Source organism: Rhinolophus sinicus, linkage group LG07 (genome assembly GCF_036562045.2).
Source record: "Rhinolophus sinicus isolate RSC01 linkage group LG07, ASM3656204v1, whole genome shotgun sequence".
Taxonomy (NCBI): Eukaryota; Metazoa; Chordata; class Mammalia; order Chiroptera; family Rhinolophidae; genus Rhinolophus; species Rhinolophus sinicus.
This window is the reverse complement of record NC_133757.1, coordinates 67091287-67163375: the sequence shown is the minus strand read 5'-3', so window position 1 is coordinate 67163375 and position 72089 is coordinate 67091287. Positions and strand designations below refer to the sequence as shown.

Sequence of the window (72089 nt, the reverse complement as noted above, 5' to 3'; positions counted from 1 at the left end):
AATGGACTGAACTCACCAATAAAAAGGCACAGAGTAGCAGATTGGATCAAAAAACTAAACCCAACCATATGCTGTCTCCAAGAGACACATCTCAGCTACAAGGACAAGCATAGACTCAAAGTGAAAGGGTGGAAATTGACACTCCAAGCAAATGGTATCCAGAGACAACCAGGTGTAGCCATACTGATATCAGATGAAACAGACTTCAGTGTGAAAAGGTAACAAGAGACAAAGATGGACATTTCATAATGGTAAAGGGGACTATACAACAAGAAGACATAACAGTCATCAATATTTATGCCCCCAATCAGGGAGCACCGAAATATACCAAGCAACTACTAACAGAACTAAAGGGAGAAATTGACCAAAACACAATTATACTAGGGGACTTAAATACATCATTGACAGCTATGGATAGATCATCCAACAGAAAATTAATAACGAAATAATAGCCCTAAATGACACATTAGATGAAATGGACATAATTGACATTCATAGAGCACTTCATCCTAAAACATCAGACTATACATTTTTTCCTAGTGTACATGGGACAGTCTCAAGGATAGACCATATATTGGGACATAAAACTAACCTCAGCAAATTTAAGAAGATTGAAATCATACCAAGCATATTCTCTGATGACAAATCTTTGAAATTGGCTATCAACTGCAAAAAGAAAGCAGGAGAAAACACAAATACATGGATATTAAACAACATATTTTTAAAAAACGACCAGGTCAAAGAAGAAATTAGAGGAGAAATCAAAAGATACATAGAAACAAATGACAATGAAAATGCATCCTACCAAAATTTTTGGGATGCAGCGAAAGCAGTTTTAAGAGGGGAAATTTATATCATTACAGGCCTATCTCAAGAAACAACAAAAATCTCAAATAAATAACCTCATGTTACACCTTAAAGAACTAGAAAAAGAAGAACAAATGAAACCCAATGTCAGTAGAAGAAAGGAAATAACAAAAATCAGAACAGAACTAAATGAAATAGAGAACAAAAAGACAATAGAAAAAATTAATGTGACAAAGAGCTGGTTCTTTGAAAAGATTAACAAAATTAACAAACCCTTGGCTAGACTCACTAAGATAAAAAGAGAGAAGACACTAACAATCAAAATCAGAAATGAAAAAGGGGAAGTTATCACGGACACCACAGAAATACAAAGGATTATCCAAGAATACTATGAAGGACTATATGCCACCAAATTCAATAACCTAGAAGAAATGGACAAGTTCTTAGAAACATATAGCCTTCCTAGGCTGAACCATGAAGAACTGGAAAATCTAAACAGACCGATCACCAGTAACAAAATTGAATCAGTCATCCAAAACCTTCCCAAAAGCAAAAGTCCGGGACCAGATGGCTTCACTAGTGAATTCTACCAAACCTTCAAAGAGGATCTAATACCAATCCTGCTCAAACTCTTCCAAAAAATTGAAGAAGAGACAGTACTCCCTAACTCATTTTATGAGGCCAACATTACCCTGATACCAAAACCTGGTAAGGACAACTCAAAAAAAGGAAAACTACAGACCAATATCTCTGAAGAATACAGATGCAAAAATCCTAAACAAAATTCTAGCAAATCGAATACAACAATGCATTAAAAACATTATTCATCACGACTAAGTGTGGTTCATCCCTGGGGCACAAGGATGGTTCAACATCCACAAATTCATCAATGTGATAAATCACATAAACAAAATAAAGGACAAAAATCATATGGTTATATCAATTGATGCAGAAAAAGCATTTGACAAGATACAACATCCATTTATGATTAAAACATTTAATAAAGTAGGTATAGAAGAAAAATACCTTAACATAATAAAGGCCATATATGACAAGCCCTCTGCTAATCTCATAATTAATGGTGAACAACTGAAGCGCTTTGCTTTATGTTCAGGAACATGACAGGGCTGTCCCCTATCACCTCTGCTTTTCAACATAGTGTTGGAAGTCCTTGAGAGAGCAATCAGGCAAGAGAAAGAAATAAAAGGCATCCAAATTGGGAATGAAGAAGTTCAATTATCACTCTTTGCAGATGACATGATGCTATATATAGAAAACCCTAAAGACTCCACCAAAAAGCTATTAGAAACAATAAACAAATACAGTAAAGTTGCTGGCTACAAAATCAACGTACAAAAGTCCATTGCATTCCTGTATACTAACAATGAAATCTCAGAAAAAGAAATACAAAAAAAATTCCTTTTGCAATTTCAGCGAAAGGAATAAAATACCTAGGAATAAACTTAACCAAGGATGTGAAATACCTATGTGCTGAAAACTACAAGACATTTTTAAAAGAAATTGAAGAAGACACAAAGAAATGGAAAGACATTCCATGCTCGTGGATTGGAAGAATCAACATAGTTAAAATGGCTATATTACCCAAAGCAATGTACAGATTTAATGCAATCCCCATCAAAATCCCAATGGCATTTTTTAAAGAAATAGAACAAAAAATCATCAGATTTGTTTGGAAACACAAAAGACCCTGAACAGCCAAAGCAATCTTAAGAAAAAAGAACAATACTGGAGGTATCACACTCCCTGACTTTAGTTTGTACTACAGGGCTACAATAATCAAAACAGCATGGTATTGGCAGAAAAACAGACACATAGACCAATGGAATAGAATTGAGAACCCAGAAATAAAACCACATAAATATGGACAGATAATTTTTGACAAAGAAGCAAAAAACATACAATGGAGAAAAGACAGCCTCTTCAATAAATGGTGCTGGGAGAATTGGATAGCCACGTGCAATAGAATGAAACTGAACTGCTATTTGTCACCATGTACCAAAATTAATTCAAAATGGATCAAAGATTTAAACATAAGTCCTGAAACAATAAACTGCGTAGAAGAAAACATAGGTACTAAACTTATGGACCTTGGGTTCAAAGAGAATTTTATGAGTTTGACTCCAAAGGCAAGGGAAGTAAAAGCTAAAATAAATGAATCGGACTATGTGAAACTTAAAATCTTCTGCACAGCAAAAGAAACCATCGACAAAATAAAGAGGCAACGAACTGAATGGGAAAAGATTTTTACAAAGAGTGCCTCTGATAAAGGGCTAACATCCAAAGTATACAAGGTACTCATGCAACTCAACACCAAAAAACCAAACAACCAATTGAAAAATGTGCAGACGACCTGAAGAGACATTTCTCCAGAGAGGACATACAAATGGCAAATAGACATATGAAAAAATGCTCAACATCACTAATCATCAGAGAAATGCAAATAAAAACCACAATGAGATATCTCTCACCCCAGTTGGAATGGCTATCATCAACAAGACAAATAGTAACAAGTGTTGGAGAGGCTGTGGAGAAAAAGCAACCCTTATACACTGTTGGTGGGAATGCAGACTGGTGCAGCCGCTATGGAAGGCAGTATGGAGGTTCCTCAAAATATTATGAATAGAATTACTGTATGACCCAGCAATCCCTTTCCTGAGTATCTACCCAAAAAATCTGAAAACATTTATCCATAAAGACACGTGTGCTCCAATGTTTATTGTACCTTTATTTATGGTGGCCAAGACATGGAAACAACCAGAATGTCCTTCGATATATGAATGGATAAAGAAGTTGTGGTACATATACACAATGGAATACTATTCGGCAGTAAGAAAAGATAAAATAGGACCATTTGTGACAACGTGGATGGATCTCGAGAGAATAATGCTAAGCGAAGTAAGTCAGACAGAAAAAGCAGAGAACCATATGATTTCACTGATATGTGTTATATAAACCATACACAATAAAAGAACAAGACAAACAAATGAGAAACAAAAACTCATAACACAGACAATAGTTTCGTGGTTACCAGAGGGTAAAGGGGGTGGGGGGTGGGAGATGAGGTTAAGGGGGATCAAATGTATGGTGATGCAAGGAGAACTGACTCTGGATGGTGAACACACAATAGGATTTATAGATGATGTAATACAGAATTGTACACCTGAAATCTATGTAATTTTACTAACAATTGTCACCCCAATAAATTTAATTTAAAAAAATGAAATAAATAAAATTGGGCATTTCTTCTAATATGACATACAGGTGGCCAATAGACATTGAAAAAATGTTCAACATCACTAATCATCAGAGAAATGCAAATTAAAACTGTAATGAGATACCACCTCTCAGCTGTCAGAGCGGCTATCATCAATAAATCAACAAACAAGTGTTGGTGAAGATGTGTAGAAAAGAAAACCCTCATGCACTGTTGATAGGATTGCAAATTGGTTCAGCCACTATGGTAAATAGTATGGAGGTTCCTCAAAAAATTAAAAATAGAACTACCTTATGATGCAGCAATTCCACTTCTGCGTATTTATCCAATGAAATTCAAACAGTAATTTTAAAAGATATATGCACCCTTATGTTCATTGGAGCATTATTTACAGTAGCCAAGATATGGGAGCAACCTAAGTATCCATTAGTAGACAATTGGATAAAGAAGAGGTGGTACATATATACAATGGAATATTACTCAGCAAAAAAAAAAAAAAAAAAAAAAGAATGAAATCTTTTTTTTTTTTTTGAAAATTTTCAGCCATTCTTTCTTTTCCAGATTATCTGCTGCTGCCTAAAGATTACTTTAAGGTGTATGTAGTGTCTTTAAACCACAAATATTCAGTGATATATCACGATTTTGTGCTTCATGATTTCCGCAGGGTTCAGCTGAGTGTTATCTCTGCTCTGTGTGGCGGAGAGAGATTCCTTGTGGTACTCAGCTGGTAACTGGTCTGATTTGGAAGGTCCAAGCAGGCTAGTGCCTTGGCAAAGATGATTTGAAGGCTGGCCTCTAGCAGGACACTCACCCATCCATATAATTTCAAAGTCCCTCCATATGGTGACTTCAGCACAACACTTGGATTTATTTATTTTTATTTTTTTATTTTTTATTAAATTTATTGAGGTGACAATTGTTAGTAAAATTACATAGATTTCAGGTGTACAATTCTGTATTACATCATCTATAAATCCCATTGTGTGTTCATCACCCAGAGTCAGTTCTCCTTCCATCACCATATATTCGATCCCCCTTACCCTCATCTCCCACCCCCCACTCCCCACCCCCCTTACCCTCTGGCAACCACCAAACCATTGTCTGTGTCTATGAGTTTCTGTTTCTCATTTGTTTGTCTTTGTCTCATTTGAAATCTTTGCATTTGTGACAACATGGGTGGATCTAGAGGGTATTATGCTAAGTGAAATAAGTCAGACAGAAAAGACATATACTGTATCATTTCACGTATATGTGGAATTTAAAAAATAAAATAAATGAACAAACAAAAGATAGACAAATTGATAGATACAGAAAACAACCTGATGGTTGCCAGATGGGAGGGGTCTAGGGGCTGTGTGAGAAAGGTGAAGGGATTAAGAAGTACAAATTGGTAGTTACAAAATAGTCATGGGGATGTAAGGTACAGCACAGGGAATATAGTTAATAATATTGTAAGAATTATGCATGGTGTCAGGTGGGTACTAGAATTATCAGAGGGCTGGATAACCTCGTAAGCTATACAAATGTCTAACCATCATGCTGTACATCTGAAATGAGTTGACTATTGAATGTCAACTGTAATTGAAAAATAAAACATATTCTTAAAAAACCTATAGGCAAGTAACGTGTAGACAAATAATTTACCCAAGATCTCAGAGCTAGTAAGTGGTGGAACTAAGATGTTTAATTCTCATATTCTTTAGTAACTGGAAAAAATATATAAACAATCCAAGAATCTATAACAGTGTTCCTTAAACATGAGAAATGTGCGAACCCCTTTTAAAGGAATAAAAAAGTTCTCACAGATTTCATCATCACCACATCCAGAGTCAACGTGTAAAAGGGGTGACATAGTAGACCTGACAAGCTCAGGGGGCAACAAGACAGGCCTGACAAGCTCAGTGACCAAAAGTAACCACACAAGATAATCTGATCATGAATTACTAACTGGGCAGGGCATGGTGGGTAGTCACATCCAAGGCCAAGAGCTTCCTTAGGTCAATCTTTACCTTAAGTGAGCCCTGTTCATTGCAGACCTTATGCATCAAGGATAACTTATCTTTCAAATGTCAAAGTAATTTTCTTTTCCAGACCCCTTGGACGCACAGACGCTTGCACCAAAGCACAAGAAGCACCAAAGCACGGAACTCCTCATTGTTATCTTGTAGATGTTAAATTTAGCTATCCTATACCCACCAAAGTAAAAGAAGTATGTATCTCTCCACTTTACTTTTTATCCAGTCCTAGAAGTTTCCCCACTTTGCTTTCTCCTGCCTCCCTTATCTACCACCCATGGATTTCATGTAGATCTTTTGTTCTCTTCTTTGATTCTACATGCATTAAAAAAAGTACAAAACTGCCATTCGCAGTAGCATTTTCTCAATCCTTTGAAATCTTGCTTTCAGGCATGTCCTCATATTTGGCTTGAATAAACTCTTATAAAAACACTCTTAGTTAAAAAAAGAAATTGCCAAACTATCTTCTTAAGTGGCTGTATCATTTTGCATTCCCAACAGCTACAAATAAGTCTCCCTGTTGCTCTGCAACCTCACCAGTGTTTGTTCTTATGATTAAAATTTTTTTAAATCATTCTAATATGTGTGTAATGGTATCCTGTTGTCATGGTTGACTCACTTTTGAAAATAATTTGTCAGTATTCTACAAGCTAAAGATATAAATATGTATTATGATTGGGCAATTTCATATATGTACCGTGTTTCCCCAAAAATAAGACCTAGTCAGACCATCAGCTCTAATGCATCTTTTGTAGCAAAAATTAATATAAGACCCAGTCTTATTTTAACATAAGACCCAGTCTTATTTTAATATAAGAATAACACTGGGTATAATATAATATAATATAATATAATATAATAACATAATATAATGTAATACCGGTCTTATATTAATTTTTTGCTCCAAAAGATGCATTAGAGCTGATGGTCTGGCTAGGTCTTAATTTCAGGGAAACATGGTACTAGGAGACATTGTTAAGAGCAAAATAAACAAAACTGGGAGCAACCCAAATGTTTGTAGACAGGGGAATGAACAAATTTAAAATGTTCTATTATTATAATAATAGAATACTATGTAGCAGTCCAAAAATATTTAAAACTTAATGCATTATTTATGGAAGTGTACATAGCAATGAAACCATAATGAATATTTGGGTAATGATAAACACAGAATTATAAATAGTGGTTACTTTGTTTCAGGACTTTTTTTTGGGGGGGGTACACAGAGAGTTTTAAAATAATTGGTTATGAGGTGTGACAATTAAGTTCATGAACACATCCTAGAAAAGTGCTACATACCTCATTGCTGAATATCACTATGGTCACCTTCGAAATACTCCCCTTGGGAAGCTATGCACCAATGCCAGCACCTAGTCCACCCTTCAAAGCAATTTTGGAACGCTTTTTCTGGAATGACCATCAGAGCTGTTGTCGTGTATTACCCTTGATGTCCTGAATGTCATCAAAATGTCTTCCTTTCAATATTTCTTTCATCTTTGGGTAAAGAAAGAAGTCATTGGGGGCCAGATCAGGTGAGTAGGGAGCGTGTTCCAATACAGTTATTTGTTTACTGGCTAAAAACTCCCTCACAGACAGTGCCATGTGACATAGTGCATTGTTGTGATGCAAGAGCCATGAATTGTTGGCAAAAAGTTCAGGTCATTTTTGTCATTTTCACTCAGCCTTTTCAGCACTTCCAAATAGTAAACTTGGTTAACTGTCCAGTTGGTACAAATTCATAATGAATAATCCCTCTGATATCAAAAAAGGTTAGCAACATCATTTTGACTCTTGATTTGGACTGATGGAACTTTTTTGGTCGTGGAGAATTGGCTGACTTCCGTTGTGCATTTCGACGCTTTGTTTCAGGGTCATATTGGTACACCCATGTTTCATCACCGGTGATAACACAGCCCAAAATATCGTCTTGCCTCTGCAAAAGGTGTTGGCAAACTTCGACTCTCCTTTGCTTTTGTTCATCAGTGAGATCCTTCGGGACCATTTTTGCACACACCTTTCTCATGCCAAGATCTTCAGTTAAGATTTTCCTAACTGTTTCTCTATCGATGTTTACTTGGTCTATGATGCCTCTCATAGCCAGCTGATGATTTTGACGCACAACTCGACGAAGTTTTGCAATGGTTTCGTCAGTTCTGCTCATTACTGGCCGCCCTGACCTCTCTTCATCAGTGACGCATTCTCTCCCCTCAGAAAAACGTTAAATCCATTTGTATATTGCTGTTTTCTTCATGGTATTATCCCCATAAACCTGGACTAACATGTCCCTGATTTCACTTCCACTCCTGCCACATTTAAAAAGAAATGCAATGTTTGTTTGTTGCTCTAATTCAAACTCAGACATTCTTGCGACAGCACACAAAAACATGCAACAACAATAATAAACACTACTCAGCAAGACTGCCACACGTTTACATGAACACAGCTGTGAGACACTGATATACTAAGGTTATGAAACCTTAACGAGCTGTTTGTACAGTGCTGCCAATGTAAGCACACAGTGGCAAGTTTGCATACTTAATTGTCAGACCTCCTATATAATTTTCCTTAAGTTAGATAATGTGTACACCTGTGTTTATTTTATTCTTTGTATTTTATATGCACATTATTTACATTGCAGTATTTTTTTATAGTGGAGGCCAATGGCACTGCATGATTTCATAATGAAAAGAAAGAAGTAGGGCCGGCCCGGTGGCTCAGGTGGTTGGAGCAACATGCTCCTAACACCGAGGTTGCCTATTCAATTCCCACATGGGCCAGTGAGCTGCACCCTCTATAGCTAAGATTGTGAACAACGGCTCTCCCTGGAGCTGGGCTGCTGTGAGTTGCCGCGGGCTGCTGTGTGCTGCTGTGTGCCTCCATGAGCAGCCGGTGGCCAGTGAGAGTGGCCGGCAACTGCCGTGGGCTGCTGTGTGCTCCGTGGGCTACCGTGTGCGGCCAGCGGCCAGCATGAGTGGCTAGCAGCCAGCGTGAGCTGCTGTGTGCTGCTCTGAGCTACCGTGTGCTGCCATGAGTGGCTGGTGGCCACCATGAGTGGCCGGCAGTTGGCATGAGTGGCCAGCTGCCATCGTGAGCGACTGGCAGCCAGCGAAAGCTGCTGTGAGCTGCTGTGAGCGGCCAACCGAGGACTGGCAATGGACTACCTCAGCTGGGGGTGGTGGGGAGCTCAAGGCTCATAACACCAGCATGGGCCAGGGAGCTGTGTCCTACGCAACTAGACTGAGAAACAACGGCTTGAACCAGAGTGGGGGTGGGGGAGGCGGAAGAAATGGGAGGGGAAAAAAAAGAAAAGAAAAGAAGTGAGTCAAGTAGGTCCAGCTCACACTCAAGGGTGTAGTCAAGGGCATGAACACCAGGGTGTGGGCGTCCTTGGGGCCACACCAGAAGCTGCCTACCACTTTTTCATTTTCAAGTCCATTAATTATTCAACAAATAGGTATCGAGCACTTACCATATGCTAGGCAGTGTTCTAGTCACTTGTGATACGTCAGTGAATAAAACAGACAAAATGGCCAGCCTGTAGCAAGGAGAGAGAGTTAATTACATATACGCATGTTTCAAGGTGATAAATGCTATAAAACATAGGGCAGGGTAGGAACACTGGGAGACTTGGGGGTGAGGGTGGGGAGTCAGGAAAGGCCTCATAGAGAGGGGCAATTGAACAGAAGCTGAAAAGAGGTGAAGAAGTTCGATACATGGGTATCTGGAGGTACAGGAACCAATGCAAAGACTGCAAGGCAGGAACACACTGGCATCTTTAAGAAAAAGCACGGAGGCCACTGGCACCGAAGTCCAGCGAGGAAGGGCAGTGTAGTAGGAGATGAGGTCTGAGAAGGAAGGGCCAAAACCTGCTGAGCAGGAGGGTATTGTAAGGATTTTGACTTTTTCCTGAAATGAAATGGATGCCATCTAAGTGTTTTGAGCAGAGGAATGATATCATCTTATACATTTTTGTTTTATAAACTTAAAAAAATTAAAAGAGTATACACTCAGAAAGCACACAAAACACAAGTGCATAGCTTAATAAATATTTACCAAGTCAACAATCCGTCAGCTAGTACCCAATGAGGAAACAGAGCATCACCAGCACCCCAGAAGCTGCCCACACGGCCCCTCCCGATCATACCTCCCTTCCTCTACAAAAGCAACATTATCTTGACTTTTATTGCCAGATATCAATTTTGCCTAATTTCAAACTTTATATAAATGGAATCATACATATTCTCCTTTGTGTCTGGCTTCTTTTAACAAACCTCATCAATGTTGTTGCTCATAGTAGTTTATTTTCACTGTTATATATTACTCCATTGTATGAATATACCAGTTTAGTCATGCTTTTGCTGCTGGTCTTTTGCAGTTTTCTCAGTTTGGACAATGCTATGAACATTCTTGTACATGTCTTTCAGTATATATCTCTGTCACTGGCTTATAGGTATACATAATAAATAGGCTGGACCATTTTCCAAAGTGTTTGTACCAGTTTAAATTCCCAATGGTGCTTCATGTTTTAACAGGATCACTCTGGCTGCTGCACTGTGAAGTGAATGTACAAGGGGAAGGGTGGAAACAGGAAGACTGATCAAGAAGTTTTACATGTGATCAGGATGTGATCAAGTGGGGCTCAGCCCAGAGTGGTATTACTGGAGATGGTGACGATAAATGGTTGGGTTCTGATTATATTTTAAAGGTAAAGTCAACAGGAATTTCCTGACAGGATGGATATGGAGAACAGAAAAAAGAGAGGGGCAAGGATGTGCCTGAGGTGTTTGGCCCAATCAGCTTTATGGATGGAATTGTCATCAACTGAGATAAAAGCTGTGCATCCAGTTTTAGAGGGAGGATCATGAGATTTGACATGGGCATGTTACGTCTGAGATGCCTATTAGCTATTCAAAGGGATATGTCAGGGAGGCAGCTGTCATTCAAGAGAGAGGCCTGAGTCACTGATAGAAATTTGGGAGTTGTTGGAAATTGATAGTGTGTTGGTCAGGGTCCAATCAGGAAAGAGGAATCACAAGTAATTTGAACAGGAAAAGTTTATATTAAGAATTATTAACTACAACAGGGGATTGGAGCTACATGACATGAGCTAGTAAGAAAAGAACTTTAAAGAATATAAGAATAGCAGATCCGAGGAGCAGCAACTAGGGTAGAGATAGAAGACCCAGGAAGAGTCTTGTTTCACCCCCACCCCCACTCCTCAGCTGGAATCAAGACCTCATTGGAGGGGTATTGCCATGGCCCACTTGTGTCAGGGGAGTCCCAGGGGTGCTGCAGCACGGCAACCTGTTGGAAATCCCTCTCTAGGTGTTGAGAAAGGTGAGGTGTCTCAGTAGGGTCACGCCATGGCAAACTGCTGGGAGGTGGTGGGGGTGAGTGCGGGGGTTGCTGCTAGCCACCAAGTACTGGAAGAGCCAGCCCTGGAGAAGTCAGCCACCTGCAGAGAGCAGAGCAGAATCAGGAAGAACTGTTCCTGCAAAGTCTCTCCATTGCCCTCTACTGACAAAACTTAACAGCATACCAGTGTCAAAGGAAAAATATTTAAAGGGTCCAACTCCTTTTCTTCAGGGTAGGCAATGAAGAACAAATTTGTAGCAGATACAATAAATTGGTAATTGATAATGATGGCATATGAAACTAGAAGACAGAATAACATCACCCGGGGAATAAGTATAGACACAGAAGAAAAGAAGACTAAAGGCTGAGCCTAGGGGATTCTAACTTAAACAGGTCAGGTAGGAATGGAAGAACCAGCAAAGGCCACTGAGAAGGAAAAGCCAGGGGCTGTACATGGTGTTCTGAGATCTAGGTGAATCTAAGAGAGAATAGGAGGAACCAGGGAACATATGGACAATTCTTTTGTGAAATTTGGCTACAAAGGAGCACAGAGAAAAGCTGTAGTTATCTGGTATAGGAAATGGGTTCAAAAAGAATTTGTTTTGAAGATTAAAGAAATAACTGCATGTTGTATGATAATGGGAATAGTCTACTAAAAACTGATGATTTGGGGGAGAGATTAGACTGGCTGGAGTGATGCCCTGGAGATGATGGAATCCAGCACTAAAGTGCAGGATTTGTTTTGGTGGACACAGCCCTTCATTTACAGTAACAGAAGGGAGGCATGAGCAGAGGGGGGCATGGGTGGATGCAGTGGTGGGAGTCTCCATGTCCATTTTCTTAGCGAAGTAAGAAGGAAGCGGGAGGTGGTGGGAAGTACTGGGGAGAGAGAGAGGTATGAAATGCTCATTTGGAAGAATGGCAGAGACCAGGCAAAGTTAGAAATATTAAAGTGCGGGCGGTCACCATGGTTTTAGGCTTTCCTGTAGCCATGTTTAGTTGGATTGCTGTAGCATGGAGGAGATGGAGAATTGGGTTTCTCCAGGCTTCTCATTTTACCAAGCAGATATGATGAGGTGAGGAAGGAAGTATGCAAAAGGCTTTTGATAATGGCTGACCATGGAGTTTAAGCTAGCTTACTAGGGAGGGAGAAGTCTTCAAGGGAGGAAGGTAGTAAAATGTGGGTTGGAGGTACTGGTAGGGTTACAGGAGTTTTGGTTTCAGGGCTTTAGAGTGAATAACCTGGAAAGACAGGAGGTTGCAGTGGAATGCTTCAAGGGTTGCAGTCCTTGGACCTGACAAGGTCTAGGGTATGATCACAGGGGAATGAGACTGAGCTAAACAGAAGACAAGAGTGGGATTCATGGAGCCAAGGGGATGTTAGAAGGATTATAACCTGTATACTGAAATCTCCAAGAAGTAAGAGGGGTAGTGCTGGAGTTACAAAATTCTAAGCTCATCACCGATGAGGGAAGTCTGTGCCCTGTAGGGTAGCCTCCCTAGCAAAGCAAAGTGTATAGTGAAGCAGAGTGAATACTTGTGGGATGCTGAGGGAGAAATCAAGCTTGCTGTGAAGGGCATGCATAGGGGGTCTCAGTTAGTCTAGTTCTGTGCGGCAGACGAACTGAGCCTTGAGGAGGCACTGGTAGGATTATATTGAAAAGAAAACTTCTAAGACGAGGGAGATACAAACTCTGAAAATGTACCTAGTTTTGTAGGCACAGGGTATCCACCTCACCTGAGATGGGGGCTAGGAAAACTCCCTCAGGTGGGACTGGGCAAACCTGTGCTAGAAAACTGCAAGAGGTTGCGTTCTCCATGCAAAGTCCCCTCTAAGAACAGAAAGGCCGAGGCATTTCATGCCGGGTCAGTTCGTCCCTGCCCTCAAAGTCTGTTGGTCTTGGTAAAGGAGGGAATTATAGCACTAAAAGAACCCGAGAAATGTCCAGTTCTGCCATCGTTAAGTATGAGCAAGCTGACGAGCCACAGCGACTCCCAGTCGAGTGATACTCCTTTAGGCCAGGCGGGAGAGGTAGTGCCTGGGGCTTTCGGAGGGGCCGGGAGCGCGGGTAGGCCGCATGGTCGCCGCGGCCTGCGGGGCACGCGGGACGCGCAGTGCTGCTGCTCAGAGTCCCCGCTCTGTAGCACAGGACTTGCTCTGGGGCCTCGCTCTCTGCTCGGACCTCCGACTCTCGGGGACGCGGCTCCGGGTGGAACACACCGCGCAGACGTCCCCTGCGCCCACCTTCAGCCAATCGCGAGTCTTCCTTCCGGCTTTCCCCGAAAGTCTTCCCTCCCCAGTCTCTTTCTTCTGCCCCAGCCTTGTTTCCCGCCGGCCGGTAGAGTCTCCGCGTTGGGTGCCTTTCCGTTTCCGGCGTTGCCCATGCGGGCCTGAGGAGGACTGGTAGCTGTGAACCCGGTAAGGGCTGTGCGCTTGGGGAGGCGGCCGCAGTAGGATCTGCGGGGCTGGGACTCCGGGAGGATCGCGAGTCGCGCGCATGGTAGGGTCTTCATTCGGTGTCTCGGGCAGTCTGTCCCCGAGGAGTGCCTCAGGCGCTGGATAGACATAGTTCATACCTGCCAGAGATGTACTCCCAGGTCTTTGGGGGACTGGCTGAATGAATTCGTGCTGAGAGAGGAGGTGGTGGGGAGAGTTAAGAGGTGGTTTCAGGCCTTGGTAATCGTAGCAGGTAACAGAACTGAGCCAGGTCTGTTGACTTCAAATTGTGCTTTTTCTCCTATCCCTCACCCCAAAAGGAGAAAGGCATCGCGGACGTACAAGTTCAAAACCCAAATAGAGTAGAGAAGAAAAGTAATGTCCTGAAATCACACAGGTATTTATTTTCTAGGCGTTCCTAGAACCCAGCTCTCCTAACTCCCTGCTAGTTCATGCTGGTGCTTGTGGACTTTATTTCCGCTGGCGCATCTAACTGAGCTGCGGTGCTGCCTTCTGATGTGGCCCACATGCCTGGCACGGAACACATTAGTTTGGATTTCCTCCGCTAGTCAGAGCATAGCTGTAGCCATCTCCTGGCACAGTGCCTACCACATCATAGGCAGACACAAATATTTATTGAACTGAAATTAATTCAATACCTTAATTGAATGACGTGACCTCCCAATACCCCCCGACCCCACCCTTTCCAGCGGTTCTCAGGTTATGGGCCATGAATTCCTGGGACGCTCAGAAATCGTTGTAAGAGGTTCTGCAAATCCATGTGGTCTCCAGGCATCATCCACAACCAATCATATCTCACACGCAGATATTACTGTTTTTTAAGTGTATATAGGTGATATAATTGAAAAGTTTTACAAAATCAAACTAAAAGTAGTACCGCTATCATGTTGGAGTGTTACTAAAATTATTTTTTTTAAATAAAATACCTTAAAAATAGTTTAAGTTTGGAAGCAGCTGATAATTAGGGCTGAGATGTCCAATATATGGCAACCACTAGTCACATATGACTATTTAAATATAGAGTTGAATTAAAATTAAATTTCAATTTTTCAGTTTCACTTGGTACATTTTAAATTCTCAGTAGCTACATGTGGCTGCTGTGTTGAAAATGTGTACCTATAGAATATTTCCATCATTGCAGAAATGGACAGTGCTGATGTAGATACTTAAGATGAATAAACAGTAATCTAAGCAGATGTAACTAATCTAATTTATAGCATAACAGAGGAGTGAAATTGGGGATAATATTAAACAGTTTCTACCCCTGTTAGGTCAACAAGTGCGTATCTATTCATAAAGAAATGAATGTATTGTTTTTCCTTGGTTGTTGTCTAGAGTGTAAAATGCTTTCCACCCCCTCTCCCCCCATTCAGTGTAGGTTAGGGTTACTTGTGAATTGGTAAAAAGCCACTATGGAGACGAAGGACCAGAAGAAACACAGGAAGAGAAACAGTGGGCCTAAAGCTCAGAAAAAAAAGAAACGGCATCTGCAGGACCTCCAGCTTGGAGATGAGGTGGAGGATGCCCAGAAGAGAAATCCCAGAGCTTTTTCAGTCCAGTCTGCTGTGCGGATGGCTCGATCCTTCCATAGGTATGTGAGCTGGATTCATTTTTTCTTTTTAAACAGTAGGAGCCTCTCCAGATGACGTTTGGATTCAGTTCTAAAGGACATGGAGATGGTGCCATATTTCTTTTACTAAAGCATGAGAAGTCTTTCCTTTGGAAGCTCCCTTGCCTCCAGCATCTGCACAGTGATGGCTTTTTTTGCCCAAGAGAAAAGCTGAGGAGTTTTTCTTTACAGAATTTGTTTGCAAACTTTAAACAATTTTTGTGGTAATGCCCTGTTTCCCCGAAAATAAGACCTAGCCAGACAATCAGCTCTAATGTGTCTTTTGGATCAAAAATTAATATAAGACCTGACATTATATTGTATTATATTATATTATATTATATTATATTATATTATATTATATTATAAAGACCTGGTATTGTATTATATTATATTATACCTGGTCTTATATTGTATAAGACCCAAGTCTTATTTTACTATAATGTGTAGCTATAGAATATTTACACATTCTTATAGTAAAATAAGACTGGGTGTTACATTAATTTTTGCTCCAAAAGACACATTAGAGCTGATTGTCCGTCTAGGTCTTATTTTCGGGGAAACACGGTAGGTGTGCTTGTGTTTTTTTTTCCCTGGATATGAGTCATATAATTGTAATATATAGTATTAAATAGCTTTATTTAATGAATCCTAATATACTAAGCAGTACACTTTAAACATTGAATTGAGTTCTCCCAGTAAGAAAGCCACATTTAACCCCAAAGCCTCTGCTCTTACTCATTGTGATACACTGCCTCCATGTTGGCCTTTTATTTTCCTTTTAAACTATTATAGTCAACTAAAAGCAATCAGATTTAAGGTCTGTATAGTTTTCACTCTACTAATGAAGTCAATCTGTTATATCTGTTATATATTTACTGAAGTGGTTATTTGGACTGGAGCCAGAAGTTAATAAGTTAATTGTATCCATATACTGCGTTTCCCCGAAAATAAGACCAGGTCTTATTTTAATTTTTGCTCCAAAAGATGCATTAGGGCTTATGTTCAGGGCATGTCATCCTGAAAAATTATGCTAAGGCTTATTTTTGGGGAAACACGGTATTGTCCTACTCTCTTTAAAATCTTTACTTATAAGGGTAATAACTTTTATATTTTGAAAATGAATTTACTTTTTTTTTTCCCATACAATTAGGACTCAGGATTTGAAGACAAAAAAGCATCACATTCCAGTGGTTGATCGAACTCCACTAGAGCCCCCACCAATAGTGGTGGTAGTGATGGGGCCTCCAAAAGTCGGAAAGAGCACATTGATCCAATGCCTCATTCGGAACTTCACCAGGCAGAAGCTGACGGAGATCAGAGGCCCTGTAACGATTGTGTCTGGTACGTGGCAGGTGTTGTCATTTTCTTGACTGATAAATGTTAATATCGTCACTTCGTTCTACCTCGCTTGTAGTCTTACTAAGTTGGCTGTAGCTTCAGAAAAAGATAGATTCCCAGAGATATTAATGATGTAGCTGTATACCTTGCTCTGACTGCTGTATGGATTTGCCAGTGTGTTCTTCCGAAAGGCTTGGCAGGCCTGGGCACGCTGGCTTGTCATGGTGAGTACCTTATTTAACAGCGAGTACCTGCTTTGTGCCAAGCATGCCTGCTTTCCCTCATGAAGCCACAATCTTGTGGAAGTGAGGGAGTTCTCTCTTTTTCCTGTGGGACTTGTCTGTTCTGGGAGATGGAGATGGTGACTTTTCTCAATTTGAGGGAAGATGAAAAAAATTTCCAAAATGGTAGTGATAGAATCTGAAATCTCTTATTAGAGCAGTAACGTACAGTTTACCCTTGACCTGCATTGGTCCACTAATAGTTGGATTTATACAGTTGGCTGTCTGTATCCCTGGGTTTTTGTAATGACGAGTGGGGAAAAGAAGGAGGAGGGACACACGCTAGAGTGAGGCTAATGAGTTTATTTAGCAATATCTAATCAATTTATTTAGCAATATGTAATAGCAAAAGAAAAAGGCAATTAATAGAATATGTTAATGTCAGAAAGTAAAGGTGGTTAAGACTAAACTATACATTGATAATGAGGTCATGTCAAAGGAGTACACATACATGTAAGTTTAAGAGATCCCAACATATGTTTACTATTGATCAAAAATCACTTGGCTAAATATACAAATAGCATCAGTAAGGAGTATCCAAGAGCAGTAATAAGCTTTATAGGATAGTAACTATTACAGTAGATGCCAAAAGCTCACCAAACCAGGGGAGAACAACACTGGAAAAGTCATAAATCAAAACCTTGCCAGGTCTGTAGCTGAGACAAACTCAGGCCACTCCCACACTGGTGTTTGCTAGTTCCCAAGAATGTTGCTGCTGTTGTCTTTCTTGTTAGAAGTCAAGGTGTCTTCTGATGTTATAAGCTACAAGCTGCATATGAGTTTTTAAGGTGTTAACAATCTGAAGAATGTTGCTGCTGGTGGTAGTGGTGGTGTTGTTAGAAGTTAGGACGTCTTCTCATGTTGTAAGCTGCAAGTTGCATACAAGTTTTCTAGATGCTGACAAGTTCTCAAGAAGGCTAATGGTGGGGAACAACACTGGAGAGGTTGGGAACCAGCCAGACCTCATCAGGTTAGCTACTGAAAGTCAGGACATCCCCCTGTGTAAGCTGCATGTTGCTGGAAGTCTTCAAAATATTAGAATGATGAGAAATCACCAATGACAAATGACCAAATGACGAAATAATAATAATAATTGTCAACTGAGGTCTGTCTTATATATTTTCTCAGATGTACCTTAGAGCCAGTTTCTTTGTTCCTGCCTCCCCCTCCGGGAATAGCCAGTTCCGGGAGGGTCCGGCAGTTACTAATATGAATGTTGTCCATCTGGCCAAAGGGCCAATTCATCCGGATAAGCAATATCTACTGTTCTTGCTTGGGACCATCAGACCAAGGTCTTCTAAAGCCTGTCACGTCACCCTGATATAACTTAGCTACTTCTTCACTTTGCTGATGTGGACGAAACACACAGAACAAAGAGGGAATTCTCTCATCCCCGGATCAAGAATTTCTTTAACCCTAAGCTAACCATCACCTCACAACACAGACGGAACAGAACAACAAACATCATCTCATATCTCCCCTACTCGAGAGAATGATACCAAACAGAAAAACAACCTCATGTAATGTCTCTCCTGCTGGGAGAATGAGACCAAAGGGGGACAGAAAAACAACCTCATCCCATATCTCCCCTGCTCAGGAGAATGAGACCCAGAAAGCAACATCATCTCCTATCTCCTCTGCTCGGGAGAATGAGACCAAAGGGGGAATTTACTCAACCCCTGATCACAGCACAGAAATCACCTCACATGTATGAACAGATAAAAGCTAATAAACAAACGCTCACATCAACCAATGAAGGCAAACTTTCCTCAACATCTACTCTACAGTTTTGCATCCACAGATTCAACAAACTGTGGATCAAAAACAGTATTTTTCAATCTGCAGTTGGGAGTCTGCAGGTGGGGAGAGCAGACTATATGCATTGTTCTACACCAGTTTGTATAAGGAGCTTGAACACCCACAGATTTTGGCATCTGTGGAATTCCTGGAACCCATCCCCCATGGTTACCAAGGGGAGACTGAGGTTTTGGGGGAGTCAAAAGTTATATATGTGGATTTCCCACTTTGGGGAGGTTGGCGCCCTAACCCCTCATTGTTCAAGGGTCACCTGTAGTTGGATTGAGACTTTTCTTTGTCTTTAAGGCATTTGTATCATGGTGAGTGATTTCTTTTAACTTAATTTAGAAATAGTAATTGTTCCATGCACATTCTGTTACACTAGGTCTGGGATGTTTTTTAGCGATAATGGGAATGTTTTGGTAGAGAGAGAAGCATTGGCCCACTGCTGAACAGCAGGATCAGCATCATCATAAAACCTACTTGTCTGCTCATTCTAGTCAGAATGTTATCTGTTTGAGCACTTTATTATTTGAGTAGACTTTTGGTAATATTTTAAAATTAGAGAACATAGTGAAAAAAAACCCAAGAAGGATTATATTTGATCAGTAAAGAGATTATATTTGATCTCCTATAAAAATGAACTTTTGGCATACTCTTGTAAGTATGTATGGTGCTTTACTGGATGCAATTAAAAATGATAATTAGAGTTAATAGATATATTTTTTCAAGATTTGTTTAAAAATAAAATTTTTGTCTTTTCAATTATAGGTAAAAAACGCAGACTTACCATTATTGAATGTGGGTGTGACATTAACATGATGATTGATCTGGCTAAAGTAGCGGATTTGGTAAGTCAGTGGGGGCAGTGTGGGTTTCTGATGGGGACTTACAAAAGTGTGGTAGGTTATTTATCTCATATTGACAGGAAGAAAGGTGTATGGTTATTAAAGACATGGTGAGTATCATTAGGGATGAAAGATGTATTTGAATTGATGATTATGATAATTATTGATATAATAAAAATGGAATGCATACAATAAAATGTATTCTAAAATCTGAAAGCAAGTACCACTTCTCGGACCCTCACTGGGCACTATGCTAACAGTTCTCTATATATTTAGCCCGTCTAACCTCTAGTGCCGTAGAGGTAAGTCGGTATTATCTCCCATTTACATATGATGAAAGCAAGGCTCCCAGAAGTTAAATAATTTGTCTGAGGATGGGAACTCTGCTCCTGATGGTGCCAGACTCTCTGTTCTAAATGATTATGATAAAATAAATACATGGATTGCCCTTGAGTAGTTGTCAGAGTTTATAATAAAAAATCTATACAGTACTTAGCATATGGAAATTGTGCCGCTTTGATTGCATTTACAGAAATGATAGTGTTAATTATTTTTTAAACTAGCAAAAATAAAGCCAATAAGAAAAAAAATAAGCCATATTGATTAGTAAGTGATACCTTGGTTGTTTTTTTTTTTTTTATTCAACACTTCCTGGATAGTTGTTTGGTGACTGAGCTACAGATATTGTCCTTTGGCCCAGGAACTCTTCTAAAGTATAAAAAGTAATTTAATGTAGATGTTATGGCTATGCCATTTTAATATCAGAAAACTAAATACTACTCAAATTTTGAACATGTAATGCTACCATTAATAAAAATAAGTGTGTTATTGTCAACACAAAATAGTATAAACTTATTAAATCTTGTGTATTTGAAACTATTGAAATAGTTTAGCATATGAATCATTAGTTTCTCTTTTTCGTAAAAGAGAAACTTGATATAAGTCCCTAATTTTAAAAGCATGCATATATTAAGAAAGATGCCTTTCATATACATCTTTTTAAGACTTAAAAAGGAACGCATGCCTTTGGTAAAATATTCAAACTGTACTACAGGGTACATACAATGCATGTTTTGTCTTTTTTTGTTCTGACCCCTAATCTCTCAGTTCCCCTCAAAGCAGTATCTTTTCAGATACGTCTAAATACACATGCAACCCTTTTAAAGCACACACTGTTTATTATATACTGTTTTATGCTTTGCTTTTTTCACTTAATATGTCTTGGAGGTATATAATAAGTACTATAGCTCAGCCTTATTCTCTTTCAGTATTCATTGTGTATACCTTAATTTATTTAACCTGGCTTATGTTGATTGCTCTACTCTGGGTTGTTATAAAGCCTCCACGTCACAGCAAAGGCACACATAATACATGGATTTGTGTATGCGTGCACACGTGTGTGCATTGAAGGAGTAATATAGCCTTCATTTAGCTTTAGTTGATGCAGACTGGCAGAGAGGGGACTGTTTGCCACCTACTCTGATTCTACAGCTGATTGCCTCTTGGTACTCCATGGTGTCTGATGGGGGGTAGGGCTGTCCCATAGCCAGCCCACTGACTTCAGCCTGCTCTAGTGCTGGACAGCCCTGTGTGCTGCTTAGCCTCTACTTGGCAGCAGCAGCCATGCCTTTCTGCAGTGCTCCGTGGCCCACCTTCATGTATTTTGAATATTATGAATATTCTGTAATTTAATCAAAGACATATTTTTCTGGGTTTTTGAAACTACTTTTTGTTAGCTACAGAAAGATGAGAACAGAGATGTCTTTACTGTCTTAAAACTAAAAATCTCCAGGAATCAACTCTGAAATTATTTTGCATATTTGAAGAGTCATAAATTTTAAAAATTGTGCTTACCTGCTTCTGTTGTCTTATAGATTACCATTTATAACTTCACTGTCTTTTGACTCAATTCTAAACTGGTAGCTTCATTTTTTAGTTTCGGGGCAATTATATATTATAAATTAACATATAAGATAGAGCTTTCCTACTTCATACTTCCCAGCAAAAATATTTTTTGAGAAGATTGAAACAAAAATGTTTGGTATTCTGTACATTTTTGATATGTTTCATTTATTACCACTTCCTCCCATTTTTTGGATGTTAGAGATCTGTTATTTGGTTTCCTTGTTAGAGACCTGTTTTTTTGGCTTAAAAACACCTCACCAAAAACTTAATTTCTTGAAGTGAGGACTTTTCAGGTAAGGGCCAAATTAGACCCAGCTTTTTCTGAGTTATTTCTTATACATCCAAATTCTTGAAATGGAGGTTTCTATCATGGTGGACATTTTCTCATGGTTGGATTTTAAGAGCAAGTCAAAGGGTGGTTTTCCTTCTGTGTCATGGTAATCCCTAACTAATCATTTGGTTTAGTCTAGAGCAGGAGTTGGCACTTTTTTTCTGTAAAGGGCCAGATAATAAATATTTTAGGCTATGTGGGTCATAGTTTGTGTTGCAACTACTTAACTTTACAGTTGTAGTTTAAAAGCAGACGTCGGTAATAAGTAAATGAATTAACGTGGCTTTGTTCTAGGATAACATGAGTTGGATTTGGTCCACACAATGTAGTTTGCTGATGATCTGTTTTGGGTAGTTTCCTTGAGAAATTGTGTCTTCTGCTTTTAGGTTCTGATGCTTATAGATGCCAGCTTCGGGTTTGAAATGGAAACGTTTGAGTTTCTAAACATCTGTCAAGTACATGGCTTTCCTAAAATTATGGGCGTTCTCACTCACCTAGATTCCTTCAAGTATAATAAGCAACTGAAGAAGACAAAGAAGCGATTAAAACACAGGTTCTGGACGGAAGTCTACCCGGTAGGAAGAGAATAAATTATTGAATGCTAAAATTGTAATCTTTTAAAAAATAGATGGAATGAGTAAGAGAGATTAACAAGCATCTCTATAGGACTCACCCCCCTGAGTTTCCTTTATATATCTGTTCATAGTCCCTGGCATATTTCCCCGAGGTAGTCTTTAGTCTGGACTGTTGGTGTGTCTCATTTGTCTCTCTCCCCCAGCACCAGGCAGTGTCTGGCTCTAAGTGTTTTAGATTTGTGGCTTAGTAGAGTTCGTCTAAAGTTTCTCACTGTTACAGGCCCGTTGGTCATAAGGTTTTTTCTGTGCCCACAAGCCTCACTGCCCTCTCTGTGCAATACTCCAGACAGATGCCACTGCCTGATTGGAGAGCAACCTTGAAACTAAATGTATTTGCAGTTCTGTCCCTACAGAGCCCTAGCAGGATGATTCCTGAAAGAAGCGAGAGAAGTTCTGGAAGCATTGTCACAGTGGTTTGCTAGAAGTCTCCCTTTCTTAGGTTGCTTCTTGGTTAGAGGCCTTTACTTTGGTGCAATATTGAATTTTGTTGAAATTCATTTATTTTTATTTTTTTGATGCTTAGGGTGCCAAGCTGTTCTATCTTTCTGGAATGGTACATGGAGAATATCAAAACCAAGAAATTCACAATCTAGGCCGTTTTATTACAGTTATGAAGTTTAGGCCGCTTACATGGCAAACCTCTCACCCTTATATCCTGGCAGACAGGTAAAAAAGGAAATGTACATATTTTTCTTTCTTGCCCATCTATTTCAAAGCTAAGAAGGTTAAAAAAAGCACAGTAATAGAGCTTATTTTATGCTTATTTTTGAATAGTGGGGGGAGAAAGGTGATTTGTGGAGATACCTACTTTTTTGTATCATTACTTAAAGATGCTGTGTTGTGGGAATACCGTATGAACTGTCCAGAAACATGTAAGGACTTCAAAGCGTTTAAGGCTACAGGATGTGGCCCCATCCTGCTTTTCCAGCCTTAATTTGGGCCATGGTGCTCCAGTCACTCAAAAGTGTTTGTCCTGTGCTTTCCTTCCTTTATACTTTTTCTCATATTTTTTTCTCATCCTGGAAGACCCTTTTTCCACCTTCCAAAACCCAAGCTACACTAAAAACCCAGATCAAAGCTTAATCCTCCTCTATAAAGGGTTTTTCTGGACATGTTCTATACTTTTCCCTGACCCAGATGCATGCATTTCCCACTCTGATGTCTTACTTCTGGAATATATATCACATAGACCCTAAGAGCGATGCAGCCATGTTTGCTCCTTTTCCTTTGGTAGGTGGTGAACCATGCTTCCTTTTTCTGTTTTTTTCTGTAATTTTCCAAACATGTTTGGTGAACTAGTGAATGTGATGAATTATTGAGACGTGAAGGGAGGTACAGGAACTTTGGCATTCATTTCTGCCATATGATTGGGTTTTATTTGTCTAGGATGGAAGATTTGACAAACCCAGAAGATATCCGAACAAATATCAAGTGTGATCGAAGAGTGTCTTTTTATGGTTATTTAAGAGGAGCACACTTGAAAAATAAAAGCCAAATTCACATGCCAGGTATCCTTTTGTTGTAAAATGTCTTGTATTTGTAGAACTCTTGGGAAAACTGAAAAATGGCCAGCGCAGATGGGCCACCTTGCTGGGGTTTTTAGAGTAGCACAACATTGTGTTGGCAGCAGAGGTGTTGAGCTGGCCAGTCCCCTGCTCCCATTGTGCTGTTTAGCTAGAGAGGCGCAGTACCATGTCAGATGAGACCCTTGTCGTGGGTGAGCCTTCTGACTGGGCCATTTCTGCCGCCAGTTGATAGACTTGTCAGCTGAAGCCATCTTCCTGCCTCTGTCCTCCAGGTGTAGGAGACTTTGCTCTGAGTGACGTCAGTTTTCTTCCGGACCCCTGTGCCCTTCCTGAACAACAGAAGAAGCGCTGTTTAAATGAAAAGGAGAAGTTGGTTTATGCACCTCTCTCTGGAGTCGGTGGGGTGCTGTATGACAAAGATGCTGTCTATGTCGACCTTGGTGGCAGCCATGGCTTCCAGGAATCGGTGAGAAGGCAGTTACAGGAAGTAATATAATCAGCTTTTATTTACTGAAGTTTTTTGTCTCTGTTCATATTTCTGAGAAAGGCCACAGTGATAATGTAAATATGCAGAACACCTAATTGCACTGAACAGAAAGTAAAAGTTACGTCCTCCACCGTCCCCCCCCCCCCCCCATGCTGCCGGGATGCACAGAGATCAAGCCCAGGTCTCCCAGCACGAGCATTGCAAGCACTTGGCACCTGGATTCTCTCTTTACACAAAATCAGGGTTTTCTAGCTTCTCTGGTCTTTTTCTTTTATTTCTGTTTATTTCTAAACATATACATAATTTTTTAGGTTATATTATATATGTTTAGATTATTATATATTATGTGTAAATACTATACATGTGGTATTTGTGTGTGTGAGAGAGAAGTATTATTTGTTACATGAAATCCAACTATAAATGCTTTTGCACCTTCTGGGGGCATCTAAGAATGTACGGTTGCATTGCTCCCTGTTAGTATTTGTGGACCTGCTTCCATCCGTGTACAGCTGTGCACTACTTCATGGTATGGACAAACCTCATTTACTGAGCAACCTTTGGAACGCTGAGGGGCTCACCCTGTTTCTCCTGGTCTGAACAGTGCTGGTCTGCAGCAAGCACCCTTGCCCATGTAGCTCTGCTCACTGGGTGGGATCTTTCTATGCAGTAAATTCCTTGAAGTGAAATTTTTGAATCAAAAAGGAGCAGGTTTTTTTTAAATGGACTCTAGATTTTTATTCTTTTATTCTCTTGAAAGGGATATTATTGGGCTAAGTGCTTTCTGTAGCTTTGGCACCTAAGGTTTTTCGAGCTAAGCATTTAGGTTATCAGATTGTATATTCTATGAACTTTGGAAAAGTTTAATGAAGACAGAGATCAATTTTAGGCTTTGTTGTAAGAATTTTGTTTTATTTTTTGAGGCAGTTAGAAGGGTTCTCAGGCACTATGTTTAAGGGTAATTTTGAGAAAATAATGGACAGCAGTGTGGCTTCAGAATCCTTCTGCATTCCTCACTTTCCCTTTCTTGGTGACCTTTACAGGGCGAGGCTAGGCCCACCCATGAACTGGTCCAGAGTCTCATTTCCACCCATTCCACTATTGATGCCAAGATGGCTTCAAGCAGAGTGACACTTTTTTCTGATTCCAAAGCTCTGGGGTCAGAGGATATAGATAATCAAGGGTAAGTTTGCTATTTTTCTATTTTTGATTAAAAATATTGTGTAAGAAGATTATATTACCTATAACTGCCATCATAGCACACTTTGGTCATTCCAGGTTTTGTTTAGCTTTGCTTTATGTATGTTTTTTTTTTTTTTTTTTTTTTTTATTGGGGAAGGGGAACAGGACTTTATTGGGGAACAGTGTGTACTTTCAGGGCTTTTTCCAAGTCAAGTTGTTGTCCTTTCAATCTTAGTTGTGGAGGGCACAGCTCAGCTCCAGGTCCAGTTGCCGTTGTTAGTTGCAGGGGGCGCAGCCCACCGTCCCTGGTGAGAGTTGAACCAGCAACCTTGTGATTGAGAGGATGCGCTCCAACCAACTGAGCCATCTGGGAGCTCAGCAACAGCTCAGCTCAAGGTGCCTTGTTCAATCTTAGTTGCAGGGGGCGCAGCCCACCATCCCTTGTGGAACTCGAGGAACCAAACTGGCAACCTTGTGGTTGAGAGCGCACTGGCCCATGTGGGAATCGAATAGGCAGTCTTCGGTGTTAGGAGCACGGAGCTCCAACTACCTGAGCCACCGGTCTGGCCCCCTGCTTTGTACATGTTTATGTCTCTGAGGGCTCTTCACTTAGGTGACGTCACACAGAAATATTCTTGAAATAATATGCAGAATTCAGTTTTTAACAGACTCACAGTATTCCTCAGCTGTATTCCTCACAAAACCTTTTCCATAGGTTGTTTTTTACTTAGGAGACCTGAGGCCACTTGGCTTTCTTTTAGTGGTCACAACAGTGGCATAGGCAGCGTCGGGGAGCTTGTTCAGATGGCTCTCCAGAGCCATAGACCTTGTGTCTAAGAGTTTTACTCTGGTTGTTTTGTAGTATCTCCTGTGGGTCCACTTCTAATATCTGGCTTATCTGAATTATTTTCAGTCTCGGTTGGGACTTTGTATGCCTTGTACATAGTGGGTGTTTTGGTTTTGTTGTAGTAATTTATGACTCCCACTAAAAATCTGTCTGAAAATGATTGAGATTATCTAGTTTATAATTTATTACAAATATATACAAGTAAAGGAAAAAAATCATCTGCTGCCCTCTAGCTAATAGATCGTATAGCATGGTAGTTGAGTGCAATAGGTATACTAGTTTGGGGAAATCCTCTCTCTAAGCTTCAATTTCCTAATATCTTATAGGAGTTTTGATGATTGAATATAGTAGTGTACATAAACTGTTTAGCATGATGCAGATGACAAGTATTCAGTAAAAAATGCTTGCTATGATCAGTGTTAATTTTTTGAGTATTCCTCTATTCATTCTTGTCCACGGATACCTTTTCTAACGTAGTTACAATCATAATACATGTAAAATTTCTATATATTGCGAGCATTTCCTTTTTCTATACAGTCATTTTTAATACTCATAATTTTGTTTTTATGGATGTATTCTAACCTGTCCTTTCTCTTTCAGTACAATTTTCAGTACTTTCCTGATTGCTTTTTTCACACTTTTATATAAACTGCTATATTAAATAGCTTCATAATTTATTTCATCCCGTGGTTTTAGCATCTCGATGATGATTCTTTATCAAGTATTGCATTGGTGACTTGAAAATGGCAATATTCTTAATCTATTACTCTTGTACATTTGTTAGCTGGCATTCTTTAACAAGGAGCTTTCACTTCCACCCCTTATTTTAGTATCACTATTGACTAATGGACTTTTGTTTATTCCAGTTGTCCCATTTCCTATCATTATTCTTTCTGATGCCTATGTTGTCCTTTCAGTGTGTCTCCTGTGTCCTTTTGGCACATTCCTGTGGTGTTTGAGCAGTACTGGCTTTCTGGCACAAGAGGACGTTCTTGGTTTACTTTGTACTTTCTCTGCCTTGAACCTGGAGTCAGCCATTTCTCTAAGGGTCATCTGTTTCAAGCTTGGAAATGATCAGTCTTCTAAAAGATTTGTTAAACATTCACTTCTGCTTTTAGTTATCTCTTTATTCTCTTAAGTTCTTTTGAAGAGTGTTGTTAGGGAACTGTGCATGAGTTTGCTTATTAACTATTCCGGTATTTATCAAATCATTACTTCCTAGGCTATGCGATTTAAAACCATCCCTTGACATTTTCTATTTCTTTGCATGTTTATTGACTTGCCATTTCTAGATTAGTGGATTGTCGTACAAATTGAATTATTTTGCATTTACTTGGTAATGTAGGCTGTGGATGCCAAAAGAGGAAAAGCATGTGCATTTGAAAACTGGTCGAGTACGTCGGAAAGCCATTTTTGGAGATGAAGAAGATGAGTCTGGAGATAGTGATGATGACGAAATGTCTGAAGGTGACAAACTGAAGAATAGCTCTAGTGATGAGGAAACAGAGGAGGGAGGAGATGCTGAAGTCTCTGATAAGGTGTATGTGACTAGCAGAGGTGTCAAACGGCAGAGACTCAAGGAGGTGGAAGAAGACGCTGAGGTGGATTTGCCAGCGTTTGCTGACAGTGATGATGACCTTGAGAAGAGCTCCGAGGGTGAAGGAGAAGCAGAGGAGGCTGATGAAAGCAGTGAGGAAGAGGAATCCAGTGTGGAAGGAGAGAGGCATGCTTTAGAAGCTAAGGCTGTAGAAGGAGGCGGCAAAGCAGGTCTTTTACAAAGTAATGGCTTGAGTGGCAGCTTGAATGTGGAGAAAACAATGAAACAAGCAACCGTCACTATTTCCGATTCAGGTCATTGCACAGCTGAAGAGGCATTTGCATCTGAAGATGAATCTGAAGAAAGCTCCTCTCTCAGTACAGAGGAAGAGGATTCAGAAAACGAAGAGGTTGTTAGGAAAAAGTTTCGAAAGCCTTTTGCAGCGGTCAGTGGTCAGAAACTGGGGTCAAAGAACTTAATTGATGAGACCAGTGATGTGGAAGACTTACTCAAAGAGGAAGAAGATTACAAGGAAGAAAACAATTTTTCCATAGGAACTTCAGGTATGCTACAATTTAATTCAATTGCTATTATAAACTCGGCACTGAAAATGTTCTACAAGTAGAATGTCTACATTTGGGGATCTGCTGTTTTGGGTATTGTTAACTGTTCAAATATTGCACCTCATAAAAGGATTTCAGGATGAATGAGCAGTGAGCTTGAAGCAGAGACGACAGATAAACTGACTTCACTAATGTTGGCATTGTCCTTTCAGGTGCCCTCAAGTGGAAGGAAGACCTTTCCAGGAAGGCAGCTGAGGCCTTTCTGAGGCAGCAGAAAGCAACTCCAAATCTTCAGAAGATCATCTATGGGATAGGTAAAAGAGCTCTGGTTCATGTCTGGATGCATTTTAGTTTCTGAGATTATTTTCTAAAAAGGAGATGAGGAAATTGGTTGGAAGATTTGAGTGGTACTTGTGATACTCATAGATATTTCTGGCTGTTAGAGTTTACATTTGGTACATGTTTCTAATCATCAGCTCATGAAGACCATAAATTGGTCGCATGAGATAGATATATGGGTTTGCCATAAAACTTTTAATGAGAATACTCTCCATTATGTTGTTTTGTGCCCCCTCTACAAAGTCCTGCATGAGAATTTCTTGGTAGAATTTAGTGCCAGAAAAATACAAAGTGATGGCCTTTATATTGTGGTTCCCAATTACTACATGAGTAGGAGCAAAGCCAAAGGAGTATATGTGAGCTAGGAAGTCGAATCAGAGGTGGTGAGTACTCATTTCTGTTCAGGTTTTGACTAAGTACTCTTAGTGATTAGAGACTCAACATTCTTCCAGAGAAACTTTATAATTGAAAGCTCAGCCTATAAGTATGTCCCTTCCCTTCCCAGCCCCCAGTATTCCCCCTCCTCAATGGACTCTTTGTGGCTGCCTTGAAGGAGGGCAGAAGTCCTCCAGAAATGTTGAGCAGAAGTTTCCTGGCTCTTCTGTGGCTGATGTGCTCAGGGGAACACCATACCTACCCCAGGCAGGGGCTCTAGGTCCCATGTCCCCTAGAGTGCAGATTTGTTCTCACTTTTCCATCATGGTGGTGTCTTTAGTGACAGAGGATAATGAAGAAGATGGTGATACCCGGGAAGAGCTTGGAGGGTTATTTCGTGTCAGCCAGCCTGCCAGAGAGAGTAAGCACAAGGCTGACTCTTTGGACTGCTCCAGGTTTCACGTGGGGACGCCCCATGACTGGGATTTAGAGGAGGTAAGGCTGACTATGAATAGCATGTGTGATTTATGAGAGAATTAGACAATTGTTCTCAAAGATCATGTGATTTCAATATTGCCTATCTGTTGTATTAGCTTCTTATTTTAATAAGGTAACAGGGTATTTTCCTAGATATTGGAGTGGATATCTCATGCATCCTTAGCAACAACATGTTCTGAGTTTAGTCAGACCATGTGCACATGTTGTGGAGGAGAGGAAAATGTTCAAGTTTTAGTGTGGAGAGTAGTGTCAATTTTTAGTTTGAAGCATTGCACATAAGTCTTATACATTTAAAAAATTGTTTTGTATTAGGATAAACCTAGTGTCCCTGAGTTAGCATTTATAATTTCTGCTATTTGTAAACAAATCTACAGCACTGTTAAATTTTCTTCTCTGGTCACCACTACACAGTCACACTGGAATTGATTCAGTTCTTAAATTTGCCAGGCTTAATCGCATCTTAGACTTCTTGCCCCTCTGTTTTCTCTTCTGGAATGTTCTTCTGCTCTTCCCAAGGCTGGCTTCTTTTGATCATTTAGTTTAGCTTAAGTGTCACTCCTCAGAGAGGTCTAGTCACTATCACATTACCTATTTTAGTTCACTGAGTAGCACTTACTCATTTTATGAAATTGTATGTAACCGTTTTTTATGGTGACATTTAATACAGATTTTAGAAGACCATATAAAACAGTTGTTTAACTTAATGGGTTACCAGGTGAGTACCCTGTACCCATCATGTGTCCGTACTAGTTTTAGTCCTCTCCCTCCCTGCAGAAGGAGCCAAGACTGTTACATTACAGTGATTATTTTCTTTTTCATAATTTCACCCTTCAAGATTGCATTAATAAACAGCATCGTTTATTTTTACCAGGTTTTTGGGGATTTGTTTTTTGCTGTGCCTTTTAAATCTTTAATTATATAATCCTCTTCTCCGCCTATCTTTTTTTCATCCCTTGTATTTAATTTGTTTAAAAATTCAAATATTTGGTGTAGAGACTTTCTCATATTCTGGATTTCGTGGATTCCATTGCATCCCTTTGTGCAGTATATCAGACTCCTCTGTCCTCTGTTTTCTGTAGATCAGTACAGAGCACTAGCAATACCACTCCTGATGATGGAGATGACTACACATGTGAGCTGTTCGGTACAGCTGCTTGTGGCTATTGAGCACTTTAAATATGAGCCAGAACTAAATTTTTAATTTAAGTTTTATTTAATCTTAATTAGAATTTAAATAACCACCTCGTGGTTATTTAAATAGCTACCCTGTGGACAGCTCATCTAGAAGTTCAATTGGATTTAGGTATCTTTTGATCTCTCTAATATCTTCTTTGACCCAGTCGTTCTTTAAAAGAATGTTGTTTAATCTCCATGTATTTGTGTTTTTTCCCGCTTTCTTTTTGCAGTTGATAGTCAATTTCAAAGCCTTGTGATCAGAGAATATGCTTGGTATGATTTCAATCTTCTTAAATTTGTTGAGACTGATTTTATGTCCCAATATATGGTCTATCCTTGAGAATGTTCCGTGTACACTAGAAAAGAATGTATAGTCTGATGTTTTAGGATGAAGTGCTCTATAAATGTCAATTATGTCCATTTCATCTAATGTGTCATTTAGGGCTACTATTTCGTTATTTATTTTCTGTTTGGATGATCTATCCATAGCTGTCAATGATGTATTTAAGTCCCCTAGTATAATTGTGTTTTGGTCAATTTCTCCCTTTAGTTCCGTTAGTAGTTGCTTGGTATATTTCTGTGCTTCCTGACTGGGGGCATAAATATTGATGACTGTTATGTCTTCTTGTTGTACAGTCCCCTTCACCATTATGAAATGCCCATCTTTGTCTCTTGTTATCTTTTTCACCTTGAAGTCTGTTTCATCTGATATCATTATGGCTACACCTGATTTTCTCTGGGTACCATTTGCTTGGAGTGTCAATTTCCACCCTTTCACTTTGAGTCTATGCTTGTCCTTGTAGCTGAGATGTGTCTCTTGGAGACAGCATATGGTTGGGTTTAGTTTTTTGATCCAATCTGCTACTCTGTGCCTTTTTATTGGTGAGTTCAGTCCATTTACATTTAGGGTGATTATTGATATGTGAGGATTTCCAGTCATTCTATCTTTAGTTTTCTGGTAAGGCTGTGTCTCCATTGTTTCTTTGTCTTTTTGTTGTGGTCTGTTATTTCTGTGTGGTGGTATTCTATGATGTTTCCCTCTGTTTCTTCTTTTATTACAGTATATATTTCAGTTCTGGATTTTTTTTGAGTGGTTACCCTTAAGTTTATGTAAAAGAAAGTTTGATATTTAGAGTATTCCATTTTCTTCAGCATGTCTACATTTTCCATTCCCATATTCCGGTTCAGGCCTTTACTCTCCCCCTTTTTGAGTTTTGGTTGCCACAAATTGTCCCTGTTGATGGTGGTCGAATAGCCTCCTTTAGTATTTCTTGTAGTGCAGGTCGTGTATTAGAAAATTCCCTCAGCTTCTGTATGTCTGGAAAGGTCTTTATTCCTCCTTCATATCTAAAGGATAACTTTGCTGGATATATTATTCTTGGCTCATGATTTCTCTCTTTCAATAGTTTGAATATTTGGTTCCACTCCCTCCTGGCTTGTAGAGTTTCTGCTGAAAAATCTGATGATAATCTAATGGGCTTTCCTTTGTAAGTTACCGTCTTCTTTTCCCTGGCTGCCTTGAGGATTCTTTCTTTGTCGTTGATTTTAGACAGCTTCAATACAATGTGCCTTGGAGAAGGCCTGTTGGGATTGAGGTAACTAGGTGTTCTATTTGCTTCTTGGATTCGAGGGTCCAGTTCTGTCCACAAGTTTGGGAAGTTCTCATCAACAATTTGTTTGAATATATTCTCTGTTCCCTTCTCTCTTTCTTCTCCTTCTGGTATGCCCATTATTCTTATATTGCTCTTTCTGATGGAGTCACAGAGTTCTTGTAGAGTTCTCTCATTTCTTTTAAGTCTCAAGTCTCTTTCTTCTTCCATCTGTTTAATTTCCAAGTTTCTATCTTCGATGTCACTGATTCTTTCCTCCATCTGGTCAACTCTACTACCTAGGCTGGTTATTTCATTCTTAATTTCTTCTATTGAGTTTTTAATCTCCAGAAATTCTATTTGGTTCTTTTTTAAAATTTCAGCCTCTTTCGTAAAATGCTCATGTTGTTCTTTGATTGTGTTTCTGAGTTCATTTAACTGCCTATCTGTGTTTTCTTGTATCTCGTTGAGTTTTTTCAGAACTGCAATCTTGAATTCTCTGTCATTTAAGTCACATATTTCTGTATCTTTAAGTGCCTCTTCTGGAGATTTTTCACTTTCTTTCTGAGCTATCTTGTTGCCTTGGTTATTCATGGCGATTACTGGTTTACTGTTTCTCTTCTTAGACATCTACAGGAGTGGCTTCTGCAACAGGTTGATAGGAAGCAGTCTTTCTTTGTTTTCCAGTACTTGTTGGTAGAATATTTTATTTTTTCTGCAACTGCAGCTTATTTTTCTTCTCCCACACGGTAGTGCTATGTTTTCTCTGCACTATTCCAGCTTCTCACACAATGGGGGGATTCCCTGGGAGACGGGTTTCTCCTCTGTTAATAGTTCGTCTAGGTCACAGGGCGCAGTGTCCCGGTGGGTATGCGGAGAGCTTTTGATATTCCAAAGCTCTTCCAGCTCCAGATTCAGAGCCCTTATGTTTCAGCAGCTCTGTTTACTCCTGCAGGGATCCGCCCAGATAGGTGGGGCCAGGGCAGGGTGAGTTGTGAGAATTGGCCCAGAGCAATGGCAGCGACCACCACCACAGCCGGTCCTGCTTCTACAGCTCCCTCCCTTTAGCCAGAACTAGTTGGGCTGTGAATCTGTGTCTGCGTACCCCAGTTTTTAGAACTGCAAGTATTCTGTTCTCTTGCTCTGACACTGCTACTGTTCCGTTTCTAGCACTGGGCAGGGGGGGACGGGGCGAGCTCTTGCAGGGTAGGGAGGGGGCGGCTAGTCTCAGTGCCTAAGGCTCCGTTCTCTGCTCGGCAGTGAGGGCTTAAACCACCGTTTTCAGCTTTCTTCCCTCAGTCTTTTCTCCGAGGTCTGTGCCATGAACGTTGGGTTCAGCCGTGTTTTATGCTGCCCCCTCAGCCCTGTGGGCCATAAGCGGAGCCCTAGCAGTCCGGGTTCTTCCCTCTCCCGCAGCTGCGGTAGTTCCGGGAAGCAGCGAGCTCGGAGCACTGAGCTAGGTCTGCGTCCTGTGCCCACGGCTCCGTCTCTGCACTTCTCCCTTTCCTCCTCCCCCCACTCGCACGAATCTCCCACCTGTAGGTGATTTCGGTAGTGGGCCTCTTTGTCTTGCCTGTCTGCTGTGCAGGGAGTCCTTTGTGGAGTTTCTGTTGTTCAATTCGTTGTAAATTCCAGGGGAGCTTTACAGAGGCTCACCTCACACCGCCATTTTTCCGGAAGCCGGCAAAAGTATCAACTGTTTTTCCATTGGACAGTTAATCTCCTGTTTGACTCTGAAGATGAAGAAGTTACAAAATTTGCTTTATCCAATATGTTACACATAAAATAATGTCAGCATAACATTACACATTGCTATTAATATTACTGAAAACAGTTAAAGTTTTTTTCCGTATATGTTTTCCTGTTTCTCTTTTCAAAAGTGGCTATACCATTTTACGTTCCTACCAGCAGTGTGTGTGGCTTCTGATTTCTCCACATCCTCACCAAGACTTATTATTATCTGTTTTTCTGTTCTTTTTTTAATTATAGCCATCCTAGGGGTATGAAGTGGTATCTCATTATGGTTTCTATTTGCCTTTCCCTGATAGCTAATGATTGTCAGGCATCTTTTCGTGTGCTTATTGTCCATTTGTATGTATTATTTGAAGTTATGTCTATTTGTTACATTTTCCCGTTTTAAAAATTGGGTTTTCTTTTTATTATTGAGTTGTAAGAGTAGTTTATATATTCAGAATAGAAGTTCCTTATCAGGTATATGATTTACAAATATTTTCTTTCATTCTGTAGTTTGTCTTTTCTGTGCCCTTTGAAGCACATGTTTTAAATTTTGATGAAGTCCCAGTCTATACTTTTTTGTTTGTGTTTAGTATCATATCCAAGAAACCATTGCCAAATCCAACATCATAAAGTTTTACTCCTGTGTTTTTGTCTAAGAGTTTTATAATTTAGCTCTTTCATTTAAGTCTTTGGTCTATTTTGAGTTAATTTTTGTATTTGGTGTGAGATGACTCCAACTCCGTTCTTTTGCATGTGGAGCTCCAGTTGTCCTAGCACTATTTGTTGAAAAGACTATTCTTTCCCCAATTGCATTGTCTTGGCACCCTGGGCAGAAAAATCACTTGGCCATAGATACATGGTTTTATTTATGGATTCTTAATTGTATTCCATCAGTCTCTATGTCTTTCTTACACCAGCACAATAGTGTTTTGATTACCATTGCTTGGTAGCAAGTCTTGAAATTGATAAGTGTGAATCCTCCGACTTTGTTCTTCTTTTTCAAGATTGTTTTGTCTATTCTGGATCTTTTGAGTTTTCTGTATTTTAAGAGCAGCTTTTCCATTTCTACAAAGAAGCCAGCTGGGATTCTGATAGGGATTGCATTGTCTGTAGGTCACTTTGAATAGTACTGATAGCTTAACAATTTTAAGTCTTCTGATCCATTAACATGGGATACATTTCCATTTATTTAGATCTTTAATTTCTTTCAAGAATATTTTGTAGTTATCTGAGTATAAGCTTTGTACTTCTTTGTTGAGTTTATTCCTAGCATTTTATTCTTTTTGGTGCTATTATAAAAGGAATCATTTTCTCAGTTTCATTTTTGAATTGTTCATTGCTAGTGTATAGAAATCAAGTTAATTGTTGTATATTAATCTAGTATCTTACAACCTTGCTGAACTCATTTATTAGTGCTGATTGTTTTTCAGTGGATTCCTTAGGATTTTCTATATACCAGATCTTACCATCTGTGAATAGATATAATTTTCCTTTCTAAACTAGGTGCTTTCAATTTCTTGCCTAGTATCCCTGGCTAGAACAACTAATACAATGTTGAACAGAAGTAAAAGCAGGCATCCTTGTCCTATTCCTGATCTTAGGAGAAAAGCTTTCTTTCTTTCACCATTATATATGATGCCAATTGTGGGTTTTTTTAATGGATGCCTTTTGTCATGTTGAGGCAGTTTCCTTCTATTCCTAGTTTGTTGAGTGCTTTTGTCATAGAGGTTTTATTTATTTATGTATTTTATTTGTTTGGCCTTTGGTTCTCCTGAGTTGATTTTTAAGCTTCATGAAATTAGGATCTCCTGGAAACAGTCCTTACAGAGCTTCTTGGCGTAGAGTAAGTGTTCAGGAAGTGTTCACTGAGTGACAGCAGACATAAAGGAGTGAGTAAATGAACATGTGTGCTTTTGCATCCATTGTAATCATGCTAGCCCCAAGGCTACCCTTTGAGAGTGAGGTTGTGTGTGAAAAACGTGATTCATAACCAAAATGTGACTCAGGTGAAAGACAGGACCACTACGATTTCTGTAAGTGTGCTGTTGTGCCCTTGGCAGTGCGTGACATGTGCTGTCTTAGGTCAGGTGCAACCAGCATCCGCTGCATGTGCGCAGCAGACGACTGAGCAGATCCGACACAGGGACACCATCAGTCCTCTTCACACGACTGTGCTCATGCAAGACATCTTGTTTTTGTCAGAATAGTATCATTGGTCAAAGGAATTAAGTTTTCAAACAGCCAAGAGAAGTCTGGAGTAGCAAATAGTAATATCAGCTTTCTGAAAATGCTGCTGTCTAACTGTATTGCCTTAATACTAATATGCTTTGCAAATCAGTTGAATTGGTAAAGACCCATTTATATATGAGGTCAGTGAGCTGGTAGCGCTCTCCTTGTCCACTGTCAATTAAGTGCCGGCTTTTCTGTGTAAGGTTATGAACAGCATCAGAGATTGCTTCGTGACTGGGAAGTGGGAAGAGGATAAAGATGCAGCCAAGATCTTAGCAGAAGATGGTAAGTAAAGGACTGTATTGTTGAGAGAAGACTGCCTTCTCTATACTTTATTTTCTTCCACATCTTTGATAGTTGAAAATAAGAGTCAATTGTGAAATGCTTTGGGGAACTCTGACAGGAGTTATGGGTAATATTCTGGTTCTTCTTTCATGGTGATCTTATTTTCCACCCTTGGTTAACTGACTTATTAGATACAGACCTTGAAGAAAAGTGGAAGTTTTCCATAAATTTTATCATGTATTTGTTAAAAGTCAATTTTTTGTGTGTGAAAAATGTACTCAAATAACATTTATATATTTTTAATGATAAAAGTAGTATGCATTGTAGAACATTTAGAATAAAAAGTTACTATGATACCATAAACTCTACTTTTGTTAACCTTTTGAGGTATTTCCTTCCTGTAATTAAAAAATTTTATATATATGTATATATAAACTTTTCTAGTTATAATCATATTTTATGTAAATTGTGTCATTACGTTTTTTTTTAAGATTTCCTGTTTATGATTTAAGTGTTCTATCATATTAAAATTCAATTTATAGTTTTATTGTTTGACATATAAGCAGTTTGCTTTGTCCATATTATAAATAACTGCACTGGACCACCTTGAATAACTCTTGGATCTGATTTTTTATTTTCATAAGATAAATTCATAAAAGAATTGTTATTTTTATGTGCCACAGTTGCCAAGAAGTTTTTCAGAAAGTCCTTCTAATTATGTTCTGAGCAGTGCTGCTTGGTCCTTATCAGTTTATTGCTTTTATTCAGTATTTAGTGCTGCCCATAAAAAATGTTTTTTTTCCAATTTGATAGATAAAATGGTTTCTTGTATTTGTAACTGACATTTTTTGATTAAATGTAAGTGAGAATATTTAAGGGGTGTTGGCTATGGCATTTCTTTTGTGAATTCATTATGTCCTTTGTGCATTTTTCTGATGGTATGTTAATATTTTTTTTACTGATTTATAAACTTAATCTCTCAAGGATATTTATCCTTCATTTGTTTCATGTGTTTTCATGCTTTTTATGATTTAATTTAAAGTTTTGTTTAGTATTACAGGAACCATACATTTAAAAATATTGTGTAGTTAGTTCTATCAATCTTTTTGGTGAGATTTCATTACTTTTATTTTTTCTATAGACATTTCCTTTTGCATTATTGCAAGAGCTGGGGCATTTTTATAGGTTTCCATTACTAAAAATTACACATCCCAAAATGACAGGACTTTCAAATCTACAGGAAAAGGATGCAATCTAGCAGCATCAGTACAGGCTGCCACACAGGCCAGGGTCTGCAGAGGTCAGGCGTAGCTGTAGCCTTCTTCCTCAGGGAGGGCCGTTGGCAGGGCGCACTTCCATTGAACACCAGGAACCAGCAAGCCCAGCAGTCCTGCCCAGTGTTTTCCTGTTGCTTCTCTCAAGAGGCCTCTTGTCTCACCTCCTTCATCTCATTCTCAATAAACAGTGCTCCTGGAGCAAACGGCCCCCAAACTCCCCGAATCCCTGGTTCTAAAGCAACACTGGCTATCTATTCTGATCCATGTGTTGACCAAGGGTGCTTGTCTTCAGGGAGCTTTAGCCAAAGAGCTCAGGCCAACTCCAGGCCCTTGAATGAACCCTCATAGCACAGTCACTGAAGCACTTAAATCTTGTATGACGATCCCTAGAATTGTTTTTATACTTTGATTTTGTACATTTAACTTGATTCCATCTGGAACTTAAGTAAGAATCAACTTCGTTTTATTTGCAGATCATCATTTTTCTATCACTGTTGGTTCGATAATGTTGGTTTATGATGCATTCTTACTGTGTGTGTGCATGTGCGTGCACCTATAGATGTGTACATATATCAGCGTCAGTTATAAGGTCATCTGCACTATTGGGTGATTCTTATTGTGATTCTCATGCTATTATCCTAGTATTGTCTCTGTTAAATCTTTATGATACCTTTTGAAATCTAAGGCAACTCACCTCCTTTTCTATTTTCTTAATTTCCTTCACATTCACACCTGGTCTTTTAGATTAACTTCTATTTAATTTTTATATTTTTGTTTAAATAAAAGTAACAGCAACACTTGCAAGTTATTCAAACACAAAAGCTTTAAATATGGGAATGTAGAAAGGACAGAATTGCTGAGTCCTCCTTCCCTGCCACTCCCAGCTTGTGGAGGTGTAGTCACTGTGGTATCATTTTTGTTTCTATAAAAATGCTGTTTAACCTAACATGTTCTATAGCATGCTTGTTTTACTTGAATACATGTGACATAGACATCCTGTGTGTCAACGTATTTGGAACAACCTCATTCCTTTTAATGGCTGTGTGTTGTGTGGATGTGCCATTACTTAGGGAACATTGAGTATCATTCAGTTTTTGTTCAGTTTTTTATTCTTAAAAATAAAGTCACAGTGAACATCCTTATATTTTGTGGGAATATTTCTGTAGAGCAGATTTTTAGAAATGGAATTACTTTGTCAAAGAATATTTACATTTTAATTCTGAATTTAAGCTGCCCTAGACAAATGTCCTGAATTTCATATACCTACCTACGACAGCATATAAGAACAGTTTTCCCTGTATCTTGACCAAAACTGAATATTATCACTTGTTTTTAGTTTTGACAGTTCATAGGTCAGCAGTGGTCCAAATTAACTTTGAAAACAACTTTGGTAAATTATAAAACATATTTTGTTTTTTAATTGGTATTACATTAAACTGAAAAATTGCTTCAGGAATAATTGAAATTTTATGCAGTATTCAGTTCTCTCCAGGGACACATTCTACCTGTTTAAATCTTTTCTATCTCTAATTATAGTTTTGTGCGTCACCATATATTATTATTATTCATAGGAATTTGATAGTTTTGACTAATTTTTAATGCCTTTTTGTCATCTCTTGAGTTACTGTGTGTTTTCCTTATTAAACTTGTTGATGTAATTTATTATACTAATAGACCTCCTACCCCAAATTTGGTTTAGATATTGAGACAAATGACATCACACCTGCATCAAGAGGATGTGGACTCACATAACGAGGCTTTCTGGGGAGAGCAGGGCAAACTTCCCAGGCTAGTTCAGATACAGCTTGAGAGAGCACGGAGGGGAAGGAGACGTGCTTGGGGGTATTAATGGCCGTTAAATGTGGAGCTTAGATGACAGCAGGGGTGTGTGTGTGGTTTCGTTGCATATTTCCCTACTGGCTAGTGATGTTGAGCTTTTTGCATGTGCTTATTTGCCATCCGTGTGTATTCTTTGGTAAAATACCTGTGGATGTGTTTTTTCCTTTTCCTAATTTGATAGTTTTTGTTTGTTTGTTTCTTTGTTTTTTTACTGTTGAATATTGAGAGTTCTTTATATATTTTATTCCATTGTTTGTTTGCAGTGATATGTGGTCTGCAGATATTTTCTCCTATAGTTTGTCTTCATTTTCTTAATAGGGCCTTTCAGAGAGCAAAAGTTTTTAATTTTGATGAGGTCCAATTTATCACTTTTTTGTTTTAGGAATTGTGTAGTTGGTGTCAAGTCTAGGAACTATTTCCTATTCCTAGATCCTAAAGATTTTCTCCTATGTTGTTTTCTAAAAGTTTTATAGCTTTTTTGTTTTCTGTTTATGTCTGTGATCTATTTTGATTTTTTTTGTAAGGTGTGAGTTTTAGATCACAGTTTATATTTTTGCCCTTGGGTGTATATGCATAATTCTTCCAACACTTTTCATTGCATTGAATTACTTTTGCACCTCTGTCAAAGATTAGTTGAGCATTTAGGTCGAAATTTCTGGGTTTTTCTGTTTCTTTCTTTCATTCATTCATTCATTCATTCATTCATTCATTCATTCATGTCCCTCCACCAATACCAACTATCTTAGTTACTGTAATTATGTAGTAAACATTAATATCAGGTAGAGTGACTTCTCTCACTGGATTCTTTTTTAAGGTTGTTTATCTGTTCTAGGGCCTTGCATATAAATTTTAAAATAAGCTTGTCTGTGCCTGCAAGAAACTGCTGGGATTTTGATAAAAGTCACATTAAAGCTATAGATCAATTTGGGGAGACTCTTTACTATTTTGAGTATTCTAATCCAGGAACATGGTATGTCTATCCATTTATTTTAAGTTTTCCATGTGTTTTCTCAGCACTGTAATTTTCAGCATACTGATGGGGAATATTTTTTGGTAAGTTTATGCTTCTTTTATTTTGATTAATTTGATTTCATCTTCATTGAATTTTTTGTGTGTTTGCCTTTTATTCTGCTGAACTCACTTGTTCTAGGAGGGTTTTTTTTCCTTGTAGATTACTTAGGATATTCCACACAGACAATTGTGATGCTGCAAATAGAGACACTATTATTTCTTCCTTTTCAACCTGTGTGTCTGTCTTTCTATATTTTTAAAGTTGTTTTTCTCTTCTTGTAATGGCTAGGACTAATACTAAGAGTGAAAATCCTGCCTTGTTCCCAGTGTTTTTCACTGTTATGTATGATGTTAGTTTGGTTTTTCTGTAAGATGCTCTTTATGTGCTCTATTCCTAGTGTACTGAGAGATGTTTTTGGTTTGTTTGTTTTTTTAAATCATGAATGGGTGTTGAATTTTGTCCAAAAGCCTTTCAGTGTCAGTTGATAATATCATGAATTTTATTCACACTTTTGATATAGTGGTACATTGATTAATTTTTGAATGTTGAACCAGCCTCGCCTACCTGGAATAAATCCCACTTAGTCATGGCATGTAATGCTTTTTATATGTTGTTGAATTTCATTTGATAGTATTTTGTCAAAGAATTTTGCATTGAAGTTCATGAAAGATACTGGTCTGTAGTACTGTTTGTTTTGTTTGTACTGATTCATCTGGTTTTAGTAGCAGAGTACTACTGGCCTCATAAATTGAGTTGGAAAGTTTTCCAAATTTTTCTGTTTTCTGGAAGAGATTGTGTAGAATTGGGATGAATTCTTTAAATGTTTGGTATAATTCTCCAGTGAAACTGTCAAGGAATGGAGATTTCCTTTTGGGGAGATTATAATTACAAATTTTATTTCTTTATTGGTTATAGGACTTTAGGTTATCTATCCCATCTTGCCTAAATTTTGGTAGGTTATGGTTTTCAAGGAATTTCAAGGCCTATTGCGGAGATGAAAGTTCCATTAAGTGCCTTCTCCAAGAGGCCAGGTTGGGTATTCTGAGTGTAATGTTCATAGTAGTCTCTTAATACCCTTTTAATGGTTGCAGGATCTATTGTGATAATCCGATTTCATTCTTGATATTTGTGATTTGTGTCTTTTCCCTTTTTTTCCCCCAAGTCAAGTTGTTGTCCTTTCAGTCTTAGTTGTGGAGGGCGCAGCTCAGCTCCAGGTCCAGTTGCCGTTGCTAGTTGCAGGGGGCACAGCCCACCATCCCTTGTGAGAGTCGAAACGGCAACCTTGTGATTGAAAGGACGTGCTCCAACCAACTGAGCCATCTGGGAGCTCAGCGGCAGCTCAGCTCAAGGTGCCGTGTTCAATTTTAGTTGCAGGGGGCGCTGCCCACCATCCCTTGCGGGAGTCGAGGAATTGAACTGGCAACCTTGTGGTTGAGAGCCCGTGCTCCAACCAACAACTGAGCCATCCGGGAGGCAGCTCAGCTCAAGGTGCTGTGTTCAATCTTAGTTGCAGGGGTCAGAGCCCACCATCCCTTGCGGGATTCGAGGAATTGAACTAGCAACCTTGTGGTTGAGAGCCCACTGGCCCATGTGGGAATCGAACCTGCAGCCTTCGGAGTTAGGAGCACGGAGCTCTAACCGCCTGAGCCACCGCCCCTGTCTTCTCCCTTTTTATCTTTGTCAGTAAGGTTTATTAATTTTGTTGATTCGCCCCCAAAATAACCAGCTTTTGGTTTCATTGATTTTTCTGTTTTTAGTTTTCAGTTTTGTTGATTTATGCTCTTTATTATTTCTGTTCTTTGCTTGTTTTAAATTATATTGGACTTTTCTTAGATTATTGGTTTGAGAGTTGTCTCATTTCTAATGTGAGTGTTTAGTGCTGTAAATTGCCCTCTCAGCACTGTTTTGCTGTTCCCCACAAAGTTTCATATTGTATTTTTATTTTCATTCACTTCTATGCATTTTTGTGTTTTCTTTGACCCATGTATTATTTAGAAGTGTGTTGTTGAATTACCAAATGTTTAGAAATTTTCCTGTTGTCTTTCTGTTATTGATTTCCAGTTTAATTACATTATGTATTAAGAACATACTCATGATTTCAAACCATTTAGATTTGTTATGATTTGTGTTATTAACCAGAATAGGCCGTGTCTTGGAAGATGTGCTGTGGGTGCTTTAAAAATTGTATATTCTGCTGCTGTTGGGTAGAGTGTTCTATATGTGTCAGTTAGATTCTGATGGGTTGACTGTGTTCAAATCTTCTGTATCTTTGCTGATTTTCTGTCTAGTTTTATCAGTTGCCGAGAGGAAGACATTGAAGTCAACAAGTATAATGGCAGATTTACCTATCCTTTTAACTCTGTCAATTGTTGCTTCATATATTTGAAACTTTGTTTGGTATATACACATTTGGGATTGTTATGTCTTTCTGGTGAATTGATCCTTTTGTAATTATTTATTACAATCACCTCCTAGTCACCCCCTCGGTGAGGGAGGGATTCCAGCCCTAGGGTTACAGGTATGGCAGAATGGCTAAAGCTGACACTGGCCAAATGAGATCAATAGCAGTTTATTAGTCCTGTGCACTCATGGCCTGAGGAAAGAGGATGCTGTGTGCCATGCAGGGATTGCATTTGGGAGGCGGACTTTGTACTTAAAGGATCCTGGGGTGACCATTGGTTCCCTTGGGGAGATGTGATTAGCTTCTCTGAATAAATTCATGGGCTGGCAGAGAGGAGAAGTGAGACTTCTCTGTTAGGGTGAGGACTAGGTGAGAGCAGCTGGTCCAACTGATAAAAGAACTAGTTGGGTGAGGATCCTTTTTCATAGGGTGGAGACATAACTGGCAGGCCTGCTCACAGCTAGGCCTTTGGGGCCTGTGAGGCTCAAAGGTGTCAGGGAATTTTAAGTCGTACAGTTCAGTAAGTCCCACTCTGGCTCTGATAATTTTCTTTGCTCTGAAGTTACTTTATGAGAGCACTTTTAGCACTTTTATATATACCACTTTTGCTTTTTTAAAAGATGAGTTTGCATGGTATATCTTTCTCCATCCTTTAACTTTCAACCTACTTAGGTTATTAAATCTGAAGTGAGTTTCTTGTAAATAGTGTGTAGTAGGGTTATATGTTTTTATCCTCTCTGTCAGTCTGTCTTTTGGTGTGTTTATGCCATTTACATTTAAGGTATTGTTGATATGTAATTGTTTAAGTCTGATATTTTAATATTTTTTGTCTGTTTATTCTGGTTCTAGTTCTTCTGTTTTTTCCTGTTTCCCTTTCCTTCTATCTTGATTTGTTTACAGTGTTTTTGAGTGTATTTCCTTGTACTGTGTTTCCCTGAAAATAAGACCTAGCCAGACCATCAGCTCTAATGTATCTTTTGAATGCATTATACCTGGTCTTATAGTAAAATAAGACTGGGTCTTATCTTATAATATAATATAATATAATATAATATAATATAATATAATATAATATAATATAATATAATGTAGCGTAGCATGACATGACATGACATGACATGACATAACACCGGATCTTATATTAATTTTTGCTCCAAAAGACGCCTTAGAGCTGATAGTCCGGCTAGGTCTTATTTTCGGGGAAACATGGTATGGTTTTTGAGTGTTTGCTCTGGATATTACAATATTCATGTTGTACTATAACAGCCTATTGGTACCAGCATTTTACCACTTTGAGTAACATGTGGAAACTTTTCTTTCATTTTGGTTCCTTTACCTTCCCTACTTTTAAATTATTAACTATAATTTCAAAAGCTCGTAAGAAAAAGGGTAGTTTACGTGTCCATATTTCTGGTCTCTTTTTATTTTTTATTTTTTTCCTGGTGGTCCCAGATTTCTCCTTTTACAATTTCCTTTCTGCTTAAGAACTTTCTTTAGCCATTTTTAAGGGTAAGTATGCTAATGACAAATTCCTGTAGTTTTCCTTTGTCCAAGAATGTCTTTCTTTCCCCCTTCATTTCTTAAGAATAGTTTCACCAGATACAGAATTTGTAGATGACAGATCTTTTTGTTCAGCACTTGAAAAATGTTGTGCCACCTCCTTCTGATCTCCATGATTTCAGAGGAGAAATGTGCTATTATTTGAATTGGTGTGGCCCTACAGATAAGCATTCGTTTCTGGCTGCTTTGAAGACTTTTTTTCTTTGTATTTAGTTTTCAGAAGTTTGATTGGTGTGAATTTCATTGGGTTTACTCTGTTTGAGATTTGCTTATTAGCCCCTTGAGTCTGTAAGTTTATGTCTTTCACCAAATTTGGGAATCTTGAGGCATTATTTCTTTCAACCGTAGTCTCTTTGTGAGACTCTGATGATATAAGTGTTGAATATTTTGTTTCTGTCCCACATGTGCATGAGGTTCTGCTTATTATTTTTTGGCTTTTTTTTCAAGGTTGTTCAGACTGGGTGAATTCTGTTGATCTGTCCTCAAGTTCTATGATTCTGTTCTCTGTCATCTCTACTCTTATTATTGAGCCCATCAGTCTAGTTTGTTCTTTCTTTATTTCCTTCCTTCCTTTGTTTCTTTCTTAGTGTATTTTTCAGTTCTGTAATTTCCGTTTGGTTCTTCAGTTTCTTTCCTGAGGTTTTCAGTTTTTTGGTTGTTGCCATAGGGTTTACAGTTACTTGCTGAAGTATTTTTATAATAGCTGCTTAAGATATTAGTCAGATAGTTCCAACAGCTGATTCATTTCCATGTTGGTGTCAGTCAGTTGTCTGTTCATACTCAAATTACTACGGTTTTCCTGGTTGTGCATATGACAGGTGATTTTCTGTTGTATCCTACACATTTTGTTTGTTATGTTGGGACACTGTCAGCCCTGTGTAATTTTTTACATTTCAGCAGGCATCATCCTATTTAGGTTGTGTGCAGGTCCTTGTCTACTTTGTGGGCTGGGGTTCCAATGACAATTGAATTTCAGAGCCTTTGCAGAGCTGTTCTTGTCTGCTTCATTTGTCTGGTACCACCAGTCCCTTGAGGGAGCAGAGGAGCGTCCCCAGTCTCTGTCATCTGATGGGGCTAGGTGAGGGAAGGTTGTCTTGGCTTATGGAGCCAGTTTGCTTGTTGTGGGGGACTTCCTTTGCTGGTCTTGCCCAGATACACATTGTTTTAGGTGGAGGAAGAGAGTCTCATGCCTGTGGCATCCCCCCTTGCTGATAACCCTTGGTCACCTGGTATGGATATCTTGGTGAAGGAAAGGAGATTGAGGCTCCTCAGGGAAGGTGCGCACTTTTCCTCTCACTTATTGTCGCGGACCTCCTGATCCATACCTTCCGCCACTGCTGCCTAGGGTACCTGGTATTGCTAGCGAGGTCAGTTTGATCTGGGAGGAAGAGTGAACCTATCTGGGCTGCCCTCTATTGCTAGCTTTCGGGTTGAGAATACTGACCCAGAGTCGGTTTTCTGTGGGTTTGGTGTAGTGAGACACTGGCCGCTATGTCATTTCTCTAGTGCTGGGGACCACTGCCAACGCATCTTTTTCTTTCTACCTTTGGTTGTCTCTTGAGCTTTTGTGTTATTTGTGGAGCTGATGGTTATATGTATTTGGTAGCAACAAAGGAAATGTGTAGATACCATCTTGTTCAGATCAGAAATCCTTCGTGGTTTTTTCTCTTGTAACTGTGTCAAAGGATTGGTGTCTTACTGATACTGAGTCTTCCTTTCCTAACACATGGCAGTCTTTATCTTTTCAAGCAGATGATTATTAATAATGCCTCCTTCATTGGGCTGTGCTGAGGAACGTAGGTAAGGCATACAAAGCACTGAAGAGTGTTCACTAATGTTATTTCCTGGGTCCTTGGTACCTTATTAAAGCTCTTACAATTTTTGGAATAAAGATCCAGCACATTTCTTATGCATTCCTATGTATGTTATCCCTTTTTGTTTTTATTACAATGAAATCTTCCCAACTTTTATATATTCCTTGGCTCTTTGGCTCTTGGCTCTGATATGAAAATGTTTTAATATCCTAAAGTTGTCTCCCAAAGGAGTTTTAAGTTGTCTATTTCTGTTAAGGGTAAGACCCATAACTAAACTTAGAGGTCCAAAAATGAATGAATGAATGAGTGAATGAGCAAGCTCTTCATGTGGATTCAGCACTGTTTTATGTACTACTCTTACTCTAAATGATGTCTTTTATGTAATCTAAGGTTTTCCCTAGGTATGTCACATGTTTATGTTGTGTTGATCTTACAGTTGAGACTCTTTTTCAAATGTGCTGTTATCTAAGTGGCTTTTCAAGTTACTTGTTTTCATATTTTTTATTAGTTTCAGGTGTACAAAACAACATAATGATTAGACATTTATACCCCTCACAAAGTGATAACCCCCCCTCAAGTCTACGACCCCTCTGATATTGTATACAGCTGTTACAGTACCATTGACTATCTTCCTTATGCTGTACTTTACATCTGTGACCGTATATACAGAGGGTGCCAAAAAAATGTATACACATTTTAAGAAAGGAATAAACTATTAAAATTGTAATAATATATATCGATAACAAAAGATGAATACAAGTCACGTTTGACTTCTGCAATTACAAGAGGTGCTCAAAGAGGTTACCATCAGCATCCAGACACTTCTGATTACGGTGAACTACTGCTTGAGCAACATTGACCAAAGTGTCCACGCGTATACATTTTTTTTGACACCACCGGTGTTTAATTATAGTTCACATTCAATATTATTCAGCTTCAGATGCACAGCGCAGTGGTCGGGCATCTACACAGTCTATGAAGTGGTCCCCCTGATAAGCCCAGTGCCCCTCTGCCACCCTACATGACCTGTACAACACTATTGATGATGTTTCCCACACTGTGTTTCACGTCCCGTGACTGTCAAGTCGTACTTCCTAATCCCCTCACCTTCTCCCCGACCCCCACCCCTCTCCCATCGTTACTTTTTGAATTGTTTTAGGGTCTCACCTGCATGGCCGTACAGGTCACTTCTGTGTGTCCCTGTTTCAGTGTCTATTACCTACACTGGGAGCATGTCTATGTGGGATGTCAAAGTGAAGTATGGAAATGTGAACTGGGTGTGTTTACTTAACCTAAACAGATGGTGATACAGTGTAACAAAAAGAGAAGCCGATGCAAGGGCAGGGTGTGTAGCAAGAGGAACAGTAAAAATGAAGTTTGGGAAGCAGAATGCACACTGTCCCTGGTGCTGGGTGGTACTAGAGTGTCACATGCAGACCCTACTCACAGAGGAGCCGTGTGGGTGTGCTTTTTCTAGATGAGCTCTATGGTGACTTTGAAGACCTGGAAACAGGGGACGTGCACAAGGGAAAACCAGGCCCGGTCACTCAGGTATGACTTTTCCATGGCCTGCTGCCAGCCACGGGTCCTTGATCTGTGGTCGGTGTGTCCTGAGAGAGGCCTGTTTTGAGAAATTCACATCTTGTTATCTGTAGATTCCAGACTGGATGGAGTCCTTCCTAAACAATGGAGGGTGGGGACAGATCAGAGGCTGTTGGTGTATTTGTTATTCTTGATCTTTTGGTCAATACCTATTACTTCTTCTTGTCACGATTCTTCAGTCACTGAAAGTTTTAGCTCCTGAGTCACTGTCTTCCTCTCCACTATTCCTTCTGCCATCATTCTCCTCTTCTTAAATTTAAATGCCATTTGGAAAAACTAATTCCCTGTTCTCCCTAAGATTTCCATAGAACAGTATCTGGGAGCACCTGGGTTGGGGACACTTGCTGTTATTTTTATTCACGTTTAGCATCCCAGACAGATTAAGGAATGGCAATTGATTGTAATGCAGATGTCTAAATGTCTCTTGTAGCAATGCATGTTATTTAGAGCTGAAGGCTTTGGTTTGTTTTATGTTTATGATGATCATAACTAAGATTTTTGCAGCTCAAATAGAACTTTTGAAATCTGGTTTAAGTTTAAAAAAACGATCTCCACAAACTTTTACAAAATTTTCTCTTCTGGGAATTTAAGATTGAAGATATAGAGGAAGAAATTGACGCAGAGAAAAGTGCCAAGAAAAAGCATTTGGATAAGAAGAGAAAATTGAAGGAGATATTTGATGCAGAATATGATGAAGGAGAAAGCACATACTTTGATGATCTTAAAGGAGAAATGCAGAAACAAACGCAGGTAAGAAAGCAGATCCATCAGCCTCATTCCAAGGCTGTAATTCAGTCTTGTTGATACCTGACCTTCTTCAGATCTCTGCTCCCTGACCTGCCTCTGTGCCTGTCATTTGGACCCTATGCCAAGACGCAGGTGAGTGTTTACTCATGCAGCCATCTACTTGTTTCTTCAGCCAGAAACTCACCAGAAAGACCTAAGCATTAAGTGCTGAGGAAACAAAAACAGCTGAGACACTGCTGCCTCTTTTGAGAATCTTACAGGGTAGTGACTTGAAGTAGTATGTTTATTTAAATGCCAGCATTGCCTTAACCTTCTGATGCCCTGGAGCCATAATTCAATCATTTGGATGAGCAGGTGATTCTAGGTCTGTGTGGCTTACGCACACACTAGTGCTCTCTAGGAAAGGTGTTCTGAAAACTCACCTTGGTCAGAGTTCAAGGAATATTTCGAGTTAAGGGCAGATGTGAAAAAGGGAGTATGTGGAATGCTGAGAGGGAGAGAGTGTAGCCCTCTTGCCTGGGTGTGCTGAGCAGGTTGGTGAACTTACTCTGAAAGACACACAGAGATGCGTACACAGGTGATGGTGAGTGTGTGGGTTGTGCTTTGACAAGTGGGATACCAGGAAGTTCTGTAAGCCGGACCATACTTGATATGCCTTGTGCAAGATGAGTGTGTGAAAATATAGTCCACAGGCTTTGCTCAACTGAGGCCTTTGTCAAGTCAGAGGAGCATCTCCTTAGTCACTAAGTGGTTCCAAGTCTGTGCTGACCTTTGGCAGAAATGACCAGGAAATGTAAAGCTAGTTCTGAAGTCTTTGCTTCAGGCATTTACAATGTAAAACCACCTGGAACCTGTGGGCGTCGTAAAGGACTTTGACTTTTCACTCTGAGTGAAATGGAAGTCCATCTGAGCAGAGGAAAGACATGTTTGACCTAATTACCTCTGAGAGGCGCACTCTGACAGAGTCCAGCAAGATTAAAGGAACTAACCCTGGGGGTGGGGAGGCTTGTGGCAGAGGAGGTGGAAGAGTCAAGTTCTGGGTGTGCTTTATTTAAAAGGCAGACCAGTGGGATTTCCTGGTGGGTTGAGTGTGGAATATGTGAGAGAAAATCAGGATGACTTACTGGAAGAACTGGGTTGTCATGAATAAGACAGAAAGACTTCTAGCTGGTGTAGGTTTGTCCAAGAAGATGAAGTTTGGGTCTGTTAGGTTTGAATTATCTTTCAGACAGGTGGGGTGTCAAGTAGGCAGTGTGGAGTTGTGGAGATAGCTGGGGGCCAAGGACTTAGCTGTGCAGTTCTCAGCGGCTAGAGGCTCCCTGGCACTGTGGCAGGGGTGGGGTGACTTGGGAGCTGGCGCAGACAGGAGAGGGGAGGACCAGGACTGACACTCGGTCCCCCTGTGTAAGGAGGCTGGGCGGCGAGGTGGACATAGCAGTAGGGGTTGAGTAGAGCTTGGGAGACTGAAGAAATCTAAGAGAATATGAGGTGTGCCAGAAGCTACTATAGATGGAAGTGATTGTTTTAAATCTTGCGATGTGTTTATGATTAAGACAGAATTGACTACTGGATTAGGAACGTGGAGGCCTTTGAGTGACTTTGGCAAGCATTTTATGGAGTGTGGGTTAATGACCTGTTTTAAGAAATTTTAAGAGAATGGGAGCAGAGGAACTATAGAAAACTTCTGTGGCATTTTTCTTCAGAGAGAAGCAAAGAAATGGGGGACTAGTTGAAGGAAGTGGAGTCAAAAGGTTTTAAGATGAGAGGAATAACAGGCAAGATATGTTGGAATAAAGTCCAAGAGTGGATGATTTCTATCTGGTGTGCTAGTGAAGCTTCACATTAAATAGAGGTGTTGATAAATAATCTATAAGAGCCACTAGTGGAACTTTCTGTGATAAGAAAAATGTGTACCTGTGCTGTACCGTATTGTAGCCACTAGCCACTTGTTGATACTGACAACTTGAAATGTGGCTAATGTGATTAAGGAACTGAACTTTTTTATTTTGTACTTAATTTTAATTAATTTCACTTTAAAAATCCATGTGTAGCTACCATATTGAACAGTGCAGAGCTATAATAAAAGGCTGGATATGGGTGTAAACCCTGGTAGGGGGTTGGCTATGGAAGTTCTTTTAGATTGCTTAGTTTTTGAGTGAATTAGGAAATAGTCAATAGCTAAGAGTGAAGATGAGGTTGTAGGTACTGGGTGTTTGAAGAAAGGAGAGAAAGTGGAGTAATTGTTTGGAGAGTAAGAAAAGAAAATGTGCACTGGGGAAGTTGAGGGTGTTTGCTCCCAGCATTATGGGGCCCTTTCAGAGTTGTTCACATTTGCTGTATACTGGAGCGACTGAAAAGAAAATTGTTGGGACATGTCTGGAACAAATTTTGAAGATAAAATGTATATTATTTATAATTAGGATAAAGCCTACATAATCCTGTTCATGGGTCATTTATTTAGAAATTGCTCATTTTTAAAATGTCCATCTTACATTTATCCAAGATAACAGCATTCTGGGTTTTTACTGTTTGTTTCCCCTCTCATGTATAGCTTAACCGGGCAGAATTTGAAGATCAAGAGGATGAAGCCAGAGTTCAGTATGAGGGCTTTCGACCCGGGATGTATGTCCGAATTGAGATCGAGAATGTCCCTTGTGAATTCGTGCTTAACTTTGATCCCCATTACCCAATTATTTTGGGTGGTTTGGGCAGTAGTGAGGGCAACGTTGGATATGTACAGGTAGGTACCCTTGCTTCATGCTCGACAGTTAGTTGGGCTTTTGGACATACTTCCACTGGTAATTTTACTGAAATCTCTTCTTCCCTCAGGTGCGTGTGAAGAAACATCGTTGGTATAAGAAAATCCTCAAGTCCCGAGATCCAGTTATTTTTTCTGTAGGGTGGAGGAGGTTTCAAACAATCCCACTCTATTATATCGAAGACCACAATGGAAGACAAAGGCTTCTAAAATACACCCCACAGCACATGCATTGTGGAGCAACCTTTTGGGGTAAATGATTAGAATAATTTGCTTTTAGGTTAATTAAAACCTTTTAGGCTTTATCATTATAGTTTTGTCTTTTCCCTTTCATGAAATCCCAATTCATAGATTTTTCTCTTTTTTGGATTGGAGCATGTATGTAAAACAGATTCCAAATTTTGTGGTTCATTATATATTTTTTCTGTTTTATTTAAGGTCCTATCACTCCACAAGGAACTGGGTTCTTGGCAGTACAGTCTGTCAGTGGCATAATGGTAAATATCTTAGATGTTTTATTTTACAGCTTGTGTTTGAGAAATATGTCTTGAATATCGACTATGTACCTGAAACTTTAAGTTAAAAATTATTCCTTTTGAGTGTATAAGTTAATTTCTTTGCTTTTAATTTTTCTACAGCTCTTTAAGTAGGTTGTGGGAGTGGAGCAGGGGTAGAAGAATTGTGATGGTACTGAGGACATATTTTTATGTACTTTTTGGACTTATTTTTCTAAATATATTTAAGCAGTGCTCGCCATGTGCTGACTGCTATCCCAGGTTCTGGGGGTGAATCAGATACCAGCTGGACATGCAGCCAGCCCTGTGATGTCAGGTTAGCAAAGTGTGTTCACGTAGTCTTGATCTAATCAACCAGAGCAGATTTCATTGGTCCCATTTAACAGAAAAGAAACAGAATAACAAGCAGATGGAATCCACCCTGGATGTGCAAAATTAAATTTCTTAAACATTGTAACCAAATTTTTATAGTCCTTTTCATTCCAAATAGGTCATTGTTGTGAAATTACGTTACTATAAAATCACCCTCAGGAAAATACTGAAGATGTACATTGTCACTAGTTGGGTTTATGTGTATTATAGTTTCAGATTACTTTTGTTAAAATACTGTTTTGCATATTCAGATATTCTTTCTTGTTCTTTCATAGCTGATTGTAAGTGAAATGTATGTAGGTAACTTGTTGTATCACAGAGAATTGTAGTTTTTCTCCTGCTGATGTTATTCCTTTTTTCAAATTTTGGGGGTTTCCTTTTTAGCCTGATTTCCGGATTGCTGCCACAGGAGTTATCCTTGATTTGGATAAATCCATAAAAATTGTGAAGAAATTAAAGCTAACTGGGTATCCATATAAAATTTTCAAGAACACTTCGTTCATAAAGGTCTGTTTATCTGTATACTCACATATCTATAAATGTATATATTGTTGAAGGAGGAATGAAATACTTCTAAAATATAGGTCTAATGTTTTCAGAAAAGTATTTGAAATCTTTTATAAACTTGGTCTTTGATGTTTTAGTGGTCACTGTGTTACCTAAATACGTTCAGAAATCTTAAGGTGAAGTAAAATAGAGATATTTAGTAATTGAGGCTATTACTTATTACTTTCATGTGAGACTATCACAGAGCTAACACTGAAATCTGATTCACTGGTTTTGTTTCCTACCTTTTTGGTTTGTGTTAAGAAAGGGAAACTCATAGGTTTGTCAAACAGTTGAGTGGAAAAACAGACAAAGCAGTTCTCAAAATACTTGTTGGCAGTGGTACAGAAAAACATGGGAGGGTGGTTTGAGCGACATTTATTGAAAATTTCATTAGTGGGGATGTTTCCATTAACACAGAGCTAAGATGATCATAAAGTGTTCTTAGAACGCAACGTTTATCTGGCTCTTTTTGTTTTCCTCAGTGTGTACACCTAAGCAATAGAGTATGAGCTGCAGGCCAGCCCTGAGGCACTGCAAAGGCTGTCTAGGCCAGATCAGGCCAACAGATATCTTTCTGACCTTCTCATCTACAGAGATAGCAGTGATGAGTGTGCTAAGGCACCCACAGTAGTCTTGATTCATGTTATTTTGGGGAGAATATAATAGAGTCGTAGTGACTTAGTAATTCCACTTTGGGGGGGAGTGGAATACATTTTGATTATCACCATTATCACGCTTCAGTGAGTTGCTTTATGTTTTATAACAAGGATGTCTTTATGAACTAAGTGGTAAAGTGTCTGATGTGTGTGTACTTTTTATATGTATGTGTATATATATATATACCTGTAGGGAATGTTTAATTCTGCCTTAGAAGTGGCCAAATTTGAAGGTGCCGTGATTCGAACTGTCAGTGGAATAAGGGGACAGGTCAAGAAAGCACTCCGAACTCCAGAAGGAGCATTCCGGGCCAGCTTTGAAGATAAGTTGCTGATGAGCGGTAAATATCCTTTTTGGTGTGTTCATACAGTATGTCACCATTCACTATTGATTTCTAGCTAATGTGAGTTAGAGGTTGTCGTTTAGGTTGTTAGATAGTGGGTGTCAGCTCCAGGCCCCCCCAGTGGGAGTGTCTCGATGCGCCTGTGCTAGGTTACATATATGGGCCATGGGTTCACAGCCAGCACCAGTTTGGTGATATCCAGGAATATTTCACGTGCTGAAATCTGTCGTTAAGTACTGTGCAACCAAACAGCTAGAGAAGTTTGAGGCATATTCTTCTGTTTGACAGAGGGTGTGAGTCTTCTTTTGAAATGTTAAATTTCCTCTTTTTTCCAGACATTGTCTTCATGAGAACTTGGTATCCTGTCTCCATTCCTGCCTACTATAACCCAGTAACATCTTTGTTGAAACCAGTTGGTGAGAAAGACACGTGGTCAGGAATGAGGACAACTGGTCAGCTCCAACTCACCCATGGGATCCGACTGAAGCCCAACAAGGACTCTCTGTACAAGGTACCATCACGCATGTGCTCTGTAGATGGGCATCCAGAAGCTTTGTATGTAGTGTCTTCTGGGCTTTGAATTTCCAAGTAGAAAGGCTAACATTAAATGTAAATGAACACGTTGGATATTCGTAGAATACTTTGGAAGGAAAAGGAAAGTGGTAATAATTTTTTCTGTGGCTTGGAAAGGAGACTTAAAGTTTTCATTATATATTCTTTTTTCCACTGTATACATATGTTACTTTTAAAAACAATATGCTAATTCTCACTGAAGCAGTGTGGGTTTTGGGGAAAGTTTTAACAATTTTTTTTTTTCCGCATTAATTCATTTCTTTTCTTTAGATTCCACATATAAGTGATATCATATGGTATTTGTCTTTCTCTGTCTGACTTATTTCACTTAACAAAATGTTCTCTAGGTCCATCCATGTTGTTGAAAATGGTAAAATTTCTTTCTTCTTTATGGCTGCGTAATACTCCATTGTATAAATGTACCACAGTTTCTTAATCCAGTCGTCTACCGATGGGCATTTCAGTTGTTTCCACGTCTTTTCTATTGTGTATAGTGCTGCAATAAACATAGAAGTGCATACATTTTTTTGAATTAGAGTTTCGGATTTCTCCAGATAGATACCTAGGAGTGGAATTGCTTGATCATAAGGTAGTTCCATTTTCAGATTTTTGAGATACCTCCATGCTGTTTTCCATAGTGGATGCACCAATCTGCAATCCCACCAACAGTGCACAAGGGTTCCCTTTTCTCCACACCCTCGCCAGCACTTGTTGTTTGTTGATTTATTGATGATAGCCATTTTGACTGGGGTGAGGTGGTATCTCACTGTGGTTTTTATTTGTATTTCTCTGATGGTTAGTGAGGTTGAGCATTTCTTCATATGTCTGTTTGCCATCTGTATGTCCTTTTTAGAAAAATGTCAATTCATGTCCTCTGCCCATTTTTTAGTTGGGTTTTTTTTTTTTTTTTGGAGTTGAGTTGAGTGAGTTTTTTATAAATTTTGGATATTAACCCCTTATCTGATATATCATCGGCAAATATCTTCTCCCATTCAATAGGATCCCTTTTTGTTTTATTGATGGTTTCCTTTGCTGTGAAAAAACTTTTTAGTTTGATGTAATCTCAATGTTTATTTTTTCTATTGCTTCTCTTCCCCAAGGGGATATATCAGTAAAAATCTTACTCTGGGTAATGTCTGTAAAGTTTCTTCCTATATTTTCCTCTAGGAATTTTATGGTTTCAGATCTTATGTTTAAGTCTTTAAGCCATTTTGAATTTATTTTTGTATATGGTGTAAGGAGGTGGTCCAGCTTCATTTTTTTGCATGAGTCTGGCCAGGTTTCCCAGCACCATTTATTGAATAGACTGTCTTTACCCCACCGTACACTCTTGCATCCATTGTCGTAGATTAAATGACCATATAGGCATGGATTTATTTCTGGGCTCTCTATTCTGTTCCATTGATCTATGGGTCTGTTTTTATGCCAGTACCATGCTGTTTTGATTACTGTAGCCTTGTAGTATAATTTGATGTCAGGTATCGTTATACCTCCCACTTTGTTCTTATTTCTCAAGATTGCTGAGGCTATCCGGGGTCTTTTATGGTTCCATATAAATTTTAGGATTATATGTTCTATTTCTGTGAAAAACATCCTTGGTAGTTTGATGGGAATTGTGTTGAATATGTATATTGCCTTAGGCAGTATGGACATTTTAACTATATTCTTCCTATCCATGAACATGGTATTTGTTTCCATCTATTTGTATCTTTAATTTCTCTCTTCAGTGTCTTATAATCTTCTGAGTACAGATCTTTTACTTTGGTTAAATTTATTCCCAGATATTTTATAGTCTTTGAAGCAATTGTAAATGGGACTGTTTTCTTAATTTTTCCTTCTGATGTTTTATTATTGGTAATATACAAATGCTACTGATTTCTGAATATTAATTTTGTATCCTGCTACTTTACTAAATTCATCTATCAGCTCTAATATTTTCTTGGTGGAGTCTTTAGGGTTCTCTCTATATATAGTATCATGTCATCTGCATATAATGACAATTTTACTTCCTTCTTACCGATTTGGATGCCTTTTATTTCTTTTTCTTGTCTGATTGCTGTGGCTAGAACTTCCAGCACTATGTTGAATAGAAGTGGAGAAAGTGGGCAACCTTGCCTTGTTCCTGGTCTTAAGGGGAATGGTTTTAGCTTTTCCCCATTGAGTATGATGTTAGCTGTGGGTTCATCATGCATGGCCTTTACAATGTTGAGATATGATCCCTCTATTCCCACTTTCTTAAGGGTTTTTATCATAAATGGCTGCTGGATTTTGTCAAATGCTTTTTCTGCGTCTGTTGATATGGTCATATGATTTTTATTTTTCATTTTGTTAATGTGGTGTATCACATTAATTGATTTGCGGATGTTGAACCACCCTTGCATACCAGGGCTGAATCCCACTTGATTATGGTGTATGATCTTTTGAATGTATTGCTGAATTCTGTTTGCTAATATTTTGTTGAGGATTTTTCCATCTGTGTTTATTAGAGATACCAGCCCATAGATTTCTTTTTTGTAATGTCTTTGTCTGATTTTCGGTTCAGGGTGATAGTGACCTCATAAAAAGTGTTTGGGAGCCTTCCCTCTTTCTGGATTTTTTGGAATAGCTTGAGGAGAATAGGTGATAATTCTTTTTTGAACGTTTTGTAAAATTCACCTGTAAAGCCATCTGTTCCAGGGCTTTTGTTTGTTCAGAGATTGTTGATTACCGATTCAGTTTCTCTGGTGGTAATCAGCCTATTCAGGTTTCCCGTTTCTTCTTGAGTTAGTCTTGGAAGGTTGTATGCTTCTAGAAAATTGTCCATTTCTTCCAGATTGTCAAATTTGTTGGCATATAGTTGCTTATAGTAATTTCTTAAAATTTTTTGTATTTCTGTGGTATCTGTTGTCACTTCTCTTTCATTTCGGATGTTATTAATTTGGGTCCTCTCTTTTTTTTTGTCGATTTTGTTTATCTTCTCTAAGAATGAACTTTTGTATTCATTGATCTTTTGTATTGTTTTTCTGGTTTCTATTTCATTTATTTCTGCTCTGATCTTTATTATCTCCTTCCTTGTACTCCCTTTGGGCTTCTTTTGCTGTTCTTTTTCCAGATCCCTTAAGTGTGAAGATAAACTGTTGATTAGTGATTTTTCTTGTTTCTTTGGGTAGGCCTGCAATGCTATCAATTTCCCTCTTAGGAGTGCTTTTGCTGCATCCCATAGATTTGGGGTCATTGTGTTTTCATTTTCGTTTGTCTCGAGATAGCTTTTGAGTTCTTCCTTGATCTCATGGTTGACTTCATTCATTATTTAGTAACATGTTATTTAGCCCCCATGAATTGGGGTGTCTTCTAGTTTTTTTTCTGTAGTTCATTTCTAATTTCATAGCACTGTGGTCAGAGAAGACAATTGGTATGATTTCAATTTTCTTAAATTTATCAAGACTTATTTTGTGGCCAAAATGTGGTCTATCTTAGAAAATGTTCCATGTGCGCTTGAGAAAAATGTGTATTCTGCAGCTTTGGGGTGAAATGCTCTGAAAATATCAATTAAATCCAAGTGGTCCAATGAATCATTTAAGGCTGTTGTTTCCATACTGATTTTCTGTCTGGACGACCTGTCCTTTGTTGTCAGAGGTGTGTTGAAGTCCCCTACTATGATAGTGTTACTGTTGATCTCTGTCTTTATGTCAGTCAATATCTGTTTTATATTTTAGGTGCTCCTATGTTGGGTGCATAGATGTTTACTAGGGTTATGTTCTCTTGTCAGATTGATCCCTTATTATTATATAGTGCCCATCTTTGTCTTTTAATATGTTCTTCATTTTAAAGTCTATTTTGTCAGATATAAGTATTGCGACTCTAGCTTTTTTCTCATTTCCATTTGCAAGAAATGTCTTACTCCAACCCTTCACTTTCAGCCTGTGTGTGTCTTTTGATGTGAGGTGAAGTCTCTTGTATACAGCATATACAAGGGTCTTGCTTTCTTATCCACTCAGCCACCCTATGTCTTTTTTATTGGAGCATTTAATCCATTTACATTTAAAGTGATTATTGATAGGTGCCTAGTTACTGCCATTTTTTAAATTTGTAGTTTGATTGTTTTCATCTTTCTTCTGTTTACAGAAGCCCTTTTAATATTCCCTGCAATGCTGGCTTGGTGACAATAAATTCCCTTAGCTTATTCTTTTTGGGAAGCTCTTTATCTCTCCTTCGTTTTTAAATGATAGCCTTGCTGGATAAAGCAACCTAGGTTGTAGGCCTTTGTTTTCCATCACTTTGAAAATCTCTGCCACTCCCTCCTGGCCTGCAATGTTTCTGTAGAATAGTCATTTGATAATCTTATGGGAGTTCCCTTGTATGTAACCCTCTGTCTTTCTCTTGCTGCTTTTAGGATTCTCTCTTTGTGTTTAACCTTCGCCATGTTAACTATAATGTGTCTTGGTGTGGGCCTGTTTGGGTTTATCCTGCTTGGAACTCTCTGCACTTCCTGGGCTTGTATGTTGGTTTCCTTCATCAGGTTAGGGAAGTTTTCGGACATTATTACTTGAAATATGTTCTTGATCCCTTGCTTCCTCTCTTCACCTTCTGGTATTCCTATGATGCACATGTTGTTGCGCTCGATGTTATCCCAGAGGTCTCTTAAACCATCTTCATTGTTTTTTATTCTTTTTTCTTTTTGTTGTTCCATTTTGATGATCTCTGCTAACTTGTCTTCTAAGTCGCTGATTCGATCATCTGCCTCATATAACCTGCTGGTAATTCAAGTGTGTTCTGTATTTCAGTTATTGTATTCCTTAGTTCTAACTGGCTGTTCATTATGATTTCTCTATCCTTCTTTATGTCATCACTAAGCTCCTTAAACATTCTTATCATCAATGTTCTGAACTCTGTCTCTGATAGGTTGGTTACCTCTGTTTCATTTTGTTCCAAATCTGGAGGTTTCTTCTGTTCTTTTATTTGGGATATGTGTCTTTGTTTCCCCATTCTGGCTGACTCCCTGTGTTTACTTCGATGTATTAGGTAGATCCCCTAGGGTTCTCAGATTTTGCTGCGTTATCTTATGTAGTATGTATCCTTTATATTTGACTTGCATCACTTCCTTCTCCTCTGCGTGTGCTCCAAAGGTGACTCTTGTGTTTTGTATGTTGTCCTGTTAAAGTTGATCTTTAATTGCTTTTAGATTGTGAGTGGGTGGGATTGACTCTTAGGCTGATTAGATGTGAGACTTGGCTCTGCCCACTGCAGGGTGTCCTGCTGCATGAGGGTTAACCGCATAAATGAGGCTTGGTCTCTGTGGGCACTTGTGCCTGTAGAGAATTCCCTCTGGGTGTGCCACTTGTAGGTCAAACCCGGTAGTAATCTGGTTTGGTCGGGAGTTGGCCTCTGGGTGTATTGAATCTTGTGCCTCTTGAGCTGGGCCCTGGTAGGGCAATTTCAGAACAAAGCAAATCATCAAGTACAACAACAACAAAGAAAAAATCGAATAAATTCACATGTAAAAACACCCGACAACCCCCACTCAACACAGGCAAAGATATCAAAGATATAAAGACAAAACAAAACATAAAGCAGCGCCAGTCTTGGCTTACGCCCACCAAGTAATCTCCAGGTTGTCCTCTGCTGTACCAAAGAGTCCTCTGTGTATTGTGCAGGCAGAGCTGGTCACCTGGTGCCCAGAGTGACCTTGGGACTGCAGATTTAGATGAGTGGGGCTAAGGGGTCTGGATGGTAGTTTCTACAAAGTCAGTGCAGTTTCTGCTCTTGCCTGCACATATGTGCACTGAGAGTAGCATCACCAGCCCTGTGTCCAGTTCTCCTGAGTTTCAGGGCACTTCTTCTCTCTCTCTCTCTCTGTGTGTGTGTGTGTGTGTGTGTGTGTGTGTGTGTGTGTGGTGGGCGGGAGATTTCTGAGCTGCTGAAAGCTGGCAGCTGCATCTGCCGCTTACTGCTGATCCCTCGGAGCCCTGGGAGTGTCTCCGCAGTTGTAATTGCCCTCCCCAGCTGGAGTTCTCAGCTGAGGTTACTACCTCTAAAGCTGGACATGCTGTTCTCTCGGCCAGAGAGATCAGCTGTGAGATGCAGGGAAAGAGCCCACCTCCTGTCTTTTGTGATCTCTGTTCTGTCCTGGGACCCCTTGCTTCTCCGCAGCTGTGGATGTGGCTGTGTCTCCACTCCGCTCCCTTCTTTATTCCCCTGCTCGTCCAATTTGCCCACCTTCAAGTAATCGTCATACGATTCTCTTAGCTGTTCTGTGTGATGAGTAGAGAGTCCTTTGATGGGTTATAGATGTTCAATTTGCTCTGGAGGAGAACTCAAGAAGTTCACCTCGCTGTTGCCATTCCTATGACGTCAACCCAAACAATTTTTTTTATTGAAGTGTCAACATATGTACAGAAAAGTACACAAATCAGAAATGTACAACTCAGTGAATTTCAGCACACCCAAAGTGCCATCACTTGGATGAAGCCACAGAATCACCAGCACAACAGAAGCCTCTGTGACCTCTCCTGGTCACTACCCCTCTTCTACCATAGAGGCAGCTACTCTCCTAACTCCTGATGTGTAAATTAGTTCTGCCTGTTTCTGAGTTTTATAAAATAGAGCATATGTTTTGCCTGGCTTCTTTCCTTCAGTATTACGAGGTTCATCCACGTTCTTGTAAAGAGCAGACATTGATTTGTTCTGTTGTTGAGTAGAATGCTGTTCTATGACGATGTCAGTTTATCTGTTCACGGAGTTCAATTCCAGTATTTGGCCATTACGAACACTGCCCTGAGCACATCTGTGCAACTTGGTTGGTGTGCGTGTGCACACACTTCTGTTGCATGATTCTGTAGGATGGGACTGCCAGGTTACAGGGTATGCGTGTGGTCACCTCACTGTGTGACGCCTGCAGTGCTCAGAAGTCACACCAGCTTAGAGTCTACCAGCAGTTTTCAGCTCTGGTAGCCTTGCCTGGACTTGGGTTCATCAGTGTTTTTTTATTTTACATTTTCAGTGCCTGTCTGGACTCTCATTTTCATTTAGACTTTGGTCTCTGAGAACTTTCATTGTTTTTTTCACAGGTTAACAGTGCATTTGAAATGATTTGTTTATTTTAATGCAGGATATTTAATTGTGTTGTAATAAGATGGTAGTTCAGGATATCAGTCTGCCATTCTGCTAGAGACAGAAGTTTCCCAGGCATTACTTTTTCTATAAAATAGTAATAAAATTTGCATCATGTTACATGAATTTCCATTAAAATACACTTTAGGATATGGTACCTCTTGTCATTTCTGAGGCAGTTAAGAATATTTGCCATCTCAACTTAAGCATAGAATTTAGATTACCTTAGAAACTGAATGTAGAGAGTGTTTTGCCTCTTCTGTTGTTTAAATCTCATTTTTCTCAGCGTGTCTTCCATTAGCAACAGAATGAAGTTGTTTCTCAGTGAGACTCAGGGATGGCGACATTGGCTGCTGATTAGAGGAAGAACTATGGCCTCAAATCCAGAGAAGTTGATACAGCCAAGTTGAACAGCTAGATTTTTCTCGTGAGTCTAAAAAAACACCTCAGTGCCCCAAAGATAAGGCCTGATTTTCCATTAAAAGAACCTTTGGATCTATGTATCTGTTCTGTTGAGACTCCAATAATCTGTGCTGTAGAAACAGGCACCGTTGTTCTTGGAAGAATTGTAAATATAGTCTATGTATTTCTGTTTTGCCTGGAGCTGTTCCTGTCACTTGAGGCAATCCATGCTTGATGAGTGACTGAATCCTTATTTCTGATGGTCAACAGATTCTGCTGTTACCAGTGTTGTGGAAAAGCCAATCCATCGAGTGGATTTCATGCAAGTTTTAAATGCACATAGACCATAATTCAAGTATGCCACAGTTTTTGTTTTGTTTTGTTTCAGCCAATCGTGAGGCAGAGGAAGCACTTTAATTCACTGCACATTCCGAAAGCCCTGCAGAAGGCTCTGCCCTTTAGGAACAAGCCCAAGACCCAGGCAAAGGCAGGCAAGGTGCCAAAGGACAGGCTGCGGCCAGCCGTCATACGGGAGCCCCAGGAAAGGAAGGTATGTCAGTGGTGGCTTCCTGAACTGCATTCAGATGTGAAAATAGTGCTTTCAGCAGCACCTTTGGCATTTCTACTGCCTTCTCAGTCTTCAACAGGAAAGGATAAGGGCCAGACTTAGGGCACTGGAACTGGAAGTTAGGCGAAAGGCCAGATTCCGTCCATTTCTCTCCTCACATTTAATCACACTCTGCCTTGTGCATCTTACTGGGGAGTAGCAGGCATTGGGCTGGCGGATCACTCTGTCTTGAGTAGTTGTGCACAGTGTCCAGGCAGTTTTGTGGTGAGTGCCATTTTTTAGTATTTTGCCAAAAAATGGGCTCCTACTTAATATCTCCATGCAAATTATGATTTCGTAGTTCAGAATAAATTTTCACTAGGTTAATAATCATTTGGATCATGAATTGATCCTGGTTTTGCAGTCCATCCGCTGAGGTGTTGGGCCCCTCACATGTAGCAGCCAGCCTGCTGGAACTGTGAGAGCATGGTGCTCACTGGTTCTGCTCCCCCAGGTCCTCGCACTGCTGGACGCACTGAGCTCCGTGCATGGGCACAAGGTGAGGAAGGCCAGAGAGCAGCGGCACCTGCACAACAGAGAGCACTGCAGACTGAAGCAGAAGGAGGAAGAGGAGAAGCTGAAGCGACAGAAGGACCTCAGGAAGAAGCTCTTCCGAATTCAGGGTCAGAGAGAAAGGAGAAATCAGAAGTCCAGCCTAAAGGGGCCTGAGGAGCAATTGAAGTGAGCTGCAGACACACAGATTCGTTTGGATCTGCAGAGAGGGGTGGTTTCTGGTGTGACAGTACTTGTGAAGGACAGGCCAGCAGATTGGAACCCAAAAGGACTCTGCTGGATGTGTCTCCCAGACTACGCCTTTGAGAAGTGCAAATGTGCTGATAAGACTCCTGTGTATTCTGAGCATCTAGATTATGCCAGGATTTAAAGCGACATCATTTGTGGTTTTGTAGATTCCCTCACTTGTCTCAGTGTAATTATTTTGTGCTACAAAGATATCATTAAAATATTTTCCTGTTAATTTTGGCTTAGGAGTAGTGTTCATTAGGGGTGAATGCTTAAAGATTGTGGATAATTCTACCACCTTGATGATGAGTCTTCCAGAGAGGAAAAAAGACTAACTTGAAACCTCAGCTTTAAAGTAAAATTTTAGAGGGGAGGGTGTATGATACAGTGCACAGCCGGGTTTCCCGGAGGCCACGTGATGTGCAATAATGCAACAGCCGACTGCAGACGGGAGAGTCCAGCTCCGTCTAGTAAGCCAGACTTCAAGAGATTTGGAAACTAATACGGTGCTACTTTTGTACAAATTGCTTTTGCTTTGGAAAATATTCTTCACAAGAATATTCTATTTATGTTACCATATAATGGGCCATTTTTGTTAAAACAAGTTAATAGAAAATACTTTAAATTTTTCTTATCTCTAATTTCTTACATAGTAAGAATCGATAGCTACAACCCACCTGAAGAAACAGTCTCTGAGGTCCTTATTTCTAAGAGTGTAAAGATGCTGAGATCCAAATGTCTGGGAACCACTGCCCTGAATGTCCTGTGGTGGCCCCCACGCTGCTCACCACCATGTACCAGAACCTAACAGACCGGTGTTGGGTACCTCGTAGGTGTGCAACAAACAGGGATGAATAAGTGCCTGCTCTGTGAGACAGTGCTTCGATTGTTCCATCCTTGCCAAGACTCAGTGGCCTGGCAGCAAGTGCATAGGAAGACAGGAGCTGCTGCCAAGTGTTCTGACCCTTCCCTGTGCCATTCTGAACACACTTCTGTAATGCAGGATCTCTGGTTCCACTCCCCGCACAAGAACACAGGACATGGTGAGGCCGAAAAGGAACAACAGAGCCATAGATATAGATAGGGAGTCATACCACTACATTCTCTATGGTGCCTGGCCGAGACACAAAACGCCAGTACCCCAACGAGGGGTCTTCCTGCACCCTCATCTCACTGGCGGCCGGGAGAAACACAGGAAACAGGATCAACACAATCCACTGTCCACTCTTGCTAACCGCAATCTGCTTGCTAACAGCATTTGCTAGCCGCCATCCACCATCCGCTTCTCTGCCAACCAGCCAACCCCCTAGTGTAGCCACAGCAGTTATATTAGCGGCTAATGGCTAACTGGTTACAGCCGATGGCCAACTAGTCACAGCTGACAGCCATCTACTACCCGAGCCAGCACCTTTCCACATGAGGTCGAGAGCCTGGAAATTGCTCTCCTGGCTCTGTCCCCACACTTCACTTGCCCAAGACCTTAGATGCAGTCGATGGCTTGCCAGTCCTGGGGGAGGACGGGCAGTGGTGGTGGGGGTGGGGGCTCAAGTGTGATAATGTGCTTTAAAAACCGTAAGTTCTGGCAAAATTAATGTGATAAGACCTTAGTAGGGAAGTTGTTACCTAGGTAGAGCTATTTCACCATCATCTTCAGTTTCCTTTCCCTCCGTGGAATCCTGACTGGAGAGAGAGAGAACAGGAGATGGGCCCCAGTGCAAAGGACTGGCTCGACTTGAGACAGAGCCTGGCCGCACAACCCACCGCTTTCTGCTGAGGGATGCAGCGAGAGCCCCAGCCTGAGGGCCTGCATGCCCTCTAACATTGCCTTGAACAGAAGTACAGTGCTACCACATCAACAAAACGAAAAAGGCAACAGGTGAAATGAATTTTAATATTTTTAATTTTAGGCCAATATATCTAAAATATTGCAACATATAATCAATGTAACAATCATTGGAGGGAGCCCACAGATAAGTCCTGAAAGGAGTGCTGGAAGGAGAACTGGTAGGTGCTGGGGCTTGAAGAGTTAACACTGGAGGTATAGTGGGTCTGGGGCTTGTGAGGAACCAGGGGTTTTCAGGGATGACCCAAGACTCCCAGGTGTCTGACTTGCAGGGGGACTAAGCTGGCTGGGGTGCTAAGTATAGCGATGAGCTCGGTTTTAGGGCATGGTACCTGTGAGGTGGCCATGTGGAGACATCTGAGGAGAGTGTTAGGAATACTGTTAGTTTGAAGGTCAGGTTGATACACTATCTGGGCTTAAAATGCTCTGACAGACATCAACACCTACCTGGGAATGGGTGGAATTATCTAGGGAGGGGTTAAGACTGAACTCAGATGGTTCTCAATCCAGCGTTGTTTCCATTAGTTCAGTATCTTCACACCTCAACGATAACCAAATCCAAGCCACTTATGCAGTCCAGTGCCCAGGTGATGCTGCTCAGGTCCACTTGACTGAAAGCTGAGCAGGTTCTGCTAAGTAAGTGCGCACAAAGCCAGCCACAGACGTGCCATCCACAAAGAGGGAAGCCTCACTTTCCAATGTCTTAAGAGTACTTAGTAACATGCATGTTTGACTAGTATCAGTGCTGAGATGCAGGGAGTTCTAGGTAGGGGACTCCAGGCTCTGCCACTCACTAGGATATGACCGGGCAAGTGCCCAAGTATCTCTGAGGTTCAAGTTTCTCTACTATAAGATGAGGATACCAGGTTTCCCAGAAAATAAGACCTATCCCAAAAATAAGCCCCAGTTAAGATCATCAGCCAGATGGACGCATTTAGTACGTTATGACAGATATTTCAGAAGATGACATGACTGTATTTGAATAAATGTAGATTATTGTACATGAAAAAATAAGACATCCCCTGAAAATGCGCCCTAATGTGTCTTTTGGAGCAAAAATTTATGTAAGACCCGGTCTTATTTTTGGAGAAACATGGTAATAAACCCATCTTGCAGTTTGTGAGGATTTACTACATGTAAAGTAACTGGTACAGAACAGATTTTAAATTTTGTATTTCCCCTCTGGTCTCATTTGAAAGTGGTATATCGGTTTGAATAGATTCATGCAACCACCAGCAGTCAGAATACTTAGCAGGCCCCTCCCTCTGAAGCACTTGCTCATACTGTAGCCCAGCCCTCCTCCCAAACCCCCCTCCCCCAACTACTGATGTGTTTTTCATCACCACAGCTTTGTCATTCTGAGAATATCATGGAAGTGGAACCATGCGGTAGGTGATCTTTTGTAATTGGCTTCTTTCACTAAGCATCATGCCTTTGAGATTCACCCCAATTGTTCTGTGTATGAATGGTGTGTTCCTTTCAATTACTAAATAATACCCAAATGTACAGATAAACCACAGTTGGTTATCCATTCGTTAATGGAAAGACATTGTGGTCATTTCCAGCTTTGGGCAATTATGAATGTAGCGGCTATAAACACTTGTGAGGGATTTTTGTGTAAACATAAGTTTTTATTACTCCAGGGTGAATACCCAGGAGCAGGACTGCTGAGTCCACATGGTCTCGTAGAATTGTCAGACATCCCCAGAGTTGCTGTACCATTTTGCATCCCCCCAGCAATGAAGGAGGGTTCCAGTATGCTGCCCCTTCATTAGCACTTGGTTTTGCCTTGCAGATGACCCCCGAACAACGCGGGGTGAGGTGGTTAGCAGAAAGTCCATGCGTAACTTTTGACTCCCCCAAAGCTTAGCTACTAATAGCCTTACCAATAACATAAACAGTTGATTAATACATATTTTGTATGTTATATATATTATATACTGTATTCTTACAATAAAGTAAGTTAGAGAAAAAATATTAAGACAAAGAAAATACATATACAGTAATTATTTTTAAAAATCCACATATAAGCCAACCCGCACAGTTCAAACCTTTGGTGTTCAAAGGATCAACTATGCTTATTATTTTAACTGTTATAGTGGGTTTACAGTGGTATCTCGTTGTGATTTTAATTTGCACTTCTCTAATGACCAATAATATTGAGCATCTTTTCATGTGCTTACTTACCTTTCATATACAGTGTCTTCTTTGGTGAAGATTATGTTTAAGCCTTTTGGCTACTTTTATTTGGATCGTTTTCTTATTATGATTTTGAGAGTTCTTTATACATGTATACTCGTACATATTTTGGAGTCTTTTGTCAGATATGTGATTTGCAAATATTTTCTTCTAGTCTACTGCAGTCTTTTCGTTCTCTTAACAGTGTCTTCTGCAAAATTTTTTATATTTATCAAGTCTAGTTTATTAATTTTTAAATTTTATGGATTATGCATTTGGTGTCATGTTAAAGAATTCTTTTCCCAACTCCCAGGTTGTGAAGATTTTCTCCTAAAAGTTTTATACCTTTATGATTTTTATTTTGAATAACTTTTATATATGGTATGAGATTTAGTTCGGGGTTCTTTTTTTTAACTTATGGACAACAAATTGTTCTAACACCACTTGTTGGAATACTGAAAGACAATCCTTTCTCTGCTGAAATATCTTTGTATCCTTGACAAAAATCAGTTGGGAATATTAATGAGGGCTTATTTCTGGGCTCTCTGTTCTGTACCATTGATCAATGTGTCTATCCTTTTGCCACACAACCTGGATTCTTGCAACTTTATACTAAGGCTTAAAATAAGGTAGTGTGATTCCCCTAAATTTATTTCTCTTTTTTCAAAATTGTTGCAGGTATTCTAGGGCCTATCCCTTTTGATATACATTTTTTTTCATATTTTTTAATATACATTTATTTTAACGGCACAAATATATGATGAGGAAAATGAAGCAGAGATGAAAAAATACAGTGTGTCTTGAGACTTCTCCCTCAAGTGTTTCAATATACCTTTGTTTGATATCTGATTTAATAGAAATCCAAAGGATTTGTTTGTTTGTTTGTTTGTTTATTTTAATTAAAGTTTATTGGGGTGACAATTGTTAGTAAAGTTACATAGTTTCAGGTTTACAGTTCTGTAATACATCTTCTATATATCACATTGTATGTTCACAACCCAGAGACAGTACTCTTTCCATCACCATATATTTGATCCCTTTTACCCTCATATACCACCTCCCACCCCCCTTACCCTCTGGTTACCACTAAACTATTGTCTGTGTCTGTGAGTTTTTGTTTCTTCATTTGTTTGTCTTGTTCTTTTTGTTGTTTTCAGTTTTATATACCACATGTCAGTGAAATCATATGGTGCTCGACTTTTTCTGTTTGACTTACTTTGCTTAGCATAACAATTTCAAGATCCATCCATGTTGTCATCTTTTCTTATAGCGGAATAGTATTCCATTTTATATATATACCACAACTTCTTTATCCATTCATTTATCAAAGGACACTTTGGTTGTTTCTATGTCTTCGCCACTGTAAATAAAGCTGCAGTGAACATTGGAACACATATATCTTTATGGATAAATGTTTTCAGATACCCAGGAGAGGGATTGCTGGGTCACATGGTAATTTTATTCTTAAATTTTTTTTTTTAAAGTGTTTCTTTTTCTTCCTTTTTTTTTTTTTTTTTTAGTTGCTATATTTTTTTTTATTGGGGAAGGGGTACAGGACTTTATTGGGGAACAGTGTGTACTTCCAGGACATTTTTCCAAGTCAAGTTGTTGTCCTTTCAATTATAGTTGTGGAGGGTGCCCTTCAGCTTCAAGTTGTTGTCCTTTCAGTCTTAGTTGTGGAGGGCGCTGCTCAGCTCCAGGTCCAGTTGCCGTTGCTAGTTGAAGGGGGTGCAGCCCACCATCCCTTGTGGGAGTTGAACCGGCAACGTTGTGGTTGAGAGGACACGCTCCAACCAACTGAGCCATCCGGGAGCTCAGCGGCAGCTCAGCTCAAGGTGCCATGTTCAATCTTAGTTGCAGGGGGCGCTGCCCACCACCCCTTGCAGGCCTCGAGGAATTGAAATGGCAACCTTGTGGTTGAGAACCCACTGGCCCATGTAGGAATCGAACCGGCAGCCTTCGGAGTTAGGAGCATGGAGCTCTAACCGCCTGAGCCACCGGGCGGCCCTATTCTTAATTTTTTGAGAAACACTGCCTTCCATAGCGGCTGCACCAATCTGCCTTCCCACCAACAGTGTATAAGGGTTCCTTTTTCTCCACAGCCTTTCCGACATTTGTCACTATTTGTCTTGTTGATGGTAGCCATTCTAACCGGGGTGAGGTGATATCTCATTATGGTTTTTACTTGCATTTCTCTGATGATAAGTGATGTTGAGCATTTTTTCATGTCTACTGGCCATTTGTATGTCCTCTTTGGAGGACTGTCTCTTCAGTTCCTCTGCTCATTTTTTAATTGGGTTGTTTGTTTTTTTGTTGTTGTTGAGTTGCATGAGTTCCTTGTATATTTTGGATATTAGCCCCTTATCGGAGGCACTGTTTGCAAAAATCTCCCATTTACTTGGTTGCCTCTTTATTTATCGATGGTTTCTTTTGCTGTGCAGAAGCTTTTAAGTTTCATATAGTCCCATTCATTTATTTTAGCTTTTACTTCCCTTGCTTTTGGAGGCAAATTCATAAAATGTTCTTTGAACCCACGGTCCATAAATTTAGTACCTATGTTTTCTTCTATGCAGTTTATTGTTTCAGGTCTTATGCTTAAGTCTTTGATCCATTTTGAATTAATTTTGGTACATGGTGACAGATAGCAGTCCTGTTTCATTCTTTTGCACGTGGCTTTCCTATTCTGCCAGCACCATTTATTGAAGAGGCTGTCTTTTCTCCATTGTATGATTTTTGCTTCTTTGTCAAAAATTATCTGTCCATATTTATGGGGGTTTATTTCTGGGTTCTCAATTCTATTCCATTGGTCTATGTGTCTGTTTTTCTGCCAATACCATGCTGTTTTGATTATTGTTGCCCTGTAGTACCAGCTAAAGTCAGGGAGTGTGATACCTCCAGCATTGTTCTTTTTTGTTAAGATTGCTTTGGCTATTCAGGGTCTTTTGTGGTTCCAAACAAATCTGACAATTTTTTGTTCTATTTCTTTAAAAAATGCCATTGGGATTTTTATAGGGATTGCATTAAATCTGTATATTGCTTTGTGTAATATGGCCATTTTAAACTATGTTGATTCTTCCAATCCATGAGCATGGAATGTCTTTTCATTTCTTTGTGTCTTCTTTAATTTCTTTTAAAAATGTCTTATAGTTTTCAGTATATAGGTCTTTCACATCCTGGGTTAAGTTTATTCTAGGTATTTTATTCCTTTTGTTGCAATTGCAAAAGGAATTTTTTAAAATTTCTTTTTCTGAGAGTTCATTGTTAGTACATATATAGGAATGCAATGGACTTTTATATGTTGATTTTGTAGCCGGCAACTTTACTGTATTCGTTTATCGTTTTTAATAGCTTTTTGGTGGAGTCTTTAGGGTTTTCTCTATATAGCATTATGTCATCTGCAAAGAGTGATAATTTAACTTCTTCATTCACAATTTGGATGCCTTTTATTTCCTTCTCTTGCCTGATTGCTCTGGCGAGGACTTCCAACACTATGTTGAAAAGCAGAGGTGATAGAGGACAGCCTTGTCGTGTTCCTGAATGTAGAGCAAAGGGCTTCAGTTTTTCACTGTTAATTATGAGATTAGCTGAGGCTTTGTCATCTATGGCCTTTATTATGTTAAGGTATTTTCCTTCTATACCTATTTTATTAAGTGTTTTAACCATAAATGGATGTTGTATCTTGTCACACGCCTTTTCTGCATCTATTGATATAATCATGTTATTTTTGTCCTTTATTTTGTGTATGTGATGTATCACATTGATGGATTTGCATATGTTGAACCATTTTTGTGCCCCTGGGATGAATCCCACTTGGTCCTGATGAATAATCTTTTTAATGCATTGTTGTATTCTATTTGCAAGAATTTTATTTAGGATTTTTGCATCTGTATTCATCAGAGATATTGGTCTATACTTTTCTTTTTTTGTGTTATCCTTATCAGTTTTGGTATCAACTGATATAAATTTTTATTTTATTTTATTGGGGAATATTGAGGAGCTGTATGTTTTTCCAGGACCCATCAGCTCCATGTCAAGTCATTGTTTACAACCTAGTCATGGAGGGCAAAGTTCACTGGCCCATGTGGGATTCGAACCGGTGACCTTGGTGTTATGAGCACTGCACTCTAACCACTGAGCCAACCTGCTGCCCCTATAAATTTTAAAAGCTTGCCTATATTTACCAAAAAAATCCTCCTGTAATTTTGATTGCATTACATCTATAGATC

General features: G+C 39.4%; 1 protein-coding gene across 4 annotated transcripts; it reads left to right on the top strand.

Moving 5' to 3' along the window:
* The first annotated feature begins 13698 nt into the window (after positions 1 to 13698).
* Positions 13699 to 64077, top strand: BMS1 (BMS1 ribosome biogenesis factor). 4 transcript variants are annotated; one of them, XM_019719109.2, is made up of 24 exons: positions 13741 to 13831; positions 14170 to 14246; positions 15244 to 15461; positions 16633 to 16823; positions 19670 to 19749; positions 22369 to 22557; positions 23141 to 23283; positions 24004 to 24125; positions 24416 to 24609; positions 25671 to 25810; positions 28002 to 28756; positions 28969 to 29070; positions 29811 to 29965; positions 36903 to 36984; positions 48365 to 48438; positions 49081 to 49239; positions 51788 to 51976; positions 52066 to 52246; positions 52433 to 52491; positions 53266 to 53388; positions 54280 to 54427; positions 54766 to 54941; positions 62883 to 63044; positions 63556 to 64077. In XM_019719109.2, the coding sequence occupies exons 3-24, from the start codon at positions 15283 to 15285 to the stop codon at positions 63784 to 63786; spliced, it is 3834 nt and encodes a 1277-aa protein (XP_019574668.2). In that variant the 5' UTR covers positions 13741 to 13831; positions 14170 to 14246; positions 15244 to 15282; the 3' UTR covers positions 63787 to 64077. The 4 variants fall into 4 exon arrangements, with proteins under 4 accessions (XP_019574669.2, XP_019574668.2, XP_074193428.1 ...); XM_074337325.1 differs by lacking the exon at positions 13741 to 13831 and adding an exon at positions 13842 to 13913; XM_019719110.2 differs by lacking the exon at positions 14170 to 14246 and having other exon boundaries at positions 13699 to 13831.
* Positions 64078 to 72089: the final 8012 nt, after the last annotated feature.

What these genes read in the sequence shown, in the direction of transcription:
- BMS1 (XM_019719110.2), top strand. Translation starts at nt 15,283, where the DNA reads ATGGAGACGAAGGACCAGAAGAAACACAGGAAGAGAAACAGTGGGCCT. An exon ending in CCCTGTAACGATTGTGTCTG is followed by an intron (nt 16,824 to 19,669) that starts GTACGTGGCAGG and finishes TTTCAATTATAG; the next exon opens with GTAAAAAACGCAGACTTACC. An exon ending in CAAGATCTTAGCAGAAGATG is followed by an intron (nt 36,985 to 48,364) that starts GTAAGTAAAGGA and finishes TGCTTTTTCTAG; the next exon opens with ATGAGCTCTATGGTGACTTT.